This window comes from Podarcis tiliguerta (assembly GCF_965153285.1).
Source record: "Podarcis tiliguerta genome assembly, chromosome: 13".
Classification (NCBI taxonomy): domain Eukaryota; kingdom Metazoa; phylum Chordata; class Lepidosauria; order Squamata; family Lacertidae; genus Podarcis; species Podarcis tiliguerta.
Window position 1 is genome coordinate 49,838,080 of NC_139546.1, and position 61,969 is coordinate 49,900,048.

General features: G+C 47.9%; 2 protein-coding genes and 1 long non-coding RNA gene across 4 annotated transcripts; 2 read left to right on the top strand and 1 right to left on the bottom strand.

Moving 5' to 3' along the window:
* Positions 1 to 18,692: 18,692 nt before the first annotated feature.
* Positions 18,693 to 45,739, bottom strand: WRAP53 (WD repeat containing antisense to TP53). Of its 2 annotated transcripts, none has more exons than XM_083410450.1 (11): positions 45,638 to 45,739; positions 42,190 to 42,654; positions 39,773 to 39,871; positions 35,250 to 35,358; positions 33,750 to 33,838; positions 30,369 to 30,459; positions 29,277 to 29,409; positions 26,583 to 26,791; positions 25,101 to 25,204; positions 24,083 to 24,235; positions 18,693 to 19,640 (listed from the first exon to the last, which is right to left on the bottom strand). In XM_083410450.1, exons 2-11 carry the CDS (start codon positions 42,468 to 42,470, stop codon positions 19,442 to 19,444), a joined length of 1,467 nt encoding a protein of 488 aa, XP_083266576.1. In that variant the 5' UTR covers positions 42,471 to 42,654; positions 45,638 to 45,739; the 3' UTR covers positions 18,693 to 19,441. The 2 variants fall into 2 exon arrangements, with proteins under 2 accessions (XP_083266576.1, XP_083266577.1); XM_083410451.1 differs by having other exon boundaries at positions 45,538 to 45,731.
* LOC310663256 lies at positions 31,149 to 33,746 on the top strand. Its single transcript, XR_014504445.1, has 2 exons — positions 31,149 to 32,680; positions 33,293 to 33,746. It is a non-coding gene; the product is annotated as an uncharacterized lncRNA (long non-coding RNA).
* A 2,796-nt stretch (positions 45,740 to 48,535) lies between the features above and the next one.
* Positions 48,536 to 60,212, top strand: LOC310663177 (thialysine N-epsilon-acetyltransferase-like). Its single transcript, XM_083410844.1, has 6 exons — positions 48,536 to 48,857; positions 51,327 to 51,378; positions 55,619 to 55,702; positions 57,053 to 57,154; positions 58,391 to 58,431; positions 59,437 to 60,212. Exons 1-6 carry the CDS (start codon positions 48,795 to 48,797, stop codon positions 59,611 to 59,613), a joined length of 519 nt encoding a protein of 172 aa, XP_083266970.1. The 5' UTR covers positions 48,536 to 48,794; the 3' UTR covers positions 59,614 to 60,212.
* Positions 60,213 to 61,969: the final 1,757 nt, after the last annotated feature.

Genomic DNA, 61,969 nt, shown 5'->3' on the forward strand with positions numbered 1-61,969 from the left:
CTCTGCTTTTTAAGATGCTGTCTAGGTTTGTCATTGCTTTTCTCCCAAGAAGCAGGCGTCTTTTAATTTCATGACTGCTTTCACCATCTGCAGTGATCGTGGAGCCCAAGAAAGTAAAATCTCTCACTGCCTCCATTTCTTCCCCTTCTTGCTATTTATGGACCTTAAGGTCCTCCGAAGAAGGCTGATCGCCGAAGAATTGATGCTTTTGAACTATGGTGCTGGAGGAAACTCTTGAGAGTCCCATGGACTGCAAGAAGATCAAACACATCCATTCTTAAGAAAATCAGCCCTGAGTGCTCACTAGAAGGACAGATCCTGAAGCTGAGGCTCCAAGACTTTGGCCTCCTCATGAGAAGAGAAGACTCCCTGGAAGAGACCCTGATGTTGGGAAAGATTGAGGCCACAAGGAGAAGGGGACGGCGGAGGACAAGATGGTGGGACAGTGTTCTTGAAGCTACCAGCATGAGTTTGACCAAACTGCGGGAGGCAGTGGAAGACAGGAGGGCCTGGCGTGCTCTGGTCCAGGGGGTCACGAAGAGTCGGACACGACTAAATGACTAAGCAACAACAAGGTCCTCCAAGCGAGATCCCTTTGCCACACACCTTGTGGGGCTAAGAAACATCAGTCCCTGTTTATGCTGCGTGACTCACGGGCTTCTTTTGAACCAGGGTCCCACCCTTGGAACATGTGGATAAGATACAAGTGCCTCTGAACATACGCAGAGTGCACCTCCCTCTCCGCCAGACCCGAGCCACACCTACCAAGAGTTGCAAAGCAGCAATTCTCCTGCTGCTCCCTAGCTGAGCAGCTTGGCCAAGGTTTCTAATATAATTTTTATCGAATTTCCGATTTTTTAAAAACAAAGGTTTCTTGAGTGCGAGAAAAGCCTACCAAACACTGGGCCTGAAATCCGCCCCATTTTCAGAAATCCTCGCCTCTCTCTCTCCCTCTCTTGTCAACGGAGCTCTGACCATTGGACTCCACTTCCCCTCCGCCTGGAAAGATAATAACCGGGAAAGATAATAACTTTGTCCTTTACCTGGGCTCCCCTTAGGAAGCCTGGGCATTTGAATGCAAATAGCCAATGAATATGCTCACACAGCCTGGGCAGGCAAGGCTCCCTGCTGGCTGCCCAGAGCCGAAGACTAAAACCTTCGGGTCCCCACTGGGGAGACAAGCCCCCCTCCCAAGATACAGACACACACACACAGCCGGTCCTCCTCCCTCTGGGCCGAGACAGATTCCTGATGGAGAGCAAGAGAGGCGAAGGCAGGGGGCGGAAAAGAATGTTTAATACATTCGTCTGCATGCTGAGCAGGGCTGGACAAGAACAGAGAGAGAATCGCTTAGAAGGAGACAGGCGGGCGCAGGAAGAGATTACAGGATCAGGCCAGTGGTATATCTAGTCCGGCAGCGTCCTGTTCTCACAGTGGCCAGCCAGATTCCCCCAAAGGAAACCCGCAATCAGGATTCGAACTCAAGACCACCACCCCCTTTTTGCAACAGGTATTCCGAAGCATCGTTGCCTCCAAATTTCAGAGGCAAACGACTTTTTTCTCAGCCCCGAATCTTCCAGCATCCACCCCGTGGAACGCCCTCCCATCAGATGTCAAAGAAATCAACAGCAATCTGACATTTAGAAGACATCTGAAGGCAGGCCTGTTGAGGGAAGTTTTTAATGACTGATGTTTTAATGTATTTTTAATCTCTTGTTGGAAGCCGCCCAGAGTGGCTGGGGAAACCCCGCCAGATGGGTGGGGTGTAAATATTATTATTATTATTATTATTATTATTATTATTATTCGTTGGATGTTCATGGGTGTGCAGTTTTATAAATTTGGAGGTGCTCTCTGAAACAAACAGGGGGAAGGGTATTTTGAATTCTTCCCCCCGCCTTCAGGGGTCAAGCCCTCAACATATTTTCAGGTTCTGTTTGCTTGGTTCCCCCCCCCAAAAAAAACCCACAGCTATTTAAGTGCTTTCATATGCTTCCAGGAACTCCCAATCGCAATCTGATAAAAAGTATTGTGACACCCTGACAAGGTAAGCCAGGATTGCGATAAATTCCACCCGTGTTCACGGTCTCTTGCAACAAAACACACGGAGCGCTGCTTTCGACAATAATTTTTTTTTGTCCATCTCCCTGGCTCTTAGAGATGCACACGCCATAGCTGTCAACTTACAGATTTGAAAATAAGGGACCAGCAGCCTCAAAAATAAGGAAGCAGCAGCCAAAATAAGGGATTTTCCAAGCACAGGTAGGTTCAGCTTCTGAGCCAAAGGCAGGAAGCCCAGCCAGCAGCCAAACGAAGCCTCAAGCGGTGGTTCCCACAGCGCAGTAACTCGGCAAAGGGGATGCAGCAAGGAAAACCACCGTCCCCTCTCCGTTGGGAAGCGCTGAGCAAAGGCGAGTCCCCAGGCAAGGCGGCCGATTTGATTGGCACAAGGCATGCAAGCTCCACCCCCCAGTCGTTCTCAGGCTCCTTATTGGGTGAGCAGCGCAGCCAAGCAACACAGCTGGAGCCTCCCTCCTCCCTGGCCGGCAGGGAGGGAGGGAGAGGAGCTGCTTCCTTTGAAACCCGGGAAATTTAAGGGACATCATCAATAAGGGACGGCAGCGGGACAGAGCGCTGGGATAAGGGACTGTCCCGCCAAATAAGGGGCAGTTGACAGCTATGGCACACGCCTTTAACAATTAGCTTAGATAGTTTATGCAAGATATATGCAACTGTGCTTCGTTTGCATAAGTCTGTCTCCCGCCAGCACTGAAGCCCCACCCTCTCGATCTCTGCATTGCTCCGGCACCTTAAGATTTCGTGGCAGTCCTGTAAATTTGTATCGCAAGAAATAACCCCCACCAGGGTGTTGAATTCTGCGCTTATACCAAGTTTCACATTTGTGTGGGACACACATACGGCCCTCCTTATGATTCTCTGTACTGTTGGGGTCCGCGATCTGAGCCTTTTGAGCAGACTTAATCCAAATCCAAGCCCATATCTTTCATTCAGACCAAACTGTGTTTAAAACGATGCAAGCTTTCAGGTCATACAGAAATCTCCTGTTTTTATCCATAAACTGCCTTGAGTTTCAGGGGGGGAAGGTGGGATGGTGGTAATAATAATAATAATAATAATAATAATAATAATAATAGATGATTGATAGATGATAGAGATAGATAGATGATAGATAGATCTAGATAAACAAACAAACGAATGAATGAGTAAAGGTGGAATATAGTGGTCCCTTGGTTCTCAAACGCCTTGGTACTTAAACAACTTGAACCCAAACACTGCAAACTGTAAGTGTTCCGGTTTGCAAACTTTTTTCGGAAGCCGAACGTGCTCCGTTTTGAGTGCCACACTTCCAATTTGAGTGCCACACTTCAGTTTTGGGTGTTACACTGAAGTCTGTCTGTTTTCGCTATTTATTTTGTGTTTTTGTTTTTGCGGCTCTTTTTTATGATTGTGTGACTGCAGTACGCTGTTGATTGCTTTCATTTTATGGATCCGTGGTCTCGTTAGATAGCAAAATTCATGTTAAATGGCTGTTTCGGGGGTTGTTTTTACAAGTCTGGAATGGATTAATCCGTTTTGCGTTACTTTCTATGGGAAAGCACGCCTTGGTTTTAGAATGCACTTTGGTTTTGGAACGGACTTCTGGAACAGATTAAGTTTGAGAACCAAGGGATGATCTTAGCGCTCCTCACATCGCCCCATGCAGAGACTAGGCAAGAATCTCCCATGCTTAAGAACGAGGCTGCAGATTTAAGGCGTTGTGTTGAAAAAGGAAAATCCTGCTGGGAGATCAAAATAACAGATTAACTGGCGCTGTGCTCAGCGCACAATGCACAAAACTCAGGCACCTAGTTGGCATGAGCACAAAACAGGATGACATGGCATTCAGAACGTCCCAAGTCCAATCCCATCTCCGGTTATGAGGATCCATTTATAAGGATCAGTCGAGGCGGCTCGGTCGGCAGAGTACGAGACTCTCAACCTTGGGGCCGCGGGTTCGAGTCCTGCGCCGAGCAAGAGATTCCTGCATTGCAGGGGGTTGGACTAGATGACCCTCAGGGACCCTTCCAACTTCGCTATTCTATGATTCTGTGATAAGCAGGGGAAGGCAAAGACCTTTCTTCCTCTGCTGAGATAACTTTCAATAGGAGGAAGGTGGAGGGTACAGGAGGTCCCAAATCACCCCGTTTGTGACTCCATCCTGGGTAGAGAGAAGTTTTCCTCCCTCTCTCCTAACACTAGAACTCCCTGTTGAGAGATTCAGGAAAGAAAGTCCTTTTTTCCACACAGCGCAGACTATGGAACTCCCTGCCACTTGAGGCAGTGATGGTCACAAACTTAGATGGCTTTAAAAGAGGATTAGACAAAGTAATGGCTGTTCTTAAATGACAAGGACGTTGGGTTATTTGCTTTGCACGTTGTACGTTTTGTGGGGTGAAACGCCCAAGTAGCTTTCGAAGAACCTTATTTCTGTGACGTGAGAGTGTATATTGTATTTTGAACCTGAAACAATGGCTCTTCGATTCGTTTTACAGATGGCAGGAATTATATTTCGGATGAAATATGGGACCTCTTGCCCTGTTGTATTTAAACAATCGTTACACGAGGAAAGCACTTTTTGTGTTGTTTTTCCAGCGCCGAGGGAAAGAAACAGCAAACCACCAAAGAACGAAACCGGAAGGAGACATAACTGGGGCGATTTTGGATTCTCCCAGAGCTCAAGGGTGCCTGAGTGCTTTCACAGCAAAATAGAAAGTTTCTCTATGCCAGATTAACCATGAACACAAAAGTAAGGTTCCGCAGGTAAAGTCAACCGGGCCCGTAAACAGTGTAGGAGCTACTCTGTGTAATTGACAGAAATAAGAATACAATATAGTGTGGCGATGGAAACACAGACAGACCTTGTCAACAGCTCTGCAATACATTCATCTTAGATTCAATTTCACTAGCAAATCTATATTTCCAGTCGATTTAGTGGGGAGGGGCCTGGCTACAGGGTGAGTCTCTTTCGCATGTGCTCTTACGTACTATTGCCGATAGCACGGGAACGTAGAATTGTAGAGTTTGAAGGGACCTCGTGGGGTCATCTAGTCCAACCCCCTACAATCCTGTTCCGCCTGGCCTTTGGTTTAGACTCAGCCTGACCCTTATGTTTCCCTCCCCTTATGGTCTTGATTTATGAGCTACTTTAAAATGAGGCTGCCTTTTAAATTGCATTTTAACCTGTATTTTAAATTGGTTCACCCCCCTCTCTTTCACCCCTATATGTTTTTATTGTGAATATTGAGAAGCAAAGCAGCTTGTAAGCCTGATCTTTATTGATCTGTTGCAACAGGGTGCTCCCCTCACAGGCAGGAAAGGAGGAGGACCCAGAACCCAGGTGTGCCCACCCTTATATAGACATTTAAAACTGCCCGCCCTGGAGTCCAAGACCACCCCCAGAAACATTATACCTACATCACAGAAAAGGCGGTCTACAACAGAAATCTGAGTGCATTGTTTATCTCCTGTCTGGCAGGATACCTGTTAATGCTTACTTGATTACCCTGGGGAGCCTGGCCAGTCTTTTGTAATGATAAATACTTAGTTCCTGAGCCAGGTCACAGGATCACCCTATTCATACCCAGACATACCCTTAAGACAGGATTTGTGAAGGGAAAGACAATGGGGAGGCTTTTCCATTTTCCTTTGACCTTGCAGATAAATATTTGAGGTCAATTTGGGAGGGACAAAATGGTTTCAGGACTTTTTCTGTGGGGTTTCAAACATGTGGTTTATATATGCAGTTATGAACATTTATTATATATGTGTGTGAGAGAGAGAGACAGAGAGAGAGACCTTAAATTTTTTATTTCAAGTCCAACCCCCTGCAAAGCAGGAATCTTTTGCCCCACGTGAGACTCGAACCCACAACTCACGCTCTACCGCCTAAGCTATCCCAGGCTATTCTTCTGTTCTTACATGCCAGTTCCCCCTCCCAAAGGAGTGAAACTGCAAGGCTGGTCTCTTTCAGCGGTGAGATTCTCCCCCTCTCTTTCTCGCCAGCGTCAAGAGAGGAGCAGGGAAGTTCGTCCCCAACCCTCTCAAAGGCATGAGAAGCATGTTCACAGAGGGATAACTGTCAGAAAAATAAATTGCAATCTCGAGAGGAAGAAGGAGTCGTCGTAACGTCTTAGCTAACCCTCGGCGTCCGAAACAGGATGTTCTGTACCGCGCTTGAGCCTGTCTGAAAAATCCCCGTAGGAAGGAAATCCCGACATGTCCATAACCTGAGACACCGTTTACTCTGGTTTTAGGTAATCCAGAGTAACTATCACCCTCTGATCCCCCCGTACCTGTGAGAAGTGAGGACTGGAAATCTAATTCTACCCATAAATGTGCTATTGATACATTGGGGTGGGGGGAGGACACTCCTGTTAGCAAATATATATATATATTTGAAAATACCGTATTTTTTGCTCTATAAGACTCACTTTTTCCCTCCTAAAAAGTAAGGGGAAAATGTGTGTGCGTCTTATGGAGCGAATGCAGGCTGCGCAGCTATCCCAGAAGCCAAAACAGCAAGAGGGATCGCTCCTTTCACTGCGCAGCGATCCCTCTTGCTGTTCTGGCTTCTGAGATTCAGAATTTTTTTTTCTTGTTTTCCTCCTCCAAAAAATAGGTGCGTCTTGTGGTCTGGTGCGTCTTATAGAGCGAAAAATACGGTAGTTGATAAAAACTGGGGCTAGGGATCTTTGAGGGAGCCCTGCCCTCGGTCCCTCCCCTCTCACAGGGACGCTTGTTGGGGATGCGGGACAGGGCCTTCTTGGTGGTGGCTCCCCGCAGGCAACTTTGGAACTCCCTGCTTAGGGAAGCCAGACTTGCTCCCTCTCTGCTGCCCTTCCGACAGGCCTTTGGGAACTGAATGCTTTTTCTTTTTGTTTTTCAGGAAAGGGCTTTTAAAGAGTGCTTTGACGTTTTGGCTATCTGTATTTTAAGATTCCTTTTTTTAAGTTTTAGTTTAGTTTTTTTTAATATATTTTTATTAGTTTTTACATGAAATTTCCAAAAAAAACATACGACATATTTTCTTATCTCATTCAGTGTTTTGGAGTTCCATCAAACCACATCTGAAGATTTTTCAATCTTTATCACTTCATCTGCATTTCAATAGTTTGTAATAGTCCTTCACTAATAATTTTCTTCATACCTTTCTCTGCAACATTTCACATAGTCATAGAATCATAGAATCATAGAGTTGGAAGAGACCACAAGGGCCATCGAGTCCAACCCCCTGCCAAGCAGGAAACACCATCAGAGCACTCCTGACATATGGTTGTCAAGCCTCTGCTTAAAGACCTCCAAAGAAGGAGACTCCACCACACTCCTTGGCAGCAAACTCCACTGTCAAACAGCTCTTACTGTCAGGAAGTTCTTCCTCATGTTTAGGTGGAATCTTCTTTCTTGTAGTTTGGATCCATTGCCCCGTGTCCGCTTCTCTGGAGCAGCAGAAAACAACCTTTCTCCCCCCTCTATGTGACATCCTTTTATATATTTGAACATGGCTATCATATCACCCCTTAACCTCCTCTTCTCTAGGCTAAACATGCCCAGCTCCCTTAGCCGTTCCTCATAAGGCATCGTTTCCAGGCCTTTGACCATTTTGGTTGCCCTCCTCTGGACACGTTCCACTTTGTCAGTGTCCTTCTTGAACTGTGGTGCCCAGAACTGGACACAGTACTCCAGGTGAGGTCTGACCAGAGCAGAATACAGTGGCACTATTACTTCCCTTGATCTAGATGCTATACTCCTATTGATGCAGCCCAGAATTGCATTGGCTTTTTTAGCTGCCGGGTCACACTGTTGGCTCATGTCAAGTTTGTGGTCAACCAAGACTCCTTGATCCTTTTCACATGTACTGCTCTCAAGCCAGGTGTCACCCATCTTGTATTTGTGCCTCTCATTTTTTTTGCCCAAGTGCAATACTTTACATTTCTCCCTGTTAAAATTCATCTTGTTTGTTTTGGCCCAGTTCTCTAATCTGTCAAGGTCGTTTTGAAGTGTGATCCTGTCCTCTGGGGTGTTAGCCACCCCTCCCAGTTTGGTGTCATCTGCAAATTTGATCAGGATGCCCTTGAGTCCATCATCCAAGTCCTCCTTACGAAACCTCTTGCAATCCTACTAGCTGTTGATTACAATTGTTTTTCAGATAATTCACATATTTACTCCAGTCCTCTGAGAATCTCTGATCCCGCAGGTTTCGAATCCTTCCTGTCATCTTGTCTAATTCTGCATAGTCCATTAATTTTTAGTTCTATTTATAGTTCAATTGCCTTTCGAACCGTTGTCTTCTGTATGTTTTTTAGCTTTTCGCGTTTTATCCGTGCCGTTTGAATTTGCGCAAACCGCCTCGAGTCCTGACCAGGTTGTGCAGCTAACCTGTGTATCCAGGTGATCTCACAGAGAGACAAACACTGAAGAAAAGATTCTCCCCGACTCTTTTTCCAAATAATTCCCTTCCCTGTCCCTGGCACAGAGGCGTCAAGAAAGAGGTGATTTCGAGGAGGGAGGAGGAATAATCCGAGACAGTGGAGAGAGAAGCAGACAGAACAGACCAAGGAGAAAGTGGCAGAATTAGCCCCAGTCTGTGGCCTTTGCCAAAGCTGGCCACACACAGGCCTGTGTCCTTATGCAGATCACAGAACTGCATGGAGTTGGAAAGGGACCCGAGGGTCATCTAGTCCAACCCCACCGCAATGAGTGCCGGATTTACGTATACGGTAAACAAGCTACAGCTTAGGGCCCCCCCCAAAAAATGGAAAGGAAAAAACAACTGGATGTACATTTCCAAAATATAAGATAAAAAACAAATCAAATAAAACCTACATACAGCAACAGTGTTTTGGGATAAGGGACGGCGCTGGGATAAGGGACTTTCCTGCCAAATAAGGGACGGTTGACAGCTATGCACTAGACATCTGCAGTAGATCACAGGCTCTCCCCAAAGAAGCTAAACAACTTTGGCTCCCCTAAAAGAAGCCCAGCAACCTTGACCTGAACCCCCAAAAACAGGGTTTTCCTTCCTAAAAAAAAGGTCAACAACTTAGAATCATAGAGTTGGAAGAGACCACAAGGGCCATCGAGTCCAACCCCCAGCCAAGCAAGAAACACCATCAGAGCACTCCTGACATATGGCTGTCAAGCCTCTGCTTAAAGACCTCCAAAGAAGGAGACTCCACCACACTCCTTGGCAGCAAATTCCACTGTCAAACAGCTCTTACTGTCAGGAAGTTCTTCCTAATGTTTAGGTGGAATCTTCTTTCTTGGAGTTTGGATCCATTGCTCCGTGTCCGCTTCTCTGGAGCAGCAGAAAACAACCTTTCTCCCTCCTCTATGTGACATCCTTTTATATATTTGAACACGGCTATCATATCACCCCTTAACCTCCTCTTCTCCAGGCTAAACATGCCCAGCTCCCTTAGCCGTTCCTCATAAGGCATCGTTTCCAGGCCTTTGACCATTTTGGTTGCCCTCCTCTGGACACATTCCAGTTTGTCAGTGTCCTTCTTGAACTGTGGTGCCCAGAAATGGACTTACTTTGACCTGAACCCCCAAAAAGGAGGTAGACCACTTCCAGTTTTTAACTCTTTTGAATGCGTGTATCTTTATTGTTTTAAAATACATACATTTATGCCAGGAAAGCAAACCAACCAACAGACAAACGTACAGTCAAATAAACAAACTATAAATTGACACACAGACAGTAGCAATACTGTATATGAAACAACACAATTCTTATAACTAACATCCTTTATACTCCCAATGATGTGAACGATTGTAAAACAGGAAATTAAAAATGACTTCCAATTAGTCTCGCTGTACTTTGTCTGTTGATTATCTTATACCACACAGTTACATATTTCTTATATAGTTTCTGTTAACTTCCCTACAAACTTATATTTATACAATGCAAGGTTCAGTCTAATTCTGCCAAGAAGTTTCCTTTTATACCGTGATTTTAAAAATATTCTTAAAGTATTCTTGCCAGTTTTTAACTTCGTGAGTAGATCGCAGTCTCTTGGCATAGCTGTCAACCGTCCCTTATTTGGCGGGACAGTCCCTTATCCCAGCGCCGTGTCCCGCTGCTGTCCCTTACTGATGATGTCCCTTAAATTTCCCGGGTTTCAAAGGAAGCATCTCCTCTCCCTCCCTCCCTGCCGGCCAGGGAGGAGGGAGGCTCCAGCTGTGTTGCTTGGCTGCGTTGCTTACCCAATAAGGAGTCTGAGAACGACTGGGGGGTGGAGCTTGCATGCCTTGTGCCAATCAAATCGGCCGCCTTGCTTGGGGACTCGCCTTTGCTCAGCGCTTCCCAGCGGAGAGGTGACGGTGGTTTTCCTTGCTGCATCCCCTTTGCCAGGTTGCTGCACTGTGGGAACCACCGCTTGAGGCTTCGTTTGGCTGCTGGCTGGGCTTTCTGCCTTTGGCTCAGAAGTTGAACATACCCGTGCCCAAAAAATCCCTTATTTTGGCTGCTGATCCCTTATTTACGAGGCTGCTGGTCCCTTATTTTCAAATCTATAAGTTGACAGCTATGGTCCAGTGATCTACCAGGAGATCACGCTCTACCTGTTGGACATGCCTGGATTAGTACATCCTTGGGTGCCAAAAAGACAGCCACTTGCCAATCAGCTGACGTTAAACGGGTGCTGTTTTGCCAGCATGAACGCGCCGGCAAAGCGGACCCCTTGCCCCGCAGGCCAGCTCTGACAGGTGAGCCTTTTGAGACGTCATCACAAAGTATTTTATCGGCAGATGGGTGCCCCCTGCCCACCTCCTAAAGTTGGCCCACGGGTGGGGAAGAGATAAAGATCTGGCCTTATCTGAAGGGTTTGTCCCACAGAAGATGGAGCGAGAGCCACCCGACCCAATCGATCTGGATTGCAGTAAAGGAGAGATTCTCTTTGTGTCGTAAAAAGCTTTGATGAAAAAATTGTGCAGAAATCCACTGCTTGACCAGTGAAACAGGCTCCTGAGATGAAAAATATGGGATGCAAAACAAACAAGACAGTAAAACAGAACCAAACAGTAAAACAAAAAAGAAAAGAAAAATTTGTCACACACACACACCATATTTTCATTCCAAATTCTTCTTTTTTGACCTCCTTCATCCTGTACACGGTTTTCTATTTTCTTCTTCTCCACTGCCTCGTTTTGGAATTATTTTTACGATTTTTCCAAATTGTAACCTAAGAACCATAAATCTTTCTGTTTTGCTTGGGGGGGGTCAAGGGTAGCAGTTTGTTCTGCTTTTTGTTGTCGGTGTAACTGATTTCTGTTCCAAATCATTCCAATAAAATTAATAAAAATTTAAAAAGAAATATATGGCATGCAAATAATCAGCGTTCTCATTACCAATGCTAAAAATACAGGCGGCCACCAAATTTACCGGTCCTCCTTTTCTGATATGCTCTGGCTGAACAAAGTCAGCCTGCGGTCTCCTGCAGAAATGCACTCCACACATGCTCAGAAGCAGCCTTATCCTGGCCTGGGAGTCAGGATTAAGCCCAGCCAACCGGTTTGCTGGAGGCAAACGGGCATCGCTTGCACGTAGGCCGGGAGGCCTCTTTGTGCGTCCGAGAAACTGGACCCGTTTGAGATCGTTTTTATCATTTCGGCCTTGGGGTGGGGGGCGAAAACGGCTGGGCTAGGCCTAGTACGAGAGCAAATGTCGGCATACACAAGCAAGCCACGCACACCCGCTCACCGGGGCCAGTTCAGTTTACACGGTTGCCGGGCAACCGCCTCTCCGTGCAAGAATTCACTTTGGGCCCATTAACCGGATCTATTTATACCACAATGGCAGGGGGGGGCCAGAGCCAGCAGGATAAGAGGCTAGGGAGCCAGAGTGTGTGCCTGAAAATCCTGCTCACCACCACACACACACCCAATTATTATTATTTTTAACCCTTTTACCGGCCGGTTTGAAACCTAGTTACGTTCAGGCAGGGCGAAGAAGCTGGGATTTATTTTTATTTTGAAATTAAGCGACGTATCATCTTTGGAGAGGGGACCAATGGCTCCTTGAACCGAAGACAGACGCCCCCCACCCATCCTCGTGAAGAGAGTTATATTTCTTTACGGCGATAATCAGGGACGGAGAATTGAATTTGTTTTTAATTCACCCGCAGGCTGGTTTTCTTTGAGGCGGACGCAGCCCTCAAGAGCCGCTCGCACCTGCCGGTGCTACAAAAGACGCAACAATAAAAATGTTCCAGTGTTCAAAATCCACTTCCATGCACACACCCCACCACCGAGATGCACAAACCAGCATGCCGCCGAAGAAAAAAATTCAGCTAGGGTAAAAGACAACACCTAATTTGCATACTTAAATTTGCGTCCAAGGCTGTGGTTTTTAAAAAGGCCCACTGGAACATTAGCATCTCACATGGAACTGAAATCCATATTATTTTTTTGGGGGGGGCAGGGAGATGGCTGAAAAGGGCACCCTCTTCTGGGTCACCTACTCATAGGGTGGTCAAGTTTTTAGCGGCAGCTAAAAAAGCCAATGCAATTCTGGGCTGCATCAATAGGAGTATAGCATCTAGATCAAGGGAAGTCATAGTGCCACTGTATTCTGCTCTGGTCAGACCTCACCTGCAGTACTGTGCCCAGTTCTGGGCACCACAGTTCAAGAAGGACACTGACAAACTGGAACGTGTCCAGAGGAGGGCAACCAAAATGGTCCAAGGCCTGGAAACGATGCCTTATGAGGAACGGCTATGGGAGCTGGGCATGTTTAGCCTGGAGAAGAGGAGGTTAAGGGGTGATATGATAGCCATGTTCAAATATATAAAAGGATGTCACATAGAGGAGGGAGAAAGGTTGTTTTCTGCTGCTCCAGAGAAGCGGACACGGAGCAATGGATCCAAACTACAAGAAAGAAGATTCCACCTAAACATTAGGAAGAACTTCCTGACAGTAAGAGCTGTTTGACAGTGGAATTTGCTGCCAAGGAGTGTGGTGGAGTCTCCTTCTTTGGAGGTCTTTAAGCAGAGGCTTGACAACCATATGTCAGGAGTGCTCTGATGGTGTTTCCTGCTTGGCAGGGGGTTGGACTCGATGGCCCTTGGGGTCTCTTCCAACTCTATGATTCTATGATTCTAAGTCCAGAGCATCCCAGACCCTAAGATTTCAAGTCCCAAACCTGAGACCTTGGGCGGCCCTTGTGATTTCATGGGGACCAGCCCTGGAGATGGAAGTTAATTGGGAGACAAGAAAAGTGCAAGACCCCCCCCCCCCAATGTGATGAAGGACCTGCCTGACCTCCTATGAACCGCCTCACCTGTGATGATCATCACCCGAAGATCTTCTCCGGCTTCCACCGTCAGACTTTAGACATCCGAGGAGGCGGCCTTTTTCGTGGTGGCTCCTCATCAGCTTTGGGAAACCGTGACGGAGCCCAGTTTGCTAAATCCGAAGGGGCACATCCTATCTGTTTTGTCCCAGTTCTTGGTGGTTTTATGCTACGGCTCGAAGCTTCTCACCATTTTTAGTTTGCTATTTATGCGTTCCTCCACTCTTCCGTGGATGAGAGCAGCCTTGAAAAAATTGCCAGAAAAATAAACTGTAAATCTATCTGCCTGCCTGCCTGCCTGGAAAGGGCCCCCTCAGCCAGTTTGAGAACTGGATCCGTGCAGAGACATCCGTGCCGTCATAGAATCATAGAGTTGGAAGAGACCACAAGGGCCATCGAGTCCAACCCCCTGCCAAGCAGGAAACACCATCAGAGCACTCCTGACATATGGTTGTCAAGCCTCTGCTTAAAGACCTCCAAAGAAGGAGACTCCACCACACTCCTTGGCAGCAAATTCCACTGTCAAACAGCTCTTACTGTCAGGAAGTTCTTCCTAATGTTTAGGTGGAATCTTCTTTCTTGTAGTTTGGATCCATTGCTCCGTGTCCGCTTCTCTGGAGCAGCAGAAAACAACCTTTCTCCCTCCTCTATGTGACATCCTTTTATATATTTGAACATGGCTATCATCTCCCCCCTTAACCTCCTCTTCTCCAGGCTAAACATGCCCAGCTCCCTTAGCCGTTCCTCATAAGGCATCGTTTCCAGGCCTTTGACCATTTTGGTTGCCCTCCTCTGGACACGTTCCAGTTTGTCCGTGTCCTTCTTGAACTGTGGTGCCCAGAACTGGACACAGTACTCCAGGTGAGGTCTGACCAGAGCAGAATAGAGTGGCACTATTACTTCCCTTGATCTAGATGCTATACTCCTATTGATGCAGCCCAGAATTGCATTGGCTTTTTTAGCTGCCGCGTCACACTGTTGGCTCATGTCAAGTTTGTGGTCAACCAAGACTCCTAGATCGTTTTCACATGTACTGCTCTCAAGCCAGGTGTCACCCATCTTGTATTTGTGCCTCTCATTTTTTTTGCCCAAGTGCAATACTTTACATTTCTCCCTGTTAAAATTCATCTTGTTTGTTTTGGCCCAGTTCTCTAATCTGTCAAGGTCGTTTTGAAGTGTGATCCTGTCATTTACCAAGAAGGGATAAAAAGGGGCTGCTGGATTCATCATGGCGAACTCATTGACAAAAGCAAGGACCCTAGTAAAACCAGCCTCACCAATCTAGCCTGAGACACTCATCCTTCGGAACTGTGTCATGATTTGGAAAAGGGAATGGTGGTTTGGGGGCAGAGCCGTAGCTAGGGGGTGGCGAGGTGGGCCCCCACCAGGGGTGCCTGCAAAATCAGCTAAAAAATATGTCCACAAATATGTCTATAAATAAAAATATTGATTAGTGTGTGAGATGTTGAATGGGTGAAGTGGGGGGTTGGTTGGAGGAGAGGTGGGAAGAAAAGCTACCGTGCTTTTCCGTGTATAAGACGTTTTTAATTAAAAAGCGACATTAAAAATTGGGGGTCGTCTTATACACGGATAGCGCAGAGAAAGGATGTTGGATTGGTCGTTGCAGCGAGCCGGAAATTGTCAGCGGCTATCAGTCATTGCTGTGGCACGGGCTGTCAGTGATTGGTTTTGGCTGCGACAATTGGGCGGGCAAACCTCCCCCAAAAAAGCTCAGTAACTCTGGGCAATCTCCCCCCATTTTCTTAATTTGGAGTCCCCCAAAACAGGGGGCGTCTTATACACTGAAAAATACGGTGATTTGTCTGTGCCTAGGGGCGCAATCTGGACGGTTCTGCCAGGGGCACAAGATCACGACTCTGGGGAAGGAGCCTTAGATCAGATCATCTGCTTGGTACACAGACGATGCCCAGGTCCATCGCCGACTGCGTGTCAAGGACTGGCTGAACGCAGAAGGATGCTGGGGGGGGAACCAGTTTGGGAACCCCCAAAGAAAGAAGGCTCAGAGGTCAGGGAATGGTGGTGGGACGATGACGAGCGGTCAGAGAGAGAGAGAAGACTGGGAAGAGGTGTCGGAAGCTGAGGGGCAACAGGGCTTAGTGAGCGGGAGGAATCTGTGGCAGAGAGCATTCAGAATCGAGAGGCAGAACAAAGCAGGAGAGGAGGGAGGCAGAGAGAGGCTGATGAAGAATCACGGAGGTCCCCTCCCTCCACCCTTCTCTCGGGTGGCACTGTGGTCTAAACCACTGAGCCTCTTGGGCTTGCCAAGGTCAGCGGTTCGAATCCCCGCGACAGGTTGAGCTCCTGTTGCTCCGTCCCAGCTCCTGCCAACCTAGCAGTTCGAAAGCACACCAGTGCAAGTAGATAAATAGGTACTGCTCCGGCGGGAAGGTAAACGGCGTTTCCGTGCGCTCTGGTTTCCGTCACGGTGTCCCGTTGCACCAGAAGCAGTTTAGTCCTGTCTGTGGACAAAGGCTGGCTCCCTCGGCCTGAAAGCGAGATGAGCGCCACAACCCCATAGTCGCCTTTGACTGGATGTAAGTGTCAGGGCTCCTTAACATTTTTACCCAGGACAAGGAGAGGCATCAAAAGGGCGGAGGAAAGGATGGCTACACACAGGCACAGTCTCCGATTGCTTGGGAGCCTTGGAGAAGGAACTTAGATGGCTGTGAGCCTAGAAATTCAGAGGAAAAGGGATGAAACGCCAGTCAGAAACTTATTTCCATGTTTTCCCCAACTTTCAGAAGTGGGAGGAATGTTTTTGATGCATTCCCCCCCCCCCCCGTTGGTTTTAACATCTCCCTGTGGAGGATTTCATCTGATGTTTGGTTGTAAGTCACTTTGGGTTGCCCTGAGCAATGTATTATTTATTTTTATTTTATTATTATTATTATTATTACTATTATTATTATTATTACTATTATTAACGGTAATGGTAAAGGTAAAGGGACCCCTGACCATTAGGTCCAGTCGTGGCCGACTCTGGGGTTGCGGCGCTCATCTCGCTTTACTGGCCAAGGGAGCCGGCGTACAGCTTCCAGGTCATGTGGCCAGCAGGACTAAGCCGCTTCTGGAGAACCAGAGCAGCGCACGGAAACGCCGTTTACCTTCCCGCCGGAGCGGTACCTATTTATCTACTTGCACATTGAGGTGCTTTCAAACTGCTAGGTTGGCAGGAGCAGAGACCGAGCAACGGGAGCTCACCCCGTCGCGGGGATTCGAACCACCGACCTTCTGATCGGCAAGCCCTAGGCTCTGTGGTTTAACCCACAGCGCCACCCGTGTCCCATTATTATTATTGTTGTTATTATTGTTGTTGTTATTATTATTATTAACTGAATTTATATGCCACCCTATACCCGCAGGTCCCAGGGCAGTTCACAGAATAAAATCAAAATATAAAACCTCAAAATACAAGATCAAAATAAAAACAACCATCCAATACACACACACACCCCATAAAGGACTAACGAATTTAATGAATAATAAGCTTACTAGGATTGTATGCCTTTCAAAATTTCTGGAAAACCTTCCCGAGACAAGACCTTCTAGGCTGCCCCAAATGCGCAGAACTGATTTCCTTCTCGCCCCCACCTCCCATTAATATATTCTGCAAAAGGACAGGGCGAACTGGGTGATCGGCTCAGAAATAAAGTCGGGTGGGGTGCCGGAAGGGAACAAACAGATTTTTTCTTTAAATTCCTCAACTGCAACCACAATACCCAACTGTGGAATCTCATAAGATTTACAGAAGCAAAAAATCTGTGGGGAGATGCTGCCCCCTTGTGGTACTAAGCGAGCCTTGCGGCCCCCTTCCCATAATAGCCAATAAAACAAGCAATTCAAACAATGATTCCTGCTTATCTGAGATAAAGGACCATAAATTATTCGCGCACCAAGAATATTCCCCCCTTATCTCATCCACAATGGCCATTTTAAAATGTGGGTAGCTTCAAACAGCATCTTAAAAAGCAGAGACATCACCTTGCCAACAAAGGTCCGTATAGTTAAAGCTCTGGTTTTCCCAGTGGTGATGTATGGAAGTGAGAGCTGGACCATAAAAAAGGCCGATGGCTGAAGAATTGATGCTTTTGAATTCTGGTGCTGGAGGAGACTCTTGAGAGTCCCATGGACTGCAAGAAGATCCAACCTCTCCATTCTGAAGGAAATCAGCCCTGAGTGCTCACTGGAAGGACAGATCCTGAAGCTGAGGCTCCCAGACTTTGGCCACCTCATGAGAAGAGAAGACTCCCTGGAAAAGACCCGGATGTTGGGAAAGATGGAGGGCGCAAGGAGAAGGGGACGACGGAGGACGAGATGGTGGGACAGTGTTCTCGAAGCTACCAGCATGAGTTTGACCAAACTGCGGGAGGCAGTGGAAGACAGGAGGGCCTGGCGTGCTCTGGTCCAGGGGGCCTCGAAGAGTCAGACACGACTAAACGACTAAACAACAAAAAGTTTCAAACTTCATCCCTTGTTTGACCTATTTCCATGCAAAGGTGAGGGCCAAGATTTGCAATGATCAAGAACCCCAAATTCTCCCCACCCCAACAGAAACCCATGCAACTAGAAAGCCTGTATTTAAAAATACACCGCAAGTTCTCTGCATTAACTTACCTTGCAGGACTAACGTACATTTTTACAGCGGATGTTTGCATGAAACAAGGTTCTTTGTTTTTAAGATTAGAAAATAAATAAAAATCCTAAATTCAGAACAGGAAGGGAAAGTCTTAGACCTTTTAAAGTACAGTGGTACCGATAGTTGCGTTCACCTCTGGTTATGTATCCTTCGGGATACGTACATGGCAAACCCGGAAGTATTTTTTTCTGACGCGCGCGCATGCGCAAAGGCGCTAAACCACGCACATGCGCAGAAACAGCACCTGCTTTGCATCTTTTCATAATCCTGCGTCAAAATTCGCACCAACGCCCTCCCCCTCCAGCAGTGGCGTAGCGTGGGGGGTGCAGGGGGGGCCGGCCGCACCGGGTGCAACATCTGGGGGGGGGGCGCACTTGCACTTACAGCTCTCTGCCCCTACCTGGCTCACTCACTCTCTCTCACTGCAGTGCTGGCTGTGTGAATCCGATCCGAGCCGCCGGGTCGCCGCCCACTGTGGTGGGGAGGGTGCCAGGCGTGCGGTGCGGAGCGGAGTGAGAGCGAGGGACTATCTGGGGGAGGGACAGTGCAGCGGGGGGGGGGGCGCAAATTACTTGCCTTGCCCCGGGTTAGGGGGCGCAAATTACTTGCCTTGCCCCGGGTGCTGACAACCCACGCTACGCCACTGCCCTCCAGAAAGGTGAAGACTAAGGAAAAACAAGAGCCACGATCATCATAAACTTTTATTAATCACCGGCATCACTTACTTGACAACGAGAGGACGTATTCTTTCGCCAGGAAACAGCAACTGGTGACGAACATTCATGAAACCCACCACAACAGCCTTGCCCTCCCCCAAGCGAGTCAGCACCACGGCCCACCCGTTGGGCAAGGGGTGGAAAACTATTTACAGAGCACAGAAAAGTGGGGGGCAATGGAAAAATCCAAAAAGAAGCAATTACTCTCCCATTATATATAAAAAAGCAAACACACACACACACACACACACACACAAATACAGTTCCCAAGCACAAGACTCAGATCGACACACAGATGAACCAAAATCTTCCCCCGGGGGCAGCTAGCGCTTCCGCGTGCAGCTAGAGAAGGAAAATGCTGGTTTTCTTGGGACAGGAGATTCCTTACCCTCGTGCCTCCGACCCACAGAGGCACAGTGACAATTCTGCCCTGACCCAACATCTCTCCTTCAGAGCATGCAGAAAATCCAGTCCCTACGGCAACACCCAGCTCCGTCCTCTCAAAAACACACACACCGTTTTCAAACGTCCCCTCGCACGACGCACATTCTCTCTTTGGTACAAAAGCGCCACAAGTAGAAACATATAAACACAGCAATGTTCTTGGGCAGGGCGCACCTTCGGCACGCCAGAGGTCCCGCACACTCGCAGCCCGTGGCAGTTTTGAGCGTTGGCGTTGGGCCCCCTCGCAAACCCCAGCAGGCACGAGGAAGGGGGCTATGGGGGGGCCTGGGGCTTCTCCTCCGCCCCGGTGCCCGGGCAGCACCACCACAGCTGGAGAGAGTTGTCGCCGCGGTCTTGGTGGCGAGCGGACGGCCTTCTCCCTTTCTCCTGGTCGTCCTCCTCGCTGTCCCACAGATCGGGGAATTTGCGCTGGCCGGAAGCCGTGGCCAGAAGGGGCAGGCTGGGGTGGAGGCTAAGAGAAGGAGTCAGAAAGTCAGGGGGGGTCAAGCTTCAGGGACCCCGGTCCCCCTCCCCCTCGTGGCTGGGAAAACAAGAAGTTCTCACCATGGTATTTTATTCCCTCATTGCGAGAAGCAAAGCTACAGGGAACCAGGCAGAGGGCCTTCTCGGTGGTGGCACCCGCCCTATGGAACACCCTCCCACCAAAGATAAACAACTACCTGACATTTAGAAGACATCTTAAGGCAGTCCTGTTCAGGGAAGCTTTTAATGTGTGACATTTTAATGTATTTTTAATCTTTGTTGGAAGCCGCCCAGAATGGCTTGGGAAACCCAGCCAGATGGGCGGGTTACAAATAATAAATTATTATTATTATTATAAAGTTCTTTTTGAGTTCATTGTATAAAGGTAAAGGTAAAGGGACCCCTGACCATTAGGTCCAGTCGTGGCCAACTCTGGGGTTGCAGTGCTCATCTCGCTTTATTGGCCGAGGGAGCCGGCGTCCAGCTTCCGGGTCATGTGGCCAGCAGGACTAAGCCGCTTCTGGTGCAGCGCACAGAAACGCCATTTACCTTCCCGCCGGAGCGGTACCTATTTATCTACTTGCACTTTGAGGTGCTTTCGAACTGCTAGGTGGGCAGGAGCAGGGACAGAGCAACGGGAGCTCTCCCCGTTGCAGGGATTCGAACCGCCGATCTTCTGATCAGCAAGTCCTAGGCTCTGTGGTTTAACCCACAGCGCCACCCGTGTCCCTGAGTTCATTGTATATTATATGCCAAAATTCTCTTATCTTTGCACAGTCCCACCACATGTGCATAAAGGATCTGCTCTCCTACTCTCAATGCCCGCCTGGTTCTGGGAGAAGGAAGGGATCTGGAATGCTTTCTAAAGACACCGTCTGTCAGCTATCTCTCCCCTGGTGATTCTTCTTCTTCTTCCTCCTGCTCCCCTCCCAATATTTCCCAGCTTCTCCCCTCTGCAGCCTCTGAATAATTATTATTATTATTATTATTATTATTATTATTATTATTATTATTATTATTTATACCCCGCCCTCCCTGGCCAGAGCCAGGCTCAGGGTGGCTAACACCAATAAAATTACAATAAAAACATAATGGGGGGGGGGACAATTTAAAATACAGGTTAAAAATACAATTTAAAATGCAGCCTCATTTTAATAATAGCCCATAGCTCAAAACCGTAAGGGGAGAGAAACATAAGGGTCAGACCGAGTGCAAACTAAAGGCCAGGCGGAACAGCTCTGTCTTACAGACCCTGCAGAAAGATGTCAAGTCCCGCAGGGCCCTAGTCTCTTGGGACAGAGCGTTCCACCAAGTCGGGGCCAGTACTGAAAAGGCCCTGTCCCTCCACTAGGGGGCGCATCGGAAGATGGCCGACAATAACATCTCTCCGACCCACACGAGGTAATTTGGAGGCTATGATGGGAGTAATTAGCCTCCCTACCCCCCCCCCCCAGGATGGTGGGGGGGGGACTGCCTTGCCTGCTGTGCCCTATACCACCCCCAATGGTATTGGGAGGGCTAGGCACAAAGCCCTCCTGTGGGATTTCGGAGCTCCTGGACGCCGTCCCTGATCCGCGCCACTAGCTGCAAAAACTTCAAAAGAAACAATTTGGATGAAGGAATGCACATATTTCAAGGAAGGAGGGGGAGTAAAGACTGCTAACAGAAGAGATCTCTGGTGAAACAAGACAAGAATAAATCATGAGAAGATACGCCAAGATTCAGTATGGCAAATGACTGATGGGGGAGGGGGAAAAAACTTTCCTTTCTTTCCTTATGTGATTAAACAAGAATCCCCTCCCCTCACGAGTCAGAAATGTCGTTTTAAGGACTTAAACTGTGGATTTAAGGCTGTGTGGAGATAAACTTTCAAACCAAAGCATGTTTTAAGAAGAGCGTGGAATGTATAAGAGCTTTGGAATGATGCAGTTAAAAATGCCGTCGCCATATTGGGAAGTTCTGTCAGAGGTCTTGAGTCTGGGAGGAGAAATAGAGAAATAGAGCTGTTTTTATATTGTGGGTGAAACTCCTCAGAGGGACTTAAGAGCGACAGTTTTGCGAGATTAATGATGGGAAGAGCGATGTTATCTATGAAGGCAATGATATATGGAAACCATCTCGATTTGAGGATTGGAAGAACGGAAAAATTCACACAGGATCATTATTGGTGTTCATCGGCTTAAGGAGACTATCAGAAGAGATCATAAAGAAAAAAGAGAAAATATCTGAACAAGATGTGATGTGGAAACAGCAAGATAAGACTGGATAGAATTATGAACTCTGTTTGGACTGATTTGGACATTAATGCAGTAATAAAAAGATGATCAGAATCCCCCTTCGGATCTTGAAATATGGGTCCCCCCAACAAAATTTAAAATTCGGCTTTGTAATTCGGAATTTATGTGATGTGATTTAATTTGATTTGATTGGCCAGTTAATAAAAATTATTATTATTTTTTAAAAAAGAAAAGGCCCTGTCTCTAGTTGAGACCTTGCGACTTGGGACCTCCAAGATGTTTTTGTTTGAAGACCGTAAGGTCCTCCGCGGGGCAGACCAGGAGAGGCGGTCCCATAGGTACATGGGTCCTAGGCCATGAAGGGCTTTAAAGCTCAAAGGTAAAGGTACCCCTGCCCGTACGGGCCAGTCTTGACAGACTCTAGGGTTGTGCGCCCATCTCACTCAAAGAGGCCGGGGGCCAGCGCTGTCCGGAGACACTTCCGGGTCACGTGGCCAGCGTGACATCGCTGCTCTGGCGAGCCAGAGCCGCACACGGAAACGCCGTTTACCTTCCCGCTAGTAAGCGGTCCCTATTTATCTACTTGCACCCGGGGGTGCTTTCGAACTGCTAGGTTGGCAGGCGCTGGGACCGAACAACGGGAGCGCACCCCGCCGCGGGGATTCGAACCGCCGACCTTTCGATCGGCAAGCCCTAGGCGCTGAGGTTTTACCCACAGCGCCACCCGCGCCCCTCAAAACCAGCACCTTAAACCTGACCCTGTACTCCACCGGGAGCCAGTGCAGTTGGTAACGCACTGGATGAATGTGATCCCGCGGCAAGGACCCCGGGAGGAGCCTTGCTGTGGCATTCTGCACCCGCTGGAGTTTCTGCAAACCACTGTTCTAAATCAATACTGTCTTCCCTCTTCGGAGGAAGTGCAGAGGAGGGGGCGGTCCCCACCATTCCCCTTCAGTCCAGTCCCTGACATCGGGTGGGCAAGTAAGGGTGAGGGAAGTGCCACCCACCCCCCCTTAGTGCCAGTCCCTCAACAGGAGGAAGGGCTGACGGATTTGGGCAAGCTTAGCCTGGGGAAGAGGAGACCGAGATGAGGGCAGCTAAAACGCGGCAGCTAAAAAAGCCATGCAGTTCTGGGCTGCATCAATGGGAGTATAGCATCTAGATCAAGGGAAGTAATAGTGCCACTGTATTCTGCTCTGGTCAGACCTCACCTGGAGTACTGTGTCCAGTTCTGGGCACCACAGTTCAAGAAGGACACTGACAAACTGGAACGGGTCCAGAGGAGGGCAACCAAAATGGTCAAAGGCCTGGAAACGATGCCTTATGAGGAACGGCTAAGGGAGCTGGGCATGTTTAGCCTGGAGAAGAGGAGGTTAAGGGGTGATATGATAGCCATGTTCAAATATATAGAGTGGTGCCTCGCAAGATGAAAAGAATCCGTTCCGCGGGTCTTTTTGTCTTGCGGTTTTTTCGTCTTGCGAAGGAAGCCCATTGACGGATTAGCGCTATTAGCGCTATTGACAATTTAAGGGCTAAAAACGGCTTTTTAAGGCTTGGGGGATTAGCGGTTTTGCTGCTAAAATGCTTTTAGCAGCTTAGCGCTTCAGGAAAAGGGGTTTTGGAGCGAAAAAAATTCAAAGTTTTTCGTCATTTTTCGTCTTGCGAAGCAAGCACATAGGGAAATTCGTCTTGCGAAGCGCCTCTGCAGACGGAAAACCCTTTTGTCTTGCGGGTTTTCCGTCTTGCGAGGCATTCGTCTTGCGGGGCACCACTGTAAAAGGATGTCACATAGAGGAGGGAGAAAGGTTGTTTTCTGCTGCTCCAGAGAAGCAGACACGGAGCAATGGATCCAAACTACAAGGTAGAAGATTCCACCTAAACATTAGGAAGAACTTCCTGACAGTAAGAGCTGTTCGACAGTGGAATTTGCTGCCAAGGAGTGTGGTGGAGTCTCCTTCTTTGGAGGTCTTTAAGCAGAGGCTTGACAAGCATATGTCAGAAGTGCTCTGATGGTGTTTCCTGCTTGGCAGGGGGTTGGACTCGATGGCCCTTGTGGTCTCCTCCAACTCTATGATTCTATGATTCTAGGGCCATCTTCAAATATCTACAATAAACCCAACCCTCAGGGGTCCTGAAACCCCATTTCCACCTCCAAATTAAGGGCAGGGCCTCAACACCCCCCCCCAATAAGTACCTGATCCCGTTGACACAGTCGCTCAGGGCTTGGAACTGCAAGATGGGCTGCAGCAGGGGGTGACCCAGGTTGTTGCTGCCGCTGGGGGCCTGAGCTGTGTCCCAGACACTGACCAGTCCTTCTGTGTCACCGCTCAGGAGGAACCTCCCACTCCTGTGGAGGAAAAATAATAAATAATAATAACAGATTTTTTTATTTATACCCCGCCCTTCCCGGTTCAGAAAACCGGGCTCAGGCCAGCTAACAACAAATTTAAAACACTTAATTGATGCAGCAAAAAAACCAGCATAAAATACAGTGTAAAACGTGAATAACAATAAATTCAGAATTCAAAAATCAGTTTAGGGGGGAAATCCATCCAATAAACATTAGATGATCACCAGGGCTAGCTGGATGAATGAGTCCTATTTGGGCCAGCGAGGAGACCAGGGGAGAATTAGTTGTGGGATCCCAGAGCGGGTAATCTTCATAAAACGGGAAGGGGGAGGGAAGGAAGGGGAATAAAAGATCAAGCTAAGTTCAAATTGAAAGCCAGGCGGAATAGCTCTGTCTTACAGGCCCTTTCTTTCGTTGTTGTTGTTTTTTCCTGTATTATTTAAACAAAAATAAATACAGTGGTGCCCCGCAAGACGAATGCCTCGCAAGACGGAAAACCCGCTAGACGAAAGGGTTTTCCGTTTTGGAGGTGCTTCGCAAAACGAATTTCCTATGGGCTTGCTTCGCAAGATGAAAATGCCTTGCGATTTTTGAGGTTTTTTTCCGCTCCCCAACCCCTTTTTCTAAAGCGCTAAGATGCTAATAGCCTTTTAGCAGCTAATCCCTTAAGCCTTTAATAGCCGTTAATAGCCCTTAAACTGCTAATAGCGCTAATAGCGCTAATCCGCTAATGGGCTTGCTTCGCAAGACGAAAAAACCGCAAGACGAAAAGACTCCCGGAACGGATTCTTTTCGTCTTGCGAGGCACCACTGTAAACAAAGAAAAGGATATCATCTTGTAGGGGGAGAAGGGCGCACTCACGGATCTAAGTCGAAATAGAGCCTCTGGTTGGTGGCAACTGTCCGGGACACAGAAAACAGGACCTCGCCTGGCTGTCGAAGGTCCCAGCAAAGGATCTCAGTGTCCTGGAAAATAAAGGCAACGGCAAGCCCTCATCACAGGCTGCTTCCCCCAGGCCGGCCTTCCCCAAGGTGGCGCCCCCTCCAGCAGGTTTTGGTCTGTGCTGGTTGGGGCTGATGGGATCGATAGACAAAAACAGCTCGGGAGCACCGGGTTGGGGAATGCTGCCCCAGAGTTCGAGGGAGATGGGGGAACCTGAAGTCTCACTCCTGTTCCCCCCACGTATTCCCAGGAAAGAGAGGATAAAGTCCACACTTGCCAGAAATAACTGAAGGCCGGGCGAATGAAGCATTTTGCGTGGGTGTTAAACTGTGGAACTCACTGCCACAGGACAGCCAACCCGGATGGCTTTAAGAGGATTAGGCAAATTCATAGAGGAGAGGACTGATTTATGGGCTACTTTTAAAATGAGGCTGCATTTTAAATTGCATTTTAACCTGTATTTTAAATTGGGCTTTTTTCCTATTATGTTTTTATTGTAATATTACTAGTGTTAGCTGCCCTGACCCCGGCTCTGGCCGGGGAGGGTGGGTATAAATAAAATTGCCGCAGCTAGACTGGTGACTGGGAGCGGCCGCCGAGACCACATAACAACGGTCTACACTGGCTCCCAGTACATTTCCGAGCACAATTCAAAGCGTTGGTGCTGACCTTGAAAGCCCTAAACGGCATCAAAGGCCCAGTAGACCTGGAGGAGCATCTCCACCCCCATTGTCCAGCTCAGACACTGAGGTCCAGCTCCAAGGGCCTTCTGGCGGTTCCCTCCCTGCGAGAAGTGAGGTTGCAGGGAACCAGGCAGAGGGCCTTCTTGGTGGTGGCGCCTGCCCTGTGGAACGCCCTCCCATCAGATGTCAAGGAAATAAGCAGCTATCTTATCTTTAAAAGACATCTGAAGGGAGCCCTGTTTAGGGAAGTTTTTAATGTTGATGTTTTACAGTGATACCTCGGGTTACTGACGCTTCAGGTTACAGACTCCGCTAACCCAGAAATAGTACATCAGGTTAAGAACTTTGCTTCAGGATGAGAACAGAAATCGTGCGGCGGCGGCAGGAGGCCCCATTAGCTAAAGTGGTACCGCAGGTTAAGAACAGACCTCCAGAACGAATTACCTAAGTTCTTAACCCGAGGTACCACTGTATTGTGTTTTTAATATCCTGTTGGGAGCTGCTCAGAGTGGCTGGGGAGGCCCGGCCAGATGGACAGGGTTGCAAGTAATAAATAATTATTATTGTTGTTATTATTATTATTATTATTATTATTATTACCATTAGTCACTGTGAGAACAGGATGCTGGACTTAATGGGTTCTTAAGGGCCCAGCCCACAATGCCCCTCTCGCCTGCGCCCAGCGCTCAGCTTGCCCCCCCCCCAGGTAAGCTCTCACCTTGCGCCCCCCGGTGAAGAGGTGGAAGCCGTCCGGGGAGAAGAGGGCATGGGTGACGCCCCCCTGGTGCCCGTGTAGAATGGTGAGGGGGTCGCCCTCTGCTTGGGAGTAGAGGCCCACCGTCTTGGAGTACGAGGTGCAGGCGTAGATGGGCTGCGTCGGGCTGAAGGCAATGCAGGAAATAATCCCGCTCTGGCCCTGCTTCTTCACTGGGGGACCGGAGAGGGGAGAGGTTAGAGGAGAGACTAAAGGGCTTCTTTGCGCAGCGTTAACCTGCGGAACTCCCTCCCACAGGAGACAGCGGTGGCCCCCGGCTTGGGTGGTTTCAAAAGAGGACCGGACAAATTCAAAGAGGGCTATCAAGGGCTGCTAGCCTTCATGGTCGGAGGCAGAGATGTTTCTGAATGCCGGTTGCTTGGCTCTTGCGCTCGGATCCTGCTCAGTGGATTTCCCACAGGCTGGTCGCTCTGCGAGAACAGGATGCCGGGACTAGGTGAGCCGTCGGCCTGAACCAACAGGCTGCTCTTGTGCTTGGGAGAGCAGGGAGACATGAAGGATGCAGCAGGGCCTTTTCTGCAACGGCCCCCAAGGTTATGGGACAACTTTCCAGAGGAGGCGCATCGACGCTGTTATAAGAATTCTAAGGTCTCAAAGGTAAATGTTCATAAATGTACAAGGCAAACGCACACATACCGTATATTTCGCTCTATAGGACGCACCTGACCATAGGACGCACCTTGTTTTAGAGGGGGAGAACAAGAAAAAAAAATTCTCCCCCTCTCTGCGCAGCGCCCCTTCAGCGAAGCGGCAGGAGAAACGGAGCCCCTTCCATTTCTCCTGCTGCTTCGCTGAAGGGGCGCTGCGCAGAGAGGGGGAGAATATTTTTCCTTGTTCTCCCCCTCTAAAACAAGGTGCGTTCAGTGCGTTCAAGGTGTGTTCAGTCGCCTTCAGTGAAGGCAACCCGAAGCCTGGGGAGCGTAACGGGAGTCCCTGCTGCGCTCTGGAGGCTTCAGGCGGCTACCTTGGAAGCCTGGAGAGCGAGAGGGGTCGGGGCGCACTGACCCCTCTCACTCTCCAGGCTCCAGTGAAGGCAACCCCAAGCCTCAGGAGCGTGGAGGGAGTTTCCGCTGTGCTCCGGAGGCTTCGGGTTCCTTTCCACCTGCTCTTTGGGGCTGGGGGGGGGGGGAAGCACTGCTCAGCAAAAGCAACACGAAGCCTCCGGAGCGCAGAGGGAGTGCTCCCTCTGCGCTTCGGAGGCTTCGCGTTGCTATCGCTGAAGCCCAGGAGCCTGCATTCGCTCCACAGGACACACACACATTTCGCCTTCATTTTGGGAGGGGGAAAAGTGCATCCTATAGAGCGAAAAATACGGTAAGTATATAAACCACGTGTCTGAAATAGTACAGGAGAGCAATCCTGAAGCTGTTTCGACTCTCCCAAACTGACCTCAATGTATTTCTCTGCAAGGAGGGAGGAAATGGGGAAAACTAAAGTATTAACCATCACAAAAGAACGGCCAGGCTGCCCAGTCAATGCAATCAGTGACCATTATCAGGTATCCTGGCGGACAGGATTTCTGCTGTAGACCGCCTCCTTCTGTGATGTATGTATGATGCTTTGGGGGGTGGTCTTGGGCTACAGGGTAGACAATTTCAAGCGTCTATATAAAGGCTTGTTCTGGGTTCTCTCCTCCCTCCTGCGTGCGGTGAGCGGGGGACCCTGTTGCAACAGTTTAATAAAGATCAGGCTTACTAGCTGCTTTGCTTCTCAATATACTCTGGCTGGCGTCTGTTATTTTCTCTGACTGATAGGGAACCCACTTAAGGACTCTGTATGGGCTCTAGAATACCCCATAAGGGAAAGGGAGCAGTTTTTTTCTTATAGCAACACCGACAAGCAACTCTTAGGCTTCCCAGAGCGGTGCAACAGCCATTTAAAAAGACACACATCTGATTTGAGCCAAGGTTTCTAAGGTTATGGGGGACACGGGTGACGCTGTGGGTTAAACCACAGAGCCTAGGACTTGCCGATCAGAAGGTCGGCGGTTTGAATCCCCTTGATGGGGTGAGCTCCCGTTGCTCGGTCCCTGCTCCTGCCAACCTAGCAGTTCAAAAGCACCTCAAAGTGCAAGTAGATAAATAGGTACCGCTCCGGCGGGAAGGTAAACGGCGTTTCCGTGCGCTGCTCTGGTTCGCCAGAAGCGGCTTAGTCCTGCTGGCCACATGACCCGGAAGCTGTACGCCGGCTCCCTCGGCCAATAAAGCGAGATGGGCACTGCAACCCCAGAGTCGGCCACGACTGGACCTAATGGTCAGGGGTCCCTTTACCTTATCTAAGGTTATGACTGGCTGCTGTTGGCACCGGGACTTATTAGTATCGCAGCTTCTTTCTGCAAAGTGTACACTGGTCATTTAATCCCAATGACAGCCCAGTGAGGTAGGCAAGGCTGAGAGAAGCAGGGATTAGCTCCCAAAGTCATCACCCATGGGTTGAGGGGGATTTGAACTCTGGTCTCATGGGTCGTAGTCCAAACACTCCGACCAGGACACCACACTGCCCAGATCCCTGCCTCCGCCGTTTTGCTCCTGGCCCCATCGAGACACGCCAACGGGGGTCCCTCAGCCCCAAAGCACCCGAGAAGGGGAGATGTTGCTTTGCCCAGAAACTCCCCGGATGGACCTGAGGCTGACTCACCGAGGGTGGGCCTGTTTTCGCACATGCGCCCGGGCCGCGACGTGTCAAACACCCTCACGATCTTGTCGAAGCCGCAGAAGAGCTGCGAGCCGTCCGGGGTGAAGCACAGGGAGTGGGCAGCCGTCAGCTCATCCTGGCGAGAAAATGGGAGGGTCAGCGGCAACCAACTCCAGGAGAATAGTAATAATAATAATAATTTTTATTTATACCCCACCCTCCCCAGCCAAGACCGGGCTCAGGGCGGCTAACACCAAATATAAAAACAATTGATTAGAATACAAATACAGTGGTGCCTCGCAAGACGAAAAGAATCCGTTCCGTGAGTCTCTTCGTCTAGCGGTTTTTTCATCTTGCGAAGCAAGCCCATTAGCGGATTAGCACTATTAGCGCTATTAGCGGTTTAGCGGCTATTAGCGGCTATTAAAGGCTTAAGGGATTAGTGGATTAGCTGCTAAAAGGCTATTAGCAGCTTAGTGCCTTAGAAAAAGGGGGTGGGGAGCGGGGAAAAATCGCAAGAATCGCAAGATATTTTCGTCTTGCGAAGCAAGCCCATAGAGAAATTCGTCCTGCGAAGCGCATTGAAAAACGGAAAACCCTTTCGTCTAGCGGGTTTTCCGCCTTGCGAGGCATTCATCTTGCGGGGCACCACTGTATTAAAATACAACATTAAAATGCAGCCTCCTTTCAGTAGAACTTAATCAAAACCTTTTTGGGGATAAAAACGTCAAGTCATCATCAAGGCCAACTATTCAGACTGGTCCTACATGGGCCAGAAAAAAGCCAGGGAAGTCCCCAAATAGGAGTTCCGTCACAGAAAAGGAAAAAGGAAAGAGGGGAAGGAGATCAAGTTGATTCCAAACCAAAGGCCAGGTGGAACAACTCTGTCTTACAGGCCCTGTGGAAAGAAATCAGATCCCGCGGGGCCCTGGTCTCATGAGACAGAACGTTCCACCAGGCCGGGGCCAGTGTTGAAAAGGCCCTGGCTCTGGTTGAGGCTAATCTGACTTCTTTAGGGCCCGGGACCCTATTGCCCACACCACGTCTGCCGGGCAAAGCCGGCGACACACACCCACCCCCTGGGCACATGCTCACCAGGTGATTGTAGGGTCGAAAGGTGGCACGCAGGTCTCCGTAGAAAGCATCCCATATGTGGACGGGGTTGTCCCGGCTGCTGCTGGCAACACTGCAAGGGGCAGAGAAGCAGAAGGAGGGCCAGTGAGGGGCAGCCGGGGGGCCGGGTGAGCTGGAAAGGAAGGGGCAGGCAAAAGGGTGGGCAGGGCTTGATCACTTCCCAGTGCTGCCTTGCACTTGGGCATAAGACTGTACTTTTTGAGAATACTAAGGAAAAACCATCTTCCGCAGAAACTGCTGCTTGCCTTCTATCACTGTGCCATTGAGAGAGTGCTCACTTCTGGCTTATGTGTGTGGTACGGAAGCTGTACTACCCAGGACAGGATGGGGTTGCGCAGGGTTGTGAAGGCAGCAGAGAGCATTGTTGGCTGCCCACTCTCCACCTTAGAGCAGATTTATGCCACAAGGTGCCATAGGAAGGCACTGGACATAGTAAAAGATCCATCGCATCCTGGTCACTGTCTCGTCGAGCTCTTGCCGTCGGGACAGAGGTACAGGACGATGAAGACAAGAACGAGCCGTCTTAAGAACAGCTTCTTCTCCAGAGCGATCTCGGCCCTGAATGGGAAGCCCGGACTTTGAAAGTCATCTAATCTCCCTTGCTGTATTATACTGTATTGTTTAATTAGTGTTTTTATGGAGCAGCCAAGTAATTTCGTTGTCCCCGAAGGGGGCAATGACAATAAAGATATTATTATTATTATTATTATTATTATTATTATTATTATTATTATTATAAATGCCAAAGACAAACCCTGGATGAGCCCTGGCAAATTCGCAGAGGAGAGGGCTAGCGATGGCGGCTGTGCCCTGCCTCTGCAACTGGAGGGAGCGATGCTTCTGAATTATTAGTGAGGGGGGAGTGTGCTCTTGCGCTGGGGGGGTCCTGCTTGGAGGTTTAACACCTGATCCCACTGTGAATGGTTCCCTTTGAGAGCCATTGTTATCTGCTATGGCTGCTGTCGTATTATCGTGGGGGAGCCGAATGACGTTCACAAATTTATTTGGGCAGTCAATTTTCAGGAGGACAGTCCACAGGGCATTACGATCTACAGTACAAGACAGAAGTACTGTTTTGGGGGGACAGGGGGTGGGCAGGTGTGGAGGACTCCCTGGTCCTGAATGGGGCAACTGTGCCCCCGAAGGACCAGGTGCGCAGCCTGGGAGTCATTTTGGACTCACCGCTGTCCATGGAGGCGCAGGTCAGTTCTATGTCCAGGGCAGCTGTCTACCAGCTCCATCTGGTATGCAGGATGAGACCCTCCCTGCCCGCAGACTGTCTCGCCAGAGTGGTGCATGCTCTGGTTATCTCCCGCTTGGACTACTGCAATGCGCTCCACGTGGGGCTACCTTGGAAGGTGACTGAGAAACTACAACTAATCCAGAATGCGGCAGCTAGACTGGTGACTGGGAGTGGCCACTGAGACAACATAACACCAGTCTTGAAAGACCTACATTGGTTCCCAGGACGTTTCCGAGCACAATTCAAAGTGTTGGTGCTGACCTTCAAAGCCCTAAACGGCCTCGGTCCAGTATACCTGAAGGAGCGTCTCCACCCCCATCATTCAGCCCGGACACTGAGGTCCAGCTCCGAGGGCCTTATGGCAGTTCCCTCATTGCGAGAAGCCAAGTTACAGGGAACCAGGCAGATGGCCTTCTCGGTGGTGGCACCCGCCCTGTGGAACGCCCTCCCGCCAGATGTCAAAGAGATAAACAACTACCTGACATTTAGAAGACATCTGAAGGCAGCCCTGTTCAGGGAAGTTTTTAATGTGTGGCATTTTAATGTATTTTTAATCTTTGTTGGAAGTCACCCAGAGTGGCTGGGGAACAAATAATAAATTATTAGTATTATTACAGTGTCGAAAGCCTTAGTCAAATCAGTAAGCGCCATATACAGAGGTTGGTTTTGCTCTCTGCATGTTTCTTGGAGCTCTCGAGAGGTGAAAATCATGTCCACTGTTCCCCTAGGAGGCCGAAAACCATTTTGGGATTCAGGAAGGGTCAACTCAGATATTGTTAAGAGACGGTTTGCTAAGATCCTTGCAAGAATTTTGCTGGCCGCAGCTAATAAAGAGGTCTCCCACTGGGCCATCTGGCTGGCAGCTACAAGAACAGGAAGAGGGGTGGGCCATTGTCCGCAGGCAATGGCTTCCACCTGCCTTGCCGGCCCCCCGCCCCCCACCCTGGGAGCCATTCCCAGACCGTGACTTTGAGAACAGCAGAGGCAGCTGAGAGGAGAATTCAAGGATAGTTTTTTTTTGTTTCGTTTTGTTTTGAAAATAATTTTATAAGTTGTTGGATTACATGGAACTGGCGGAAATGACTGGCAGAATCCGAGACCAGGGAGAAGAGTCGTGGAAGAAGATTGGAAAAAATTTAAAGCTTATCTGCAAAAATATTGTAAAATTAATGAATGCTAGAAGGATGCTGGAATGAAGCCATATGGTTTTAGCAGAAAGGTAATAAAGAATTAAGTAAAAGCTGATTGATAACGGGACAAAATGAAAAATTTAAGGTTAGACCGTTAAGATAAATTATAGAACAAAAATTGAGAAAGATGGAAAGAATTTGCTGAAATAGTTAACTGAAATAGAATACAAAAAAGGGAGGTGTGAGGAGGTCGATGAAACAAGTTAATGAAAGGTAAAGATATGGAATATTGGATGTGTGTTTTTAGTGTTTTTTTGTTTTTTTTCTCTGCATTGTTGTATTGCCTTTTTATGTTTCTATATTCCTTTTTCTTTGTTTTTTTCCCCCCTATGTATTGCAATTGTAATTGTAATGTATGTATGTTTTGATAAACCTTTTCTTGTTTTTCCTTTTTCTTTTTTCTGTAATTTTTGAAACTTTTAATAAATATCACTTATAAAAAAAAGAAAAAGAAAATAATTTTATAAGTTGTGTGTGTTTGTTTCTTAAATTTAATCCTTTTACATCCTTTTGTATGATTTGCGGTATTTTGTGCATTGTGATTTGCTGCTATTTTAATAGATTATAGGTGAGTAATTATTTATTGTAACTGATAAGTGCAAACTGTCTAATTATTACCCGCCCACCTGTCAAACCGCAAGGGCAAGGCAGGGGACGTACAGATTCCAGCTCCCTTTCCAGAGCCCCACCTTTCTAATTAGGCGGTGGTTAATTTCAATTCAGTTAATTTAATTAAGGCAGCGTTCAATTATTTCGGCAATTGGCTTTTCCGGACGCCTCTCCTGGGGCTGTTCAAAGCTCGAGCCTCTTCCGGCTACTTGGCAAAATATTTTCTTTCTTTTTTATTCCCATCAGCAACTGGGGAAGAAGAGGAAGGCAGGGGGGGAAAGAGGGGGAAGATGGATTTACAAACAAGTCTGCGGGTCGGAGGAGTTCATCAGCGGGAACCAGCAGTAATCGTAGACGGTGTCTCCTTCGGCCATTCGCAAGACGGGACTCTGGAGAGAGAGAGAGAGAGAGAGATGACTACCCTGCCTGGAGCAGAGATCGCAACCAAAGTTACCACCTTCGCAGAAATATTTCCTGCGTTAGCCTGGAAGACTGGCCCCCATCCAGCCTTTGCTGCCCCCCCCACTCTTTGACATCACCCACAAAGGAAGATTCGCGCCTGGTCTTTCCCAGAATCCTCCTCTGTTCTGCGCTCTAGGGAAGAGGAAGGTCGGTGAGACCTTTCGCAGCTCCACAAAATCCTTTTTTGAGGCAAGGCGACCAGAACCATGTTCCAAACACAGTGTTTTGTTTTAACTATTTATCTTTTAATGTTTAATAGGTTACTGTACTTTAGTGTTTTGTTGGAAGCCACCCAGAGTGGCTGGGGAAACCCAGCCAGATGGGCGGGGTATAAATAATAAATTATTATTATTTATTATTTATTTATTATTTATTTATTATTATTATTATTATTATTATTATTATTATTATTATTATTATTATTATTAATTTCTCTTTGCTGTCTGCTGCTAGAGAGAGGGAGCCATGTTGCAATGCTCCGTGTGTGTTTATATGTAAATAAACTAGATTAGCCAAAATGCTGAGTTGCTGAGGTCTGTCACGAAAAATACAAAGACTCTGTGGATCCCCAAGTGTGCCGGTGTCTGTTGGCATCGGTCGCTGTGATGTTCGGGCTGAATAAAGCTTTTGAAGCTCCCGAACGAACGACCAGGAGGGAGAGAACATGCCAGTCGGGCATGTGTCTCTGCCAGGGTCCTACTCGAGTGTAGGCTGAGCTCCTGACACCTACAGCCCTCCAGGTATTTCTGGGGCTGCAATTTCCCATCGCCACCACCCCGCCCCCCAGCATGGCCAATGGTTTGGGATGATGGGAGGGGAAGTCCAGCAACTTTGGGAGGGCCAGAGGCCCCCCCCCCCCCGATTCCTGCCACAAGAGAATTTGCCTCTTCCCCTCCCCACGCAAACATGCGCTGGCAGGCAGGCAAGACGCACACTCGGCGCTCATACTAGAATCATAGAGTTGGAAGAGACCACAAGGGCCATCGAGTCCAACCCCCTGCCAAGCAGGAAACACCATCAGAGCACTCCTGACATATGGTTGTCAAGCCTCTGCTTAAAGACCTCCAAAGAAGGAGACTCCACCACACTCCTTGGCAGCAAATTCCACTGTCGAACAGCTCTTACTGTCAGGAAGTTCTTCCTAATGTTTAGGTGGAATCTTCTTTCTTGTAGTTTGGATCCATTGCTCCGTGTCCGCTTCTCTGGAGCAGCAGAAAACAACCTTTCTCCCTCCTCTATGTGACTTCCTTTTATATATTTGAACATGGCTATCATATCACCCCTTAACCTCCTCTTCTCCAGGCTAAACATGCCCAGCTCCCTTAGCCAGCTACCAACCATTTCAGAGATGGTCCCCCATTCCTCCGCGTACAGCTCAGCAGGGAGGTTGTAGATCCGCAGGGTGTTGTCAGCACTGTTGGTGAGCAGGCAAGTCCCGTCAGGAGCCCTGGGGAGAGAGGTGGGAAGGGGCACGCTGTTATTGAGCGGAGTGGCAACTTATTCCCTTGTTTGTCCAGACCACGGGTTAGCAAACTGTTTCAGCAGGGGGCCGGTCCACTGTCCCTCAGACCTTGTGGGGGGCCGGACTATAATTTTTTGGTGGGGGAAATGAACGAATTCCTATGCCCCACAAATAACCCAGAGATGCATTTTAAATAAAAGCACACATTCTACTCACGTCGAAACACCAGGCAGGCCCCACAAATAACCCAGAGATGCATTTTAAATAAAAGGACACATTCTACTCATGTAAAAACACCAGGCAGGCCCCACAAATAACCCAGAGATGCATTGTGGGGGTCCGGACTGTATTTTGAAAAAATAATAAAGAACGAATTCCTATGCCCCACAAATAACCCAGAGATGCATTTTAAATAAAAGCACACATTCTACTCATGTAAAAACACGCTGATTCCCGGACCATTTGCGGGCCAGATTGAGAAGGCGATTGGGCCGGATCTGGCCCCCGGGCCTTAGTTTGCCTACTCATGGTCCAGACTATGATAGGCCACGGGGACCAAACAACCGTTTTGAAGGAAGCCAAGTTATACAGCAAGAGGGGAAAGAGATAACATACAACCCGTCTCCCCAGATATGATTACCCCATCTCCATCTTTCCCTGCCCCCCCCTTCCAAAGGAACGGCCCATTGTTGTCCGTCAAGAGTTCCCAAACTCGGGAACGTTCTTTTGTATGTGGTGGACCTGTAAAAGGGTATTGGAAAATAATTCATAATGAATGGGAAAAAACATTTAAAAGTACCTTTCCAAAAAACAAACAAAAAAAACAAAACAACAGTGTCTTTTTTATTGGGGATAATTCAGATGGAAATTCCCAGGTGTCAAAAAAGGTTATTTATATGTATGCCACTACTGCGGCCCGTGTTTTGTTAGCCCCAAAATGGAAAAGGAGCAAGATCCCAACTAAAGAAGAATAACAACTTAAACTGATGGAATATTCAGTGTTTGCGTACCTAACATATAGAATAAGAGATCAAGGAGAACATATGTTTAAAGAAGATTGGAAGTTTTGATGGATGTAATAATGGAATACTAGAATCATAGAATAGAATCATAGAATCATAGAAGAGTTGGAATAGACCACAAGGGCCATCGAGTCCAACCCCCTGCCAAGCAGGAAACACCATCAGAGCACTCCTGGCATATGGTTGTCAAGCCTCTGCTTAAAGACCTCCAAAGAAGGAGACTCCACCACACTCCTTGGCAGCAAATTCCACTGTCAAACAGCTCTTACTGTCAGGAAGTTCTTCCCAATGTTTAGGTGGAATCTTCTTTCTTGTAGTTTGGATCCACTGCTCCGTGTCCGCTTCTCTGGAGCAGCAGAAAACAACCTTTCTCCCTCCTCTATGTGACATCCTTTTATATATTTGAACATGGCTATCATATCACCCCTTCACCTCCTCTTCTCCAGGCTAAACATGCCCAGCTCCCTTAGCCGTTCCTCATAAGGCATCGTTTCCAGGCCTTTGACCATTTTGACTGCCCTCCTCTGGACACGTTCCAGTTTGTCAGTGTCCTTCTTGAACTGTGGTGCTCAGAACTGGACACAGTACTCCAGGTGAGGTCTGATTGGTATAGTTTATGTAAAACATGCAGGGATTTATGATATGCAAAACGAACCACGGAAAGAGAAGAGGGGAAGGTCACTGATATTTTGAGGATGTTTAAATGAGTATTCTCAATTGTAAAATAAAAAATATTTTAAAAAAGAATTCTCAAACTCTACTCTAAAAGAGAAGTCAGAAACCAACAAGAGAACAAGTTATTAGAAGGAAGGGGCCTTTTCATAAGTTCTGAAAGGGTTGAAGAGAAGACCATAAGAAGAGATGGCTGGATCAGGCTCATCGCCTATTTAGTCCAGTGTCCTGTTCTCACAGTGAGCAACCGGATGCCTGCAGGAAAACTGGAAACGAGAGCTGAGCAGAAGAGCAACTCTCCGCTCCTGCGGTTTCCAGAAATTGGAAGCATCGCTGCCTGTGACTGGGGAGACAAAACACAGCCATCCTGACTAGGAGCCATCGATAGCCCTCTCTCCCTTCCATGAATTTGTCCAGACCTTTTAAAGCCCATCACAGGCTCCTGTGGAAGGGAGTTCCACAGTTCAACTATAGTTCAGCTTCCCCCGGCTAACACCCCAGAGGACAGGATCACACTTCAAAACGACCTTGACAGATTAGAGAACTGGGCAAAAACAAACAAGATGAATTTAAACAGGGAGAAATGTAAAGTATTGCACTTGGGCAAAAAAAATGAGAGGCACAAATACAAGATGGGTGACACCTGGCTTGAGAGCAGTACATGTGAAAAGGATCTAGGAGTCTTGGTTGACCACAAACTTGACATGAGCCAACAGTGTGACGCGGCAGCTAAAGAAGCCAATGCAATTCTGGGCTGCATCAATAGGAGTATAGCATCTAGATCAAGGGAAGTAATAGTGCCACTGTATTCTGCTCTGGTCAGACCTCACCTGGAGTACTGTGTCCAGTTCTGGGCACCACAGTTCAAGAAGGACACTGACAAACTGGAACGTTTCCAGAGGAGGGCAACCAAAATGGTCAAAGGCCTGCAAACGATGCCTTATGAGGAACGGCTAAGGGAGCTGGGCATGTTTAGCCTGGAGAAGAGGAGGTGAAGGGGTGATATGATAGCTATGTTCTAATATATAAAAGGATGTCACCTAGAGGAGGGAGAAAGGTTGTTTTCTGCTGCTCCAGAGAAGCGGACACGGAGCAATGGATCCAAACTACAAGAAAGAAGATTCCACCTAAACATTAGGAAGAACTTCCTGACAGTAAGAGCTGTTGGACAGTGGAATTTGCTGCCAAGGAGTGTGGTGGAGTCTCCTTCTTTGGAGGTCTTTAAGCAGAGGCTTGACAACCATATGTCAGGAGTGCTCTGGTGGTGTTTCCTGCTTGGCAGGGGGTTGGACTCGATGGCCCTTGTGGTCTCTTCCAACTCTAGGAGTCTATGATTCTATGATTCTAACCCCATCCCCACTAATTCCCCATTGTTCCATCACCCAGCACAAAACCCCCAAATAAAAAACTGGCAAACCAAAGGCTAATAGACCTCTATAAAAATAACAAACCTTTGTCAACGCAAGAAATTCAAGACAAACTAGTTGGTTAGACTATGGTGCTGATAACACCAAGGTTGCAGGTTCGATCCCTGTATGTACCAGCTACATATTCCTGCATTGCAGGGGGTTGGACTAGATGATCCTTAGGGTCCCTTCCAACTCTACAGTTCTGTGATTCTGTCCTGGTTAACACATCACCAATTGCATGCCCTCTTAAACAATCCAGTAGTAAAATCGGCAGCAACTAGGCCCCTGACAACCTTCGAAAACCTCCTAACATCAAAAGGACACGGTAAAGGGATGGTATCCGCAATACACAAAATAGTACAGTGGTGCCTCGCAAGACGAAAAGAATCCGTTCCGTGAGTCTCTTTGTCTTGTGGTTTTTTTCGTCTTGCGAAGCAAGCCCATTAGCGGCTTAGCGCTATTAGCGCTATTAGCGGATCAGCTGTTAAGCGGCTTAGCGGCTTGGGGAAAAGGTGGGGAAAAGGAAAAAAACCCCGCAGGAACTCGCAAGACATTTTCGTCTTGCGAAGCAAGCCCATAGCAAATTCGTTTTGCGAAGCACCTCCAAAACAGAAAACCCTTTCGTCTAGCGGGTTTTCCGTCTTGCGGGGCACCACTGTACTACAAAATCCCACAAACTCCCTAGACACAATCAAAAAACAATGGGAGGATGACATAGGCTACGAGATTAACCCCACTCAATGGGCCAGAATGTGGTCTAAACCCCCCTTTAAATCCATAGCAACAAAAAGAAAAGAACTCACTCTGAAAATCACCTACAGGTGGTACCTAACACCAAGAAAACTAGCGCTAATGCGCCCAGGAACCTCACCAAAATGCTGGAGAGGGTGCACCTCCACAGGCACATACCTCCACACGTGGTGGGAGTGCTCCAAAATCCAACTATTCTGGACAACTATAGTTCAGCTTCAACATTTGCCAGTGACGAAGGCGGAGAGCGAAGGGAGCAGCGCGTGTTTTTGCTCCTTACAAAAGCGAGGAAATCAGAAGAACCGGGTGGCAAGAAACGGAAATTCCAACTCGGACACCAGGAAGAACTTTCTGACCATGAGAGCTGTTCAGCAGTGAAAACGGTCTCCCTCCGGACGTTGCGGACTCTCCTTACTTGGGAGGTTTTTAAGCAGAGATTGGACGGCCATCGGTCAGGGGTTCTTCAGCTGTGATTCAGGGGGACAGACTAGATGACTCTAGGGTGTCCCTCCCAAGTCTACAGTTCTACGATTCCAGTCCACTCACCATTTGCAGCCTTTAAGGAAATTCTCCTGTACGTGGCTGTACTCCACCCAGGAGCCTGTCAGAGGTTTGGGGGCCTGCGAGAAATCGTAGGTCGGGAAGCTAGAAGGGGAAGGAAAAGGAAAGTCATGCTGTGCTAAGCCAGGAACACCCAACCACCCCTTTACAAAGTTTGTTAACATCCTATTCCCCTCCCAGGATCCAGCCCGAAAGGAAGGGCAGGAGCTTCTATAGGAATACTGCAATAATAATAATAATACAGTGGTGCCTCGCAAGACAAAAAGAATCCGTTCCGCGAGTCTCTTCGTCTTGCGGTTTTTTTCGTCTTGCGAAGCAACCCTATTAGCGGCTTAGCGGATTAGCGCTATTAGTGGTTTAGCGGCTATTAGCGGCTATTAAAGGCTTAAGGGATTAGCGGATTAGCTGCTAAAAGGCTATTAGCAGCTTAGCGGGCTTAGTGGATCAGCTGATAAGCGGCTTAGCGATCAGCTGTTAAGCGGCTTAGCGGCTTGGGGAAAAGGGGGGGAGGGGGGAAAGACATTTTCGTCTTGCGAAGCAAGCCCAGCCCATAGCAAATTCGTTTTGCGAAGCACCTCCAAAACGGAAAACCCTTTCGTCTAGCGGGTTTTCCGTCTTGCGAGGCATTCGTCTTGCGGGGCACCACTGTAATAATAATAATAATTTATTTATACCCCGCCCATCTGGCTGGGTTTCCCCAGCCTCTCTGGGCTGCTCCCTAATCCCTAATAATAATAACCCTATCCCTAACTCTAAGTCCAATCCCTATCTCAAACCTCTACCCCTATTTATTATAATAATAATAATAATGATGATGATGATGATACAGAAGACCACCCCCTTCGCTCAGACACGCTGGGGCCTCACCCTCAGAAAGAGAACTCTGAAATCCAGCCTCCCTGCAATTTGTGGTGGATCGAAGTATCGATAAACACAGTGGAGTAAGAAGTAAGAGTAAGTCTGAAGAGAACAGTGAATGAAAGGATGGTGAAAGGGTTTCAACCTGCCTGTGAAGATGAGTGAGGGATTTTTCTAGCACTGATAGATGAATCTATGGCCTTGTTTTCACTCAAGGCTGTACCTACGATGTTACGTTTGTTCTTCCGACAAGGCCATTCCGACTCTGCTTACCATGCGGCTTAATTTCTACGCATGTGTAAAGGTGATGGAATTACTAAACCTGCGTAACTTAAAGCTCTGTGAAACTGGCTTCTGTGGTTTCCCAGTAGCCACTATTGTTCTGGCCTTGTGCGTTGAACACCACAACTGGTGTGGCTAACTGAGCACAAATAAACTGAAGTTAAGCAAACCTGTTTGTAATGTTAAGGAGTGAGAGCCCGCAAGCCTGAACTGTGCAAATTCTTAAGAGTAGACAAGTGATCTTGGATTCTGCAACTGAACTTGCTTTTATTTGCACGGCCAAATTTATAACAGTGCAAAAGGAGCAAATGCACTAGGGCTCATGCCTGCAAGAAGGCAAAGGCTAAGTAAAACTCCAACCCTACCACAAAGAAAGTTATGAAACAAAATGTGCAGGCACCTTTCTAAGCAATTTTGGTGAGATGAGCCACACTGGCAGCTCATGCCTTTAAGTGCTTTTAGCCAATGCTGTCTTTAATAGTACAGTGGTACCTCCGGTTGCGAATGGGATCCGTTCCGGAGACCCGCTTGCAACCTGAAAAGAACACAACTAGCGTCTGCACATCGCGATTCGCCGCTTCTGCACATGCGTGTGACGTCATTTTGCACGTGTGCGCATGCGCCAGCGGCGAAACCCGGAAGTAACCCTTTCCAGTACTTCTGGGTCGCTGCGGGACGCAACCTGAAAACGCGCAATCTGAAGCAAACGTAACATGAGGTATGACTGTATAAAGGTAAAGGGACCCCTGACCATTAGGTCCAGTCGTGACCGACTCTGGGGTTGCGGCACTCATCTCGCTTTACTGGCCGAGGGAGCCGGCGTACAGCTTCCGGGTCGTGTGGCCAGCATGACTAAGCCGCTTCTGGCGAACCAGAGCAGCGCACGGAAATGCCGTTTACCTTCCCGCCGGAGCGGTACCTATTTATCTACTTGCAATTTGATGTGCTTTTGAACTGCCAGGTTGGCAGGAGCAGGGACGAGCAACGGGAGCTCACCCCATCGCGGGGATTTGAACCGCCGACCTTCTGATAGGCAAGTCCTAGGCTCAGTGGTTTAACCCACAGAGCCACTGCTTTAAAAAAATAAAGCTGTTGTGATTATTGTGAGACGCTTTGAGCTCAACATTTGTTGCTGGGAAAGTGGAACACAAATATTAAATCAGTAATTGAAAAAATCATCTTTCCCCTTTCTGAACTGGGCAAAGGACCCATCTGAGCTGGACATCCAGCCATCTGCCTGCAAGGCAACACCAGACACTCACTAATACTCTCCTTCCTCTGCCAACATTTCTCCTCCATCAATCGCGTCTTCCTCCTTTTCTTCCTTGAGGTGATGCGCTGTGTCCCCGATCTCGGGTTCTTCTTCCTTCGGGGGTTTGGGCCCAGGAACTGCCTCTGCAGCAGCCCCCTCGTCTTCCTGGCTCCCATTTAGCCTTGGCACCTTCGCTGCAGGTCCAGAGATGGCCCCAGGGTCCACCTTGTTGTCGTCTGGCTGCCCCAGCTCCAGCACAACCTGGTGGTCAAGGGGCGGCTCGGCATCCATCACACAAACCTCAGAGGGTCTCCTCGAGAGCTGCTCCTAAGAGGCACCACCGCTACTACTAATACTAAGAGGACAGTGTTTATGTAAGCCAGACCACCAGGGAAAGCTTGAGTGTACCGCAGCGCCGGGTGCTTCATTCATCCCAGCGTAAGGAGGTGGAGGTTGCCGAGAGGGAGGAAGGATTCTGCACGGAAAGGAAAAAGTTGCAAAATAAATAAGAATGCCCAGACCAGAGCTGTCAACTTACAGATTTGAAAATAAGGGATCAGCAGCCAAAATAAGGGATTTTAGTCAACCAGCAGCCAAACGAAGCCTCAAGCGGTGGTTCCCACAGCGCAGCAACCCGGCAAAGGGGATGCAGCAAGGAAAACCACCGTCACCTCTCCGCTGGGAAGCGCTGAGCAAAGGAGAGTCCCCAGGCAAGGCGGCCGATTTGATCGCACAAGGCATGCAAGCTCCACCCCCAGTCACTCTCAGACTCCTTATTGGGTGAGCAACGCAGCCAAGCAACACAGCTGGAGCCTCCCTCCTCCCTGGCCGGCAGGGAGGGAGGGAGAGGAGCTGCTTCCTTTGAAACCTGGGAAATTTAAGGGACATCATCAATAAGGGACAGCAGCGGGACACAGCGCTGAGATAAGGGAGTTTCCTGCCAAATAAGGGGCGGTTGACAGCTATAGCCCAGACTGATACCCAAATATTCCAGCCATCCTTAGGACTGAACGTATTCTGCAGCAACCACAGAATACAGTAGCCTGCCAGTCTCAGCTTTTTTCAAAAGTAACAAAATGAAATCAAGTTGCTAGTCCCCATGAAAGTGAACTGTTGAGTAGGATTTCCCACTGGCACAGGTGCCATGCCAGGTATTTTAATTTTTTTTAACCCACCTCATGACTAAGACAAACACAAGCCTGTCCTCAGGGGAATGAATCTGGAGGCAGGGAAAGCTTTTTTGGCGAGGGGTGGGAGTAGACTTCTAGCACTCAGGAATCAATTAGAGCTGGGCCAAACTCAAGGTGCTTTTTGAAATTTTATGTATAAAAATAATAATTAATAATCATAATAAATTTTTATTTATACCCCGCCCTTCCTGGTTCAGTAAACCAGGTTCAGGGTGGCCAACAACAGATTTAAAACACTTAATTGATGCAACAAAAAACAGCATAAAATACAGTATGAAACGTAATAATAAATTCAGAATTCAAAAATCAATTTAGGGGGGAAATCCATCCAATAAACATTAGATGATCACCAGGGCTAGCTGGCTGAATTAGTCCTATTTGGGCCAGCGAGGAGACCAGGGGAGAATTAGCTGTGAATTAGCATATACCTCTATTCATAGAAAAAATACCAGAGCGGGTTACAAGATTTACACATAAAGCCAAACAAAAAACGTCAAAATCAGGAATCAGATAACTGTATTGTGGAAGATGTACTCTTAATTGCCGAAGTAAGACTGAAGGAACAGAATAGTTTCCCGCAGGTTTTTTTAAGTCACCGTGTGCTGTGTTTTAGCATTTAAGCTACTTGGGGGGGGGGGGGCGGAGACCAGCCTCCCTGTACTCCTGTTGCACCACAGGTCCACTGAGGGTGCTGTCAATAATAACTGCGAGGAAAGCCAGTGGTGGGCTAGTTGTTAAGAGTGCTGAACCAGCACCTAGGAGAGAGACCTGGGTTCAAATTCCCCCACTCGGCTACATGAAGCAGTTCACTGAATCACTGCCTCTCTCCTCCTAATTTACCCCACAGGGTTGTTGTTGGGGATTAAATGACATGGAGAACCACATATTCCGAGCTGAAAAGCTGGAATATTATTTATTTCATAAAATTCATAATATTAATTTTTCGTTCTTCTGCTACACATGCTGTTTTAAATGTGCATTTTATATTAGACTTCCTTTAGTAATGTTTTCTTTTGAAACATTTATGATAATTTTTTTGTTAACACTGCTGCATTAAATGTGCCTTCTGTACTCGACCTCCTTTGTAATGTTTTTATGATAACCTTTTTTGTTAACTATGCTGCATGTTTTGTTTTGAAATCTTTCAAGATAATATTTCAGTTTTCTGCTAATTATGTTGCTTTGAACGCATACTTTATCTTTGAATTTCTTCTGTGATGTTTCATTCTGGGTTGTTTTACATGGATTTTTTAATGCAGGCTTTGTGTTTTTATTTTGCATTTTTAATGCTCTGACCCACCCTGAGGCGCTATACAAATTTAATATATAAAAGGCTTGCAAACCACTTTGAGATTCCCCCCCACACACATAAAAACAGAAAGTGGCGTCGAAAGGAAATGAATAATAATGATGTATCGATTGTAATGAAAGAAACAAACCTCAAAGCCATTCACAAAAAGTGATAAAATCCGAGAAAGTGAAACGAACAAACCTCAAATTGCTTCACAAAAAGGAAGAGCAATAAAATTGTGGGAAGGAAAGATCACAGACGTACTTTAAAACATACGAAAGTGAAAACATTAAAGCAAGTCAAGATTCACGCCAACTTTCCAAGCAGCCTTGTGTAAACAAGAATGATTTGGGCTTTTTTAAAAAGAGAACAGCGAACTCTAGATGGCAACAGGCAAGGAGTTCCAAAGTACAGGTGCAATAGAAGAGAAGACGATGAAAATGATGGACTTTGCAGAAGTGGTGAACCTGACGGGAAAAAATCCAAAACCAGCACGATCAAGTATTCCAAAAATACTAAATTTATCCGATATTTGAAAGAACATTGTAAGCCATTAACATCACCGGTAGGGTTGCCTGAAGCCTTGTAATGAGAAATAATCTTCCTTTTCACGTTTATTTAAATCTTGAGGTACCTTGTAACGAGTTTAATTAAAATTAATTAAGAGTTTAATTAAAACGTATTAAATGCTATGATAAAAAGGTCAATTTTGGAAGCCACGAGGTGGGAGGGAAGGAAGTCGACAGGCTCTAGAGAGCCAGAAAGCGGAGAATAATGATGTGATTATATATTATTAAATGGAAAATAAATAAAAAATATATTTTTAAAAAAACCAAACACAATGTGCAGGCGCAATAAAGAAAAGTAAATAAATTACCTATTTTAAGGGGAGGGGCTGGAGGCTGGGGGGTGCAAGCACAGAAAAGGCGCCCCCCTCCCAGTCTCCCCCCGCCCAGAGAACAGGAGCGCCCCTTTACCTCCCAGCAGCTCCCCAACAGCAACTCATGGGCAGACACTGGAGGCGGCCATGACACCTCGCCGGCTCCGCCCACTCGCGTCTCGCGAGAGCTCGAAGGCTCGGGCTCCCTCTCGCGAGACTCCCCCCCCCATCCTACCCATAGAGATACGAAAAGTGGTTAGAGTAGCGCGCGGCGCCTCGGTGTTTGGAGGGAGAGGTTCCGGGTTTGCAACGGGGTAGGCGGGGTTGCGGGAATGGAACCCGCGAGTTTGGCCAGAGGCGTGTGAATGGGCAGTCGCGTGTCCGCGCTCCCCGTTCCGAACAAAAAAGGTGGCAGGAGGAGGAGGGTGCCGGTGTTGGCCGAGGGCAATGCAAAATGGAAAAAGAAAAAAGTCTGCGGCTAACAGGGTGGCTTACAACAACCTTGCAGTTGTGATAGGAATTTTGAGGTCTTAGATATATGGTAATGTTCATTATATATATCTTAAAGAACCTTTTAATGAGGAGGGTGCAAAATACAGTCTGAAGCTCAACATCAAAAAAACGAAGATCATGGCCTCTGGGCCCATCACCTCCTGGCAAATAGAAGGGGAAGAAATGGAGGCAGTGAGAGATTTTACTTTCTTGGGCTCCATGATCACTGCAGATGGTGACAGCAGCCACGAAATTAAAAGACGCCTGCTTCTTGGGAGAAAAGCGATGACAAACCTAGACAGCATCTTAAAAAGCAGAGACATCACCTTGCCAACAAAGGTCCGTATAGTTAAAGCTCTGGTTTTCCCAGCAGTGATGTATGGAAGTGAGAGCTGGACCATAAAGAAGGCTGATCGCCGAAGAATGGATGCTTTTGAATTCTGGTGCTGGAGGAGACTCTTGAGAGTCCCATGGACTGCAAGAAGATCAAACCTATCCATTCTGAAGGAAATCAGCCCTGAGTGCTCACTGGAAGGACAGATCCTGAAGCTGAGGCTCCAAGACTTTGGCCACCTCATGAGAAGAGAAGACTCCCTGGAAAAGACCCTGATGTTGGGAAAGATGGAGGGCACAAGGAGAAGGGGACGACGGAGGACGAGAGGGTTGGACAGTATTCTCAAAGCTACAGACATGAGTTTGACCAAACTGCAGGAGGCAGTGGAGGGCAGAAGTGCCTGGTGTGCTTTGGTTCAGGGGACTAAACGACTAAACAACAATGTTCATAAGTGTACCAACCAAGCACGTACATAGATCAGCACAGGAAGACCAACCTGAAACCATTTTGATTCCCAAACTGACCAAATGTTTTCCCTGCAAGGAGGGAGACGGGGTGAGGGAGCCTTCCCATTGTCTCAGGAATTGAATAATCAACATTTTAATGGGTGACAGACTATCAGGAAAGGCAATCAGATAACCTGGCAAACAGGAAAAACAACATTCAAATTTCTGTTTTAGACCGCCTTTTCTGTGATAGATATGATGTCTCTGGGGTGGTGGTTTTGAGCTACACCCCTTCTGTGATGTATGTATGATGTTTCTGGGGGTGGTCTTGATCTACAGGGTGGCAATTTCAAAAGTCTTTACAAGGCCTTGCGCACCATTGTTCTGGGTTCCTCCTCCTTTCCTGCGTGTGAAGGGAGCACCCTGTTGCAACAGATCAATAAAGATCAGGCTTACTAGCTGCTTTGCTTCTCAATATTCTCTGGTTGGCCTCTGTTATTCTCTCCTACCAATAGGGAACCTATGTAAGGACTCTATATGGGCTCTTGGATACCCCATAAGGGAAAAAAGGGCAATTTTTGTTTACAACTCAGTAGTACGCTGTTCCTACTTCGGATTAGGAGATGGGACCGAGCCATTCAGGGAATTTTAAAATATTTGATGTTTTATCCCTTCCAACTCTAAATCTCGATGATTTCATGATGCCCCATTTTGCCGGCTTGCCAAAGGGGTTTCCTGGCAGAAGTGCCATTTCCACCCGTAGAGCAACACAACTTGCTCTTTTCGAACGCTGAGAAAACGCCACTTGCTTGCATGGCAGGAGAGGGTTGTGGGATTCTGACAGGAATTTTATGGTCTTAGATATATGGTAATGTTCATAAGTGTACCAACCAAGCACATACATAGATCAGCACAGGAAGGCCAACCTGGAACCATTTTGATTCCTAAACTGAGCAAATGTTTTCTCTGCAAGGTCAAACTGGAAAAGCCTCCCCATTGTCTTTTCCTTCGCAAATCCTGTCTTAAGCGTATGTCTGTGTTTGAACAGGGTGTGAGCCTGTGACCTGGCCCAGGAACTAAGTATTTATCATTACAAAAGACTGGCCAGGCTACCCAGGAAATCCAATCAAGTAACCTGCCAGACAGGAGATAAACAACAACAAGAGAAAAACAATATTCAAATTTCTGTTTTAGACCACCTTTTCTGTGATGTAGGTGTGATGTATCTGAGGGGTGGTCTTAGGTTACACCCCTTCTGGGATGTATGTATGATGTTTCTGGGGGTGGTCTTGAGCTACAGGGTGGCAATTTCAAAAGTCTTTATAAGGCCTTGCGCACCATTTTTCAGGGTCCCTCCTCTCCTTCAGGTGAGGGGAGCACCCTGCTGCAACAGATCAATAAAGGCCAAGCCTACAGGCTGCTGTTTTGCTCCAAGTAATCCTGGTTGGTGTCTTTGTTTTTTGTCCAAGGGAGTCCTCGGATTTTTCCATTAACAGGATGTCCAGAAATCTCTGCCTTTTGCATGTCCGGAATGTAACCTCTGCCCATTTTCCCATCTGTCCCTGCCTGTGGCTGGTATGTGACCCCCCCTCCCATCTAAAGGGGGCCACCCTTCGACCAAAACCCTCACCCTAAGTGACCTCCTGGGTTGCTTGCCCATAGCCCAGCCCTGCTTGGGTCAAGACTGCTTCAAGGAGGAGGTGAAAGTGATGCAAGCTCATGCCAAAAGAAGTTAATTTTCACCAGGGGGGGAAGAACCTTGTCACCTGTTTATAGGTCAGGGTTTGCAAACCGGCACAGCTCCCCAAGGAAACAGATGAGCGTCAGCAAATTGAGATGGCCTAGTGACCCAAAGCCTTGGGGGGAGGAAGGGACCCCTCCCACTGTCAAATCCAGCGAAGCAGAAAGAAAAGAGACCATCGCTTCAGTAGATCAGAGTCCAGGCCAGGAGAGCAGAGAGCAAGGATCTCGGAGGAGCCAGGATGAGCTACATTATACGCCCCTGGGTCGCAGGAGACCTTAAGGCCATCATGAGACTTATCAGGGTAAGAGATTTGGGGGTGGGAGGGCAGGAGAGCACATAGAAAGCAGGAGATTTGGGTACAGGGAGTGCCTTAGACCCAGAGCTGGATTTCTCCCCACCCCATTTATGGTTGGGGTGAACGGGGCATTCGGGAAAGGGAAGTTACCGTATTTTTCGCTCTATAAGACGCACCAGACCACAAGACGCATCTAGTTTTTGGAGGAGGAAAACAAGGGGGGGAAATCTGAATCTCAGAAGCCAGAACAGCAAGAGGGATCACTGCGCAGCGAAAGCAGCAATCCTTCTTGTTGCTCTGGCTTCTGGGATAGCTGCGCAGCCTGCGTTCGCTCCATAAGATGCACACACATTTCCCCTTTTTAGGAGGGAAAAAGTGAGTCTTATAGAGAAAAAAATACAGTACCTCTGTTGAGGGACGTGTCATGCTCCTTCTGGGGTGCTTTGTCCACCTCTGGACGCTATCCTGCGCTCGGTTCTCACCTGCGGCTCCGAGAAGCTGTTGGCGTGTGACAACGGCCACACACCGGGAACGGCTTCGACCGGCCAGCTGAACCAGGCGAGGGGAGCCGGTGGGTCTCAAACCCTCGGGGAGTTAGGGACATCCTCTGCCTGTGAGGACAGACTCTAGAAGATGGAGTAGACGAGACCAGGAGTGAGTCCAATGCAGTGGCGTAGCGTAGGTTGTCAGCACCCGGGGCAAGGCAAGTAATTTGCGCCCCCTAACCCGGGGCAAGGCAAGTAATTTGCGCCCCCCCCCCCCGCTGCACTGTCCCTCCCCCAGATAGTCCCTTGCTCTCTCTCCGCACCGCACACCTGGCACGCCCCCCCCCCCTCCACAGTGGGCGGCGACCCGGCGGCTCGGATCGGATTCGCACAGCCAGCACTGCAGTGTGAGAGAGTGAGTGAGCCAGGTAGGGGCAGAGAGCTGCAAGTGCGAGCACGCACCCCCCCCCCGATGTTGCGCCCGGTGCGGCCGGCCCCCCCTGCATCCCCCACACTACGCCACTGGTCCAATGGTCAAGAGGGAAGTGAGGGGCAAATGGGGTTTATCCACCTGGGAAGGGAGTCCATCGTGGAGAAGGAAAACTCTGATTCTCAACCTCCTCTGCCTTGCTGGACATCTTCAGGGTGTGCTGGGCCCGGGGGTAACCTGAGTAACATAGTCCAGGTCCGGTTCCGTATCCAATGGTTCCACGAGGAGTCAGTCCAACAGAGCCAAGGCAGGACACCAGGCAAGGACAGGCACAGGGTCTCTGGCAGGTTCTAGCAGACAGCAACGTTGCTCCCGCAACCTGGGGCAGGGTCCGACAGCCTGTTATCTCTGTCGGAGTAGCAGCCGGTCCTGATCCCCCGGCGACTCACCTCCCTGTCTCGCCCGAAGGCGAGCACTCCTCCTGCGAGTCCTCAGGTCTCTCCTTCTCTCCGACCTCAGTCTCTGCAGCTCGGGAGACGTCGGTGGGTTACTAGACCCAGGGGCCGCCTCAGCCTCCTCTGACCCAACCGGTAGTGGAGCAGCTGTAAGCGATGGCCCAGCTGGAGGCAACGAGGTCGTCCCCACATCTGGAGCCAGGGCAGGCTCAGGCCCCTGACTTGGCCCAGCTGGGGTTTGTTGCAGGGGAACCTGGGCAGACTGGGGCTCTTCAGGATCAGGCCTCAGACTAGGTTCAGCTGCCGCCTGGGGCAAAGGATCCGGTGCAGACTGAGACTCCTCTGGCTCCGAGCCTGAGCCTCAGGCCATCACACAGGAGAAGAAAAGGCTCAGGACTAAACCCTACACAAATCTGGAGCGGAGTCCCTAAGAGGATTGGATGAGGCCTTGTACGCCTCCTTCCAGCAACCCCTGGAGGCACACTCCATTGTCTCTCAAGATAAACAAACCATTCATTTATTAACTTTGCATTCTACCCGCTCAAGGTGGTGAACATTTGTTATTTATTCATGGATCACGTTTACTGACCGCTTTGATCTTCCCAGGATCTCAAGGCATTGTAGATAGCTCTTTCCCCACCCCCATTTCATGCTCACAACAACCCTGTGAGGTAGGCTAGGCCAGACACAGGCAAACTCAGCCCTCCAGATGTTTTGGGGACTACAACTCCCATCATCCCTGACCACTGGTCCTGTTAGCTAGGGCTGATGGGAGTTGTAGTCCCAAACCTCTGGCGGGCCGGAGTTTGCCTATGCCTGGGCTAGGCTAAGGAGACTGTGACTGGCTGAGTGGAGGATCTGAACCCTGCCCTCCCGGGTCCTAGGCCAATGCAGTGACCACTATGCCGCACTCTGACGGGCAGGCGTGGCTCCTCAGGTCTGAAATCCCGGAGAGATGCTGCTGTCATTCAGTGTAGGCGATGCCGGGCTGGGTGGACCAATGGTCAGAGTCAGTAGAAGTCCGTTTCCTATGTCCCTACGATGTGGCTGGCATTGTAATCCAAGGGCCTTGCATGACTCATACACAACATTTTGCTTCTTCCAGGAATCTGCAGCTTTCCACAAAGCTTTGGACCAGCTGGCAACCACCCCAGAACGTAAGGGAAATTCTGCGGCGACAGCAGCGTTTCGTATTTAAATGGATTGCAGCTGGCACACTGCCCTGCCCCCTTGAGGGATGGCATCTCTCCCCACACCCTCCTCGACAGCAGCCCTGGGTGCTTCTAGACTGTCACCTCTTTTTGGGTGATCAGAGGGTTATTTTTGCAATAAGGAAAGTGATGGGAAAATGCAGTGGGAAAGTACAGTGGTGCCTTGGGTTACATACGCTTCAGGTTACATATGCTTCAGATTACAGACTCCAGGTTAAGACTTCAGGTTAAGAACTTTGCTTCAGGATGAGAACAGAAATCATGCTCCAGCGGCGCGGCGGCAGCAGGAGGCCGCATTAGCTAAAGTGGTGCTTCAGGTTAAGAACAGTTTCAGGTTAAGAACGGACCTCCGGAATGAATTAAGTACTTAACCCGAGGTACCACTGTAATAAATTGGCCTGTGAGCCAATGATTTATTGCTATTGGTTGGAGTCCTCGTAAGCCATCCTGGCAGTGGGTGGACTTTGGTCTGGTCCGGAAAAGAAAGCATTTTGAAGGCTCGGGATCACTTCACACCGATTAGCTAATGCCCTCTCGACCACGTCAGTCCGCAGAACTGGCCCTGTTACAGGTGCCAGATAATATCCATCCCGTAAGAAGTTGGATCTTTTCGTTGATCCTTGTGAGAAGTTGATCTTTTAGCGTGGAACTTTGGAACTCCCTGCCTCTTGATAATCAGGCAGGCGCCTTCACGAGGCTCTTTTCGGCGTCTGCTAAAAACGTTTTTGTTTGCACAAGCCCACACGGATTTTTTAGAACACCAATTTTAGCTGGTTGCTGGTTTTAATTTATTGTATGCTTTTACTTTGTTGGCATCCATCTGTCTCGGGAGACGATGGAGGACTGTGCCTTTGGGGGTGAGGTCAAGCTGTTGGCAGGTCACAGTGCCTTCTGTGGTTGTAGAGACCGATGCGCGAGATACATGTTTTGTTGCAACTGGGGCAGATGAAGGTTTCCAATTATGCTACTGCAAAATCTTCATGGTGTTTCTTCTCTTTGTGTCATGTTTGCAGACATAACAACAACAACAACAACAATGATTTAGATGTAGATTTAGATTTAGATAATTTATTACGGTCAAAGACCAGCTCGCATAACACAATAAAAACAGTGTTCATAAAGATAAAATATACAATCGGAGCAGATTGCAGCAATAGCTCATGATTTAAAATTGAGATATATACATACACCCGTACAACTGAGATTTGGGCTACCATAAAAATTGACCCTGAGGCGCCCCAAAGGGCGACTTCAGCATTTCCCTAGTAAGCTATTTTATTCTAGAGGGTGATCTGTGCCTACAAATCTGGGCGCAGAATCTGGCTACCAGCCAGGTCGCCTTGTGATCTTTGCCTAAGAGGAGAGAATTAAGTAATAATAATTTCTTTATACCCCGCCCATCTGGCTGGGTTCCCCCAGCCACTCTGGGCGGCTTCCAGCAAAATATTAAAATACAATAATTCCTCACATATTAAAAGCTTCCCTAAACAGGGCGTCTTTGTCACACAGAGTTGGACAGACTAATAACCTTAGTAACGTTTCATTCTTTTCGTTATGCACCTTGAGGCTGTTGCCGTTTCACGGCTGTAAAGCGGCGTACAAATTTTGCAAAGTAAATAAGATAATGATGAATAACGTCTTACGAAATGAATTAGTTCCGCCAGTCTCCAGCAGGTCGCTGGTACACGGCTTTTGCTTTGAAAAAGTATAAAACGTGTTAACGAAGGACAGAGAATTCTTGCATAACTGCATCCCCCCCCCCCTTCTCCAAAACAGAGAAACAAGCAAAATTTAAGCCATCTGTGTTTGAAAAAGGGCAACTCTCATTGTGGAACATAGGACTTCTTGGGGAGTTTCCAGAATCTAAAGTCCTACGCGGTTTGCAGTTTTGGTCTTGAAAAGAAGTCATTTCCCGATGCAACATTTGCCAATTGGATGCCCTGCAGCTGGAAGAGGCTGGTGGGGGTTGTCGCCCCGAAACAGCTGCAGGGCACCTGTAGCCTTTTTAGACTTTACCGATTGGTAGGGTGAGCGTTGCTCCCAGAGCAGGGAGGAAGGAGTCAAATGACACCGAGGTTGGTTCAGAGAAAGAGTTTATTCCGCTCTCCGGATAGCAGAAGGCACTGCGTGATAGGTTCACAGCAAGCACAAAAGCAAGAGAAATTTCACACAGTATATATATCCTCCAGGCACCCTCTCCCCCCTTCCCCAGGAATCCAGCCTCGTACATTCATGCACGTAAGTTGACATCCATGACCATAAACAGATGTTCCTGTACTCTTATCTTGGGGTTAAGAGGGTCACTCAGCTATAGGAGTTTCCCTTGACGCCATCTCTATCTCCGGCCGTGGGGGCTGATAGACCCTGTCTTGCAGAGTCTGTGCGCCAGTGTGTCAGGATATTTACAACCTACAAGATAAGATAAGCCCCAGCTCTGCCATCCCGTCTCCACTTCGGAACTGACAAGGCCATCCATTAAGCGTCATGGACTGATAAAGGAGAGGGCTTTGTTTATACAGCTGGGTTCCTGTTATACATTGGCACAAGTGCTCGAGTTAATGGTTTTTAGCTAAGGGACCCTTGGAGAAGGAAAAATGGGGATTTGGGGGCCTGTTTCAGACTGACTGCACAGTCAGGCTTTAGATTTGGGAAACCCATTCCTTCACACCCAGTTTTTTTTTTAATAAATAAAACTTTATTAGTTTTTACACATATTTTCCAGCATAACATTCTTTTAAGCATCATTTCAAATTTTTGGGCTATCGCCGCCTGAGACTTCCTTCAGCCTTGACTGATTTTTTTTTTAAAGTCTTCCTAATTATGTGTTTTGTTACTATAAAGGTAAAGGTAAAGGTACCCCTGCCCGTACGGGCCAGTCTTGACAGACTCTAGGGTTGTGCGCCCATCTCATTCAAGAGGCCGGGGGCCAGCGCTGTCCGGAGAGACTTCCGGGTCACGTGGCCAGCGTGACATCGCTGCTCTGGCGAGCCAGAGCCACACACGGAAACGCTGTTTACCTTCCCGCTAGTAAGCGGTCCCTATTTATCTACTTGCACCCGAGAGTGCTTTCGAACTGCTAGGTTGGCAGGCGCTGGGACCAAACTACGGGAGCGCACCCCGCCGCAGGGATTCAAACCGCTGACCTTTCGATCGGCAAGCCCTAGGCGCTGAGGCTTTTACCCACAGCGCCACCCGCGTCCCTTTTGTTACTATAGTTATTGCTATGAACTCAAATTTCCAATACATCTACTCTTAATTCTCTTCACAATAATTTATAAATTACTCCTTACAAAACTTCTTTTAACCCAACAAGCGATGTCAATTGATTACAATTGCTTTCCATATATGTCGAAAACTTCTTCCATTCCTTTAGAAAAGTCTGGTCCTGCTGGTTCCGAATTTTCCTTGTTAGTCTCGCCATCTTGGCATAGTTCATCAATTTCTTTTGCCACTCTTCTTTAGTTGGTATTTCTTCTTGTTTCCATCTTTGGGCTAATAGTGTTCTTGCTGCAGTTATCGCATATAAAAACAGGTTTTTTTATCATTCTTATGAATTTCTGTACCCACAATACCCAATAGAAGGCCTTCTGGTGTTTTTTTAACAAATGTATATTTCAACGCTTTTCCCTTCTCATTTTAAATCATTTCCCAGAAGTCCATCACTTTCTTATGTTCCCACATGTGGTAAAAGGTACCTTCTTTTTCTTTACATTTCCAACATTTATTATCTATTTTATACATTTTGGCTAATTTTGCTGGTGTTCTATACCACCAGCATTTTCATAATGTTTTCTTTCAATGCACTACATGCAGTAAATTTTATTCCCTCGTTCCATAATTTTTTGTATATTATGTCCAATGTCTATTGTTATGTACTCAAGTTCTCACCCTGGGCCAGCAGGGGGATACTGTAGATAGTTTTCACTCAGGTCCACATATGCAAATAAGGGATTGAAAGGGACGTTCAGTGATTGGATAGTTACAGAAAGTGTTACAGTTGCGTTGTAGTGGAGCTCTATATAAGCAGGCTGGCTGAACCCTCCAGTTCAGTTCTGTTCTGGCCTGTGAATAAACAAGAGCTGTTTGAAGAATCACTGTGTTGTCTGATATGTTCACCCACAACTTAACATCTATAGCCCAATGAATCATAACAGTGTTTTAAATAAATCTGTCCTTTTCTTCCTAGTTCTCAGAAAAGATGGGTTTGAGAAAGATTCCACCTTTGGGTGCCTCGTAGCTGAGCTGCCCCCGGAACAGAAGAGCAAAGACGGTAAGCAAAAGAGGCGGACTGAGCCTTGCAAGGGAAACTGCTAAACTTCTTTTTGGCGTGGGCGGGAAAGTGGAGCAGCGTTGCCTAGTGGGTGGGGAAAGCAAAGGAAACTGGCTATAGAAATACAAAACCGGGATGATTATCAGGAGGAGGAATGACTGTCGGGGTTGTCGATTTATTGTGCGATACACTGCGGGGTGAATGGAGGTGGAGACGGCCGCTAAGCCGGATGGCTTTAAAAGAGAATTAGGCAAATTCATGGAGGAAGAGAGGGCCATTGTTGAACATTTGACGTTTTCATCCCCAAAAAGTTTTTGATTTGAGTTTCTACTGAAATGAGGCTGCATTTTAATGTTGTATTTTGATCTTGTTTTTAAGTCAACCTGGCCTTGGGCTGGTTAACATCCCATAATATCCTTTTAAATGGGTTTGTGGGAGGTGTAGATTTGTTCTTGTTTTTCTTATGTATGTATTTTGTGTTTTTATCTTGTATTTTGATGCTGTGAACCACCCTGAGCTCTACAAATGAAGGGTGGTATACAGATTTAATTAATAAATAAAAATAAAAATAAAAACTACCCTATTTTTCCGTATACAGTCATACCTCGGGTTACAGACGCTTCAGGTTGCGTTTTTTTGGGTTGCAGACTGCTGAAACCCAGAAGTACCAGAACGGGTTACTTCTGGGCAGTGGCGTAGCGTGGGTTGTCAGCACCCGGAGCAAGGCAAGTAATTTGCCCCCCCCCCCCGCTGCACTGTCCCTCCCCCAGATAGTCCCTCGCTCTCTCTCCGCACCGCACCGCACGCCTGGCACCCTCCCCTCCACAGTGGGCGGCGACCCGGCGGCTTGGATCGGATTCGCACAGCCAGCACTGCAGTGAGAGAGAGAGTGAATGAGCCAGGTAGGGGCAGAGAGCTGTGAGTGCGAGCGCCCCCCCCCCCAAGATGTTGCGCCCGGTGCGGCCGGCCCCCCCTGCACCCCCCACGCTATGCCACTGCTTCTGGGTTCTGGTGGTTGCGCATGCGCAGAAGCGCCAAATCGCAACCTGCGCTTGCGCAGAACGGATCACGTTCGCAACCTGAGCGTCCACTGTATAAGACTAGGTTTTTCCCCTAAAAAATAATGTCCAAAATTTGGGGGCATCTTATACACAGGGGCCATCTCCCCCCATTTTCTTAAATCAGGGTCCCCCAAAATAGGGGGTATCTTATAGACGGAAAAATATGGTAATCATAAAACTGGAGGTGAACTGATGCTGAATTTGGGCTTCCGCTGGTGGTGGGAATTATCGCCCAGCCCGTTCCCTTTTAATATGATCTTTAATTTTGCTCCTCCTCCCTGCTCTCCAGGTCGCACAATAGTCGGGTACCAGTTCCATTACCTGTCCTATTGCACGTGGCACGGCGGAATCCTCTTCGGCGAAGATCTCTACGTTGTGCCGGAATTCCGAGGTACTCGGGAAGTTGGGTGCCTCTGAGCATGTGCAGAGTGCACCCCTCTCTCTTCTCACTGAGTGCACAGACCATAATCAGTAAACTAGGGTGAGGAATAGTGAAGGATCGGAGGGCAGATAAGCGGGAAAAACTTCATAGCCTTTTTTGGCTCCATTTTATGGGTTTGCTGGATGGGCCTGACTCATAGCTGTCAACCATCCCTTTTTTGGCAGGAAAGTCCCTTTTCCCAGCGCCTTGTCCCGCTGCTGTCCATTATTGATGATGTCCCTTAAATTTCCCGGGTTTCAAAGGAAGCAGCTCCTCTCCCTCCCTCCCTGCCAGCCAGGGAGGAGGGAGGCTCCAACTGTGTTGCTTGGCTGCGTTGCTCACCCAATAAGGAGTCTAAGAACGACTGGGGGGGTGGAGCTTGCATGCCTTGTGCCGATCAAACCGGCCGCCTTGCCTGGGGACTCGCCTTTGCTCAGCGCTTCCCAGCGGAGAGGGGACGGTGGTTTTCCTTGCTGCATCCCCTTTGCCGGGTTGCTGCGCTGTGGGAACCACCGCTTGAGGCTTCGTTTGGCTGCTGGTTGACTAAAATCCCTTATTTTGGCTGCTGATCCCTTATTTTCGAGGCTGCTGGCCCCTTATTTTCAAATCCGTAAGTTGACAGCTATGGTCTGACTGTTGGGGATGTGGCTGTTGTAGTTGCAATAAAGCGTCTGGCTAGTTGCCCGCCGTACTGTAAAGATAAGAGTCAGTTCTGTTGTAAACAAAATCTGCCCTTCTTCCCTTATGGGGTATCCAAGAGCCTGTGTAGAGTCCTTAAGTGGGTTCCCTATTGGTAGGAGAAAATAACAGAGGCCAACCAGAGAATATTGAGAAGCAAAGCAGCTAGTAAGCCTGATCTTTATTAAAGCTGTTGCAACAGGGTCCTCATACATAAATTCCGGCAACAGTTCTTTCACCCAGTTTCGCCTCTGGCCCTGCCCATCTCTGGTAAGTGGCCCCCAGAAGGTTGTGCGCATGGGAATCTGGCCCTCAGACTAAAAAAAGGGTTCACATTGCAACTGCTTTTTTTAAAAAAAAAGTCCTTGGGCACAATTTGGCAATATTATCTGGACCAAGTAGATCTTTTTGAACCGAGAAAACGCTCAAACCCTAGTTCAAAATGTCCACAGCTAAAAATGAAGTGTGATTAACTTGTTCATTCATTCATTCATTCATTCATTCATATTTCCCCATTTTCCCAACCAGGCAAAGGCATTGGCACGAGTTTAATGAATAAAGTGGCAAAGGTGAGGCTGAACAGGTTGTGTATGTTGTTGTTGTTCGGAAGGAGCCTGGCTAGCCACCCCTGACTGAACCAGGCCAGAGTGTGAATGGACTATTTATCCGTTTCTTACATTTATACCACACCTCCTCGTCCAAGGAGCTCAAGGTGGCATGTTAAGTTGTGGGTGAACATATCAGACGACACAGCGATTCTTCAAACAGCTCTTGTTTATTCACAGGCCGGAACAGAACTGAACTGAAGGGTTCAGCCAGCCTGCTTATATAGAGCTCCACTACAACGCAACTGTCACACTTTCTGTAACTATCCAATCACTGAACGTCCCTTTCAATCCCTTATTTGCATATGTGGGCCTGAGTGAAAAGTACCCCCCTGCTGGCCCAGGGTGAGAACTTCAGTACATAGCATAGCGTACGTAGTTCCCCCCCGCCGCATCATATCCTTGCAACAACCCTGTGAGGTAGGTCAGGCTAAGACAGAGTGACTGGCCCAACCGTGGCCACCCAGTGAGCACTGTGGCTGAGAGAGGATTCGAACCCAGGTCAGGCCCTGGTCCAATACTCTGGCCACTACGCTGCACTATCTTTTAACTCCGATTGTGCACACACTACTGTATACCTTCAAAGCCCATTTCTCTGCTGAAAGAATTATTCAGCCACTGTCGTTTGCTAAAGGTTCCAGGGGTTTTTAACTACGGTACCCAAAATTCTTTGAGGCAAATGTTCTTAAGGTTGTACACTGCCCTTTTGATAAAGGACAGTTTTATTCCTGTTTAGACCCACCCACCCAGATGCTTAGAAGGCTGAGATAATGCTAATCTGCTTTTAGGATTTTAACAGCCGTGTCTTTTAAAGTTGAGCTGCAGATTTCACTAGATTTTCTTGCTTTTATCCCAGTTTTTTGTAAACTGCTTTGAGGTCCTCCCCTCACACAATGAAGAGGTATGGAAAAAAATTTATGAAATAAAATTAATAAATAACGGTCTCCAATTCTGCCCCCATCCCCTCAGATCGCGTTGGAGAAAGGCTGTTCTGAGTTCCGATTTATCTGTGCCCGGTGGAACCAGCCGGCGATGGATTTCTACGCCAAGTTGGGAGCCGTGGACGTCACGATTCGGGACCACTGGCACCTCTGCCACATCGAAGGAGCGCATGTCCGGAAGCTAGCGCAGGAAGCGAGGAAATAGCAGCCGAGATATATTGGCAGTACTTGTCTGGCCCAGAGAATTATTCAGGATTCCTTTTCATGCCCCAGGCTCCAAGCCCTAGAGGCCATTTTGACAAAGGTTTAGGCCCACTCCCGTTGGACGGACCTTCACCAAGCCAGGCGCCCTCTAGGAATTTTGGACTACAACTCCCATCAGACCCAGGGAGCTTGGCTGTGCTTGCTCAGGATGATGGGAGTTGTAGTCCAAAGCATCTGGAGGGCGCCTGGTGGATGAACGTTGTGCTATACTCCAAACCCCTGTCTGTCTCTCTCAGGAACCCCGGAGTCCTGGTTCCTTAGGCTTTCTTCTGTCCCCGCAAATCCTGCCTTTCTTGATAATATTTTATTGATTTTCCAAAAATAACATTTATAAAAACAACAGCAATACAAATCCAAAACAAATCAAGTTGGCTTCCCCCTAGTCTCTTCCCTGGCTCCATTATTACTCAACATACCGCATTTCCATTGTTAGATTTTAAAACCATATAAATTACCTATTGTCCATTCATATCCAAATTACAATTAGTCCTAACACCCTGCTAATGTATTAACCTGGGTACAATGCTTCTGTGTATATAGATATATGGATAATTGGGTGCACTCTTCCCACCTTGGATCAAATCTATGCTTCCAGGTGCCATAAGAAAGCTGCAGAGATAGCGCAGGATAGTGCACACCCCGGAAATGATCTCTTTCAGCTTCTGCCTTCTGGAAGAAGGGACAGGGTTATAAAGACTAGGACTAGCCGCCTGAGAAACAGTTTCGATCCAAATGTGATTTTGGTTTTAAACGAAGTGTAAGGTAGTCTCTGTGGGTGTATATTGTATTTAATTATGGGGTATCAGAGTTTTTAGGGGTTTAACCAGGCTGGGATAGCTGGGATAGAAGGCTTGATGATGTTTGAATGTCTGATATAGATTTTTTTTAGTTTCGTTGTTCTGTATGGGACAATGACAATAAAGATTATTGTATCGTATATGCAATAAACATCTCCCATTTCTCTTTAAATTCGTTGTCAGCTCTTCCTCTTAGTTTCATTGTCAGTTTTGCCATTTCAGCCTATTCCACTAATTTAACTTACCAATCTTCTTTGAATGGGACACCTTCTTCTTTCCAATGTTGTGCTAACAGTGACTGTGCGGCCATAGTTGCACACATAAATAAGTTATTTTGTGATCTTGGTATGTCCGCTCCTGTAATACCTAATAGGAAAGCTTCTGGGTTTTTTTTAAACAAAGGCTGTTTTAAACATCTTCTTCATTTCATAGTAAATCATTTCCCAATATTTCTTTATAATTTTACAATCCCACCACATGTGAAAGTAAGTCCCCTCTGTATTTTAGCAAATCCTGCTTTTCAAATGGCATTCCTTCCCAACATCTTCGAGAAACCAGATGTATTTCCGGAGACCTAAGGTCGCATCCGCACCATGCAGTTGAAGCACTCCAGCCCCACTTTGAGAGTCGCACCTTCCCCTAAAGGATCCTGGGAACTGTAGTTTGCTAAGGGTGCTGAGAGTTGCCACGAGATCTTTCATAAAACTACAGTTCTCCCCGCCCTGTCAAAGCAAGGAATTTGCAGGGCGTAAATCTGAAACCAAATTCCCATATATCAACAACCTCAGATATGCAGATGACACAACCTTGATGGCAAAAAGTGAGGAGGAATTAAATAACCTTTTAATGGGGGTGACAGAGGAGAGCGCAAAATATGGTCTGAAGCTCAACATCAAAAAAGCGAAGGTCATGGCCACTGGGCCCATCACCTCCTGACAAATAGAAGGGGAAGAAATGGAGGCAGTGAGAGATTTTACTTTCTTGGGCTCCATGATCACTGCAGATGGTGACAGCAGCCACGAAATTAAAACACGTCTGCTTCTTGGGAGGAAAGGAATGACAAACCTAGACAGCATCTTAAAAAGTAGAGACATCACCTTGCCAACAAAGGTCCGTATAGTAAAAGCTCTGGTTTTCCCAGTAGTGATGTATGGAAGTGAGAGCTGGACCATAAAGAAGGCTGATCGCCGAAGAATGGATGCTTTTGAATTCTGGTGCTGGAGGAGACTCTTGAGAGTCCCATGGACTGCAAGAAGATCAAACCTCTCCATTCTGAAGGAAATCAGCCCTGAGTGCTCCCTGGAAGGACAGATCCTGAAGCTGAGGCTCCAAGACTTTGGCCACCTCAGGAGAAGAGAAGACTCCCTGGAAAAGACCCTGATGTTGGGAAAGATGGAGGGCACAAGGAGAAGGGGATGACGGAGGACGAGATGGTGGGACAGTGTTCTCGAGGCGACCAGCATGAGTTTGACCAAACTGCGGGAGGCAGTGGAAGACAGG

Coding starts and splice junctions, on each gene's coding strand:
- WRAP53 (XM_083410450.1), bottom strand. CDS start 42,470: ATGGATGCCGAGCCGCCCCTTGACCACCAGGTTGTGCTGGAGCTGGGG. Junction 35,359..39,772: donor TTCCTTAAAGGCTGCAAATG/GTGAGTGGACTG, acceptor CTCTCTCCCCAG/GGCTCCTGACGGGACTTGCC. Junction 19,641..24,082: donor GACTGTGTCAACGGGATCAG/GTACTTATTGGG, acceptor TCCTTCTCTTAG/CCTCCACCCCAGCCTGCCCC.
- LOC310663177 (XM_083410844.1), top strand. CDS start 48,795: ATGAGCTACATTATACGCCCCTGGGTCGCAGGAGACCTTAAGGCCATC. Junction 51,379..55,618: donor GCTGGCAACCACCCCAGAAC/GTAAGGGAAATT, acceptor TTTTCTTCCTAG/TTCTCAGAAAAGATGGGTTT. Junction 57,155..58,390: donor CGTTGTGCCGGAATTCCGAG/GTACTCGGGAAG, acceptor TTTCCCAACCAG/GCAAAGGCATTGGCACGAGT.